The following is a 72089-nucleotide window of genomic DNA, read 5'->3' as shown; positions in this document are numbered from 1 at the left end:
CTTTTATCTTCAAGAATAATTCTGAATATTAATCACTCAGTTAAAGACATGGGTCCACAAGTAAGACCATCTTCTGAGCTGTAACATTTTGAATTCACAGCCTATATGGGGACCTGAGAAGGTAAAAGGAAATAGAAACAAGAGGTGTTTCTCGTGAGCAGCTGACCCCTGACTGTGCTGATGCCCAGCCCTCGAGAAGTGACAGGGCAGTGAATTTCTGCTTCACTGACTGTCCCAGGAATAAGCAGGGTCAGCTGATGCTGGTGTAGGATGTGAGGGATGGCTCTTTGTGGGACCATATTTAACTGCAGGGTGCCCTGACTGTCCTCCCTGAGGGCTGGAGCTCAATTCCTGAAGCTTTAGGAGAGCCAGGTGTATTTACCCAAGGATTCCTTGGACTGGGGCCAAGGTGACACAAGGGAAGGTGTTATGGACACAAAGCCTGCAAGGGCAGCCCTGCAGGTAAGGCAAGGCTGAGAGCATCCATCAGCTTTCAAACCTCTCATGCATTTCAGTGCTTTCAACTGCAAATTCCAGCCACCTCTGCTGCCATTCCAAATGATCCAACTAATGATTTGATGGAAGACTTCATTCTTCAAACCTGATCGCTTTATAACGGGAGGGCTTTGCAAACTGGTCCTCCTTAATCAACTGCATACTTAAAGCTTTAATTGTGTGAATACTACTCATTTCATTGCAAAATTGCTAGTGAATAATTATCATCATACTGTCACTTATATGCAAATCACTCACAACTCCCGATCAACTTTACAGCAGCTCAGTTTCCTGCTAAGGGACATTAATGTCATTCCCATGTACTCTGTGATCTCCCTGCTATTATTGTAGCCATAATGAATGCTTAAATTCATAATAATGAACCAAAGTTTTTTTTTTTTTTTTTTTCAATATATCCTGATGACATTTTTCAGAAAAAAATTCTTGGCCTAGTGATTCAAAAAACCCCACAGCCAATCAGTATTGAATTTTCTTAGAACAGAAGTTTAAAAACAAGACATTATTTTCAAGTCTTGAATCGGGGTTTTTCTTTCACAAAAAACAATGTAAGTGGGGCTGGCAGCTTTGTGCCTGTAAAAGTGTTGTATCATAATCCACACCAGTGGATCAATGAACTCTTGGACAGAACCACTCAAAATCACCTCCCTTCCCGTTATCCTGCTGTCTGGCCTTCCAAGCACAAATTACCCATCAACCTGGCTGACCCAGCTCCAGAACGCTGCTGTAAGGAGCACCTGTCAGAGTGATGCATGCACCAGCCCGCTGCAGTGACAAAGAGGAGGCAGGAGCGCTTTTCACAAGGAATAACAATTTAGCCACAAATCTGGCTCAGCTCTGCCTCGATTTCCCGCTGTACAATCTCAGAGCTGCTGCTGGACAGGACATTATCCTGCCAAGCCTTGGTGATTCACCATGGGACAAATTGCCAGTGAGGTGTGTGACTGCAGGGATATCCTCCAGCTTTTTAAAGACCTGACACCTGATTATTTTCTCCCTCAGGTAAAGCCTGGAAAAGACAGCACGGAGGAAATACGCCCCACTCTCCTATCAGATCAATTTTTAGAGTGGAATTCACAGCCTGACAACCCTGAGGGTGCTCACCACTGCAGTCCTGACTATGTTCTGCCTGTGAAAAATAGAGCTTAATTAAAAGCATATAGGCTTCCAAATTGCAATTAGTCATATGTGAAACCTCCAGAGACGCAATATTTGGCTTAGATTTTATCCTTATCTACTGTTTCTAAGCTAGAGGGACAAAACAGATTTTCCTACTTGACATTTAGTTTTGGCATTAGTAAAGCTAAGCAAGGAAAAAAGGACAGACAGGAAATTAATTGGCTGTGTCCATTACCACGGAGCCCTGAAGTTATCACTATAGAAACTGTGATGGGGAGTGTGCCACCGTGAGAACAGGCTCGGGTGCTGCTGTCACCTCAGAAATTGCCAGGGCACAGGCCAGGGGATGGGAGGTGGATGAGCCACTCAGGCGTAGTCGGGGATGGACTCTCACACACTCATTTGTGGTTATAGCTGCATGGAAATTAAAGTCTGTAATAAAGGCTTCCATTTCCATTAATGAATTACTGGCTTAAGTTCACGGGGGTCTTCTGAAGTGAAAGTGGTCTTGTCAGTGGTGGGGGTTTAACCCACTCTTGAACTCAGTGAGGGCTGTGAAGTGTTTCATGCTCCCAGGGAAAGGAACTCAAACTCAAGCCGAGTGCTGAAACTCTGAGTCTTCAGTACAAATGTCCCAGGCTGTGCTCAGAAACAGCACCCAGGACTAGTGCTGGGGCAGAGAACGTCCTTTGATCGTGCTGAAGCCACCAAAAGGGAGGCAGGAGGGAGATTCCTGACACAATTCCTGCCTCACTCTGGCTAACATTCAAAAGTGCCAAACTACTTTGCTGGTGGAGATTTTCCAGAAGGTTGATTACCTGCTTCTGCTTCTCCTGCTGGAAAGGAAGGTTTGTCCCTGGGAGAGGGAGGAAAAGGAAAGCCAGTAACAACCAGAGCTGAGGAAGAGTCTCTAGGCCCCCAGTCAAAAGGATGAAGTGACATCACACCACAGGCTCTTACATTTGTTTGGCGTGTATGTGAACTTCATGGCTTACACAAAATACACCCATATATCACCAGAATGACCCAATTCCCTCCCCAGCCATGCAGAACTTGGTGCTGTATCATCCAATTTCTCACATGCAGTGAGTGAAAATGCTTGCCAAGACCCCAAATTCACAGTAACGGATTGTAAACTCTGCAGAAATTTATCTAAAGACCTGACATTTTAAGATCTATGTTTTGGCATTTCTGTGTTTCGGCTTATTGAAAATGCAGAAGGTGAGGGTAAAATAGATTGTTAACACCAGAACCCTGTTCTTTAGATGTGGCACATGCAATACATTAAATCATGCCAAAGGATAAAAATCCTATGAATTATAAACGAAGCAAGTGCCATGGGAACCTTCAATGCACATGCAAAACGTTAATTAAAATTTAACATTTCCACCAAAGTTTCTAGCAACAGGTGACTCTCACCAGCTCCCACACTGCACACAGAAATATGAGCTGCTGAAGTTTTCAAAAGCATGTGTCTAATCAAGAAGCAATTTTTACCACTCTATCCAGTTTTCAGTTTTATGCCAATGCAAAATGGCATTTAAAAAAATCTATTCCTAAAGCTCAGGTCCAGAGCAGACATCTGTGTGAAAACCTTAGGGAATGCACTGGAGAGTCAGCTGAACACTTTGAGCTGGTCACCAGTAGATGGTGGCATAAGCTAAAATACTGAAATATTTTATAAAAAGATGGCAACTGTGATAAAATGACAGCTTTTGTTTTTCCTGAGACTTCAGATATATTATCTGATACCAGGATTCTCTCTGCTTTATTCTTCTTATTGCAGTTGCTGTCTTTGTTAAATTCATTTAAAGTTGGAGAGAAAGGTGTATTTTATTGTCTCCCATCAAATATTAATTTTCATGTTCTTTGGTCTAATATTTACACTGCAATTCTATTGAATCAAAACGCCTTCACTTTCAAGACTCCTGATTAATCAGTTTGTTATTTATTTATAGCATTTGATGCAGAAATAATAATTTTAAAAGGGCACTACCACTGTTAGTTTGGTTCAGCCAGAGTTAAGCATTAGCAGGATGGGGCAGCACCAGCTTTCCTTGTCACAGGCCAGAAGAACAACAACAGCAGCACCAAAAGGACTTTTCTGTAGGTATTTGCTCCACAGTGTTCCACCCTGCAGTTCATACATCATTCCTGTTTCAATACCAAGGAACAGGGAGAGAAACAAAAGCAATTTGCTGTTCTTCATTTCGGACTCGCAGCAGCTGGGAAGGAACTGATGGATTTGGTGGGACTGCAGCAAAAGCAATGCTCCGTCACCATCCGTCCCAGAATCAGCTAAAGAGCACACAGGCTTTCCCAATATCATGGAAAAATTGGCCCTTGAATTAAATAAGTGCTGCCTAGGTGGATCAAGGTGAGATGTAAGTGGAGACAAAATGAGCTTTCAGAGGTCCCCAGCATTGTCAGGGCATCTGTCAGAAAGCTGCAGAGGGATCCAGTAACTGCAGGGCGCCTCTGTGCTCTCCCCTGTGTCCTGGAGGCCGGTGGGAATGGGAACGGAGCCCATCCATTCTCTCTGTCACTCAGAGCAAAAACTGCTAATGCTTCGCTGTAAAGAACACTGCAGCAAAATCCTGCTCTGAACAGGCACTAAAATCCCTGGCGGGCTCAGCAAGGCAAGACACTGTGCAACCACACAAGCAGTGCTCTCTCTAACAGTATTTAGTTCAGGAGTTCTCAAAAAGCAATATCTCCAAAGCTCAAACAGCCCCAGATCTCACTTATACAGAATTACCTGCAAATATTCGTTGCAATTATGAAAGAAGTTTTACTGTCAGACCTACAGCTCATAATTCACTTCCACAGGAAGCGATGACTGCAGAACTGCTCAAATTTAAAGTCTTTGCTGAATTATGCCTCTATACACAAATTAAGGTATGATACACATGCTCACAATCACTAATAAAAATCCCTAAAGGCGAGACACCTTTACAGTGACACAAAATAACCTTGAAAGAGCATTATGATGTCTTTCAGGATATAAAATCTAAACCTGACCCATCATTGTTATTGTTCTCGGATGGTTCATGCAACAAAGCTGATGCACACACAAAAGTTTCAGGTTTGCCCTTGTGCTGCAGTTCCATTTCCATTGTCTGCAAACAGATTCCTGCACAGTTAGAGAAACAGGCTTTAAATGCCATGGTCTGAAGAAATTCAGTTTCACTAAGACTTTCCCCAAATTTCTTCTATTAACAGGGCTGAGCTCTAAGCATTGTTACTATGTAATAAAAAAATAAAAGGGAATTTGGTCCCTTCTAAAGGGACCAAATCAGTGACATTTCATTCATTCTTCAAATTTCTTCCAAGCACCCCCATTTTCTCATATATACATGAAAATGAATACAAATCTGCACTTGTATTTTGATTTACAGCCTTGAGAGAATATGGATGTATTTAAAAAATGAAGAATTATACAAATTAAAGAAAAACTCCAAACCCTGCTAGGAAGGACTGGAAAACTGGGAAGAACTGGAAAAAAAAATGCAGTGAGAGCAGGAAATATTGTTGTGAAGGAAAATACTGAACCCCTTCAAAATGCTCAGATGACAATGAATAAAGAGTGGAGTGCCGACGGTGAAAGTGCTTTAAAGTCTTTCCAAGCTGGGAAATATTTACTGCCTGTAGTTCATGTACTGAATGACATTAAACAAAAAGAGTATATTCAACTCCCTGTAGGGTGGAATTCTTCCTTAGCAATCCATGAGGGAAAATGATTCATTGAGTTATTTACAGTGAGATGTAACAAAACCCTGGCAGGTTTCTGATGAAATACTTGTGTGTTGACAGGCAACCAGACAAGGGTGTTATCAGTAATCATCTTTTTCCATCCCTAAAATTTCAGCCCATCCTTTTTTGCAGATATTCACTTTGTATAATTTTAGGGAATGACATTTCCTCTAAGGAGGTTATTGTATGATGGAAGAATTAAATGATTTAATATCTGTTTATTTTATAAATTACTTTAAAAGTAGAGGTGGAATAGGTTATAAAAGCTGTTCTTTTAAGAGTTCAATGCTATTTGAGTTTTGGGCCACTGTCAATGCCCAGAAGCCCACAAATCCAGGAGCAGAAGCTTGTGGGGCAGCAGGAAAAACCCAAATGTACCTTTATTTCTCTGATAAAGCCATACAAGAGAGGCAAATTTACAGCAAGCACATTCATAACAATCACATGAAGTTTTTCAAAATACAAATGCACAGTAAAGAAATAATTTGTCCAGTAGCAACAGCTACTGCAGAAGAGAAATGATAAGACATTATTTTTAATTATGATGTCAGTGTCTGTTTAAGCACGCACGCCTGCAAATGAACATCTATATTTTCATTTTGCTGCTGTAAAACCCAGCTTTTTAAAAATTTTTCTTAATCTAAGAGAGTTGGGCATTACTTAAACATGTCTCTCAAAGTGAAACAGTGAGAATATTTGGAAGCTGTAAGACCTTCCCAGGTAACCCCCAAAACACTGAAGTTATCAAACAGAATTCTAAAGTGAAAAGTTATTTGTCAGTCTCTTCAGTTTTAAAGCTCTGTAGTACTTGGATTTATTTCTTCTTGTCCTGAAATCAGAATATTTTGCCCACTTATCTATTGAGCAAGTGAGCCTTGCTACCTTCCTCTTAAAACAACCAGATTCCTATCTCCAGTGAATGACCAGTCTAAGACTTCTTTTTTGACATTTAATATTTCTTCAGGTTACAAAAAAGATCATCTTTGTCTTTTCTGATGCTGCAGCTGTTAAACTCTGCCATTCCCACAGAACTTTGCTGGGGATGTTTTTTCCCCCCAAGCACTGGGGTGATACCCTTTGTCCCAGGCCAACTTGTGCTCTGTGTCAGTGCCACCAAAATTTGGAATCTGTCAACTTAAATGCTGGTAGTTTATTATCCCCTCATGTTTTGACACAAGGGCTACAGTGAAGTAAAAGGTGGCTGCATCTCCCTAAATATTCCAGTGATTCCTCCTGAGTGAGTGCTGCAATTTTCTCTCTCTTTTTTTCCTTTTGTTAGCTGTGGGATAATAACAGCAATCGCTCTCCACCATTAATTCAAGTGGTACAAAACATTTCCTGGACAGAGAATGCCGAATTCATTTTAAATGGCAATATTTCCATTTGACTACTTTAGAGTGAAAAAACATTTCTAATCTTCCGAAGCCGCCTGCTGGAAAGGATTACAGAAATTGCTAATGTAGAGGAATGGAGAAACAAGAGGTGATAACTGTGGCAAATGAGGTAGCACAAAGGTGGTTCCCCTCAGTTATCCAGTGAACTCTTTCTGATACCCAATTGCATTTGTGCTATATATAAAGATAGCAAAGAATCCAGTGACTTTAGAGGGAGAGTGCTGTGCTAAAAGCAACATGCAAATTTGAAAGCTTCACTGATCCTTGTGTTTGTTGTGTCAGCAAGTAGAAAACATGTGACCTTGTGAAAACTGATGCAGCTGCAGGATGGGAACCTGTGCATGCAATGCTATCAAATTTTACAGGCTCACCTGCCACCTCCTCCTGGTAGGAATCTTGTGCATTCCAGTGTTGACAGTAAATGTCATGAACTCACTGAGAAATGTTAGAGATCTATCAAAATTAATGCAGATAGAGGCTGGATGAGAACTGTTTGTCAGATGTTGTCTGACTCCAAACCTCATCCAGCTCCTGTACTGCAAAGTGACCATGGATATAGAAAAGGAATGGAGCAATGATTCAAAGTTCTATATATTCACCGAGAGTAAATCACATAAGAAATGGAAAAATCCACAATCTAATCAAGAAAATCCACAAAAACAGGTACTTAGTGCATATAAATTAAGAATATTCAGAGAAACTAATCACTGTTTCTGACCTGCAGTATAATTTCATTTTCTTTATTTAACCCCCCTTAGACAGCTGTATACTCACAAGTATTTCTGGTATTTAGTTATTTTTCCTTAGGCTTTTTTATTGCCTTTATTATTTTTAAAATTGAACATTAACACAATTTAACTGCTACATTTTTCAGTACTTTATGTGGTACCAAAGTAAACAGATTTAAGATGGAAGCTCTTTTAACTTCTGTCAGTCATTAACATCAGTTAATTTAGTTTTATGGTACCTTTCTCATTAGACTCTTTTTGCAACTTCCATTCAAGCCACAAAATCCACCTAATAGTGCTCATCAAAAGGTGCTAGGCCTTACTTTGTATTACAGGTGTTTTTTAGAATAACTCCAATGTCATGTAAATCTAAATTCCAGTTGATTATAAGCCCTTCACAAAGATAAATTATTGCAAACCAATCTTCTGCAGATGAAAATGATTGCAAAGCTGATTTTATGCATGCTACACATTCTGCTACTTACTCCTAGAATCTGGAAGAAAATAACTTGCTCCTTACTATTAAAATATAATTGAAAACATACGGCATTCTTTCCCAGCTAATTTCCACGGAGCAGCTAATGAAAGTGCTGCAGTGAAACTGGGCTTCAGTGGGAAACAATATAACAAAAGTAATGCCAGAGCAGCATGGGTCTAATTACTCAATTTTTAAACTAATTTTGAGGGCCTTTTAGTAAATGCCTGATTTAATAGTTTCACCGTGCTTTGGTTAATATATGACCCAGATGAAAAAGAACAATTGTTTTAAGCGTTGTAACAAAGGCTCCCTCCAGAAATGTATCCACCCAATGACTCTGAGATGCTTTTTGGATCCAGCTCTCTCTTTTCTAAAGGATCTACAGGTTGGCTGTGACATAACCAGAGGAGTTTTGCAAAGAGGCTGGGAAAATATTGGGGTCTCCATTGGACTCTAAGAGTTCAGGCATTAGTGATTGATGAGATTTCCCTCAGGCCCTACATTTGATGGCTATGCAACCCCTACATTTCCACTTTTGGTGCCAGAAAATCACATAACCAGCCTGGATTTAATGCAGCAGATCTGCAATAGTCAGGTGCTAAATAAGGTTACTTGTTAATTATGCCAAAAGCGTGACTTGTTAAGAGTTGAGCCTTTTAAAATATATTTTAAAAGAATTACCTAAAGAAATGACATTTCACTTTATGAATCTGATTTTATGGAAGTGAGACTACTGTAAAGTAATGGATGTTGCAGTTCTGTGGAAGCACTCTTTGGGGATTACTGCTTGCCCTTACACCATGAAGAACTGTAATGTGCTTTAGCTTACACAGTGACTTCATGCTTTTAGTTGAAATCCCCTGGTTACACCATAACTCACTCTCACTTGGAGAGAACAGCCATATTAAAAGGGGACACTTTCCTGGACAGTATATCTCTTGCTCCCATGTGCAGATTTACATATGGTTTCAGTGACAATAAACACGGGAATACAGATTTATTTCAGCGTGGAAATTTTCTGATGTTGCATGATCATGTGTGCAACTCTTCAGGTCATCACATCCTCTTCTGACAACAAAGTTCTAAGTTCTCTGAAATTCCAGCAGTAGGAATATCTAGAAAATGTAATACTTGCAATAGTCTCTGGATGTATCATCTTGCTTTTCCCTCAACAAATTTAACTGATATCTGGTGTCTATATTTTCCATTGATACAGTGTTCTCTAATTATTTAAATGCATATTTTATTGACAAGTGATAAGCAGAGAACGACTTATTCCAGACAATTTCTGCTAGAGGGCTCTGTGGCAAGAATCTCAGAGAATTTTAAGAGCAGGAGATTAATACTATAATATAATTTTTTTATAACTGAATTATCTTAATCTCAAATGCCTATCCCCATTCCTGTGCCCCCATACCTAAGCAGACAATTTGCCTGCCAACACTCTTTTCCTGTTTTCCTTTATCATATTGAATCATCTTGCAATATTGTATAGTGGACTGGATTTCCTTGTTTGCTCTTTTAGCACCCTGAGATAAAAAAATCTTTAAAATAACTAAAATCTCGTTTTGCACAATTGATGCAAAGTCAGCGGTGTTGGGACCATGACAAGCAGCAGGAGCTCTGTGGGACCTACCAGATTCACCAGATTTTACCTCTGCTAAATCCAGATCAGCTCCACAGTGAACACAAGTTATTGAAGCTGCACTGCACAACAGATCAAGCCTTAAACACTACGTGCAGAACTTGCAGATGAAATACAGTTGGCATGTGAGAACCTTCCTGAAAAGCAGCTTTCCCTTTTTACTGAATGTGTAAAAATTTGATGCTAATTTTAGTCAAATTTCACAAATAACTAATTTGCCAAACGTGCAGTCAGTTGGTAAGAGCTGTAATCATGGTGATTTTGGTGACATGAAACGTTTAAGACCGGTTTATTTGATATTCAGTAGGCAATCCAGAAGATAATTTCTAATTTGTAAGTCTGAAATCCGTTATCCTTGGGAAGCACTATGGAGAAATCATTATTCTGCTTTCTGAGCTATTATGGTTTCTCTGTGAATACACAGTGATTCTCTGCATAGGCACTGAGAACTGTACACAATTAAAAATCATTGAACTTTTGAAGTGCCTCTGTTAATTGCATAGCAACTACAAAATCGAAATAATCCACAAATTCAAGTCCAAATAGAAAAAAACAATCCCCAGGAGTTCTGGATGTTATTCTTTGGTTCCAGCTCTACCTGTTCTTTCCCACCCTTCCAGCACTAATTGGAGCACACAACAGCAATCCCTTTTCAGATGATCCCTGCCTCATCCCTCTTTTCCCTTTATTGGGAGCAGTGATAAATGCTTAAATCACAGCACAGGGACCGTGCACCATAATCCTACAAACAACCCTTTCTGGGACATTCAGCAAAGAGAAACAGCTGCAGATTTTAATGCTGGGCTTTGAGGAAACAAAAAGCTCAGTTTTGGCAGGGAGTTTAAGGTGAAGGCTGTGCAAGCCCTGGCTGAAGAGAAGGGGGAAAGGCAGGAGTCTCAGACAGCAAAGCACCAGATCTTGGCTCATCCCCTGGTTGTGCTTCTGTAACTGCACAGAGTCAGTGACTCTCAAAAGCTTGGGGGAGGGAAAAACAAACAAAAAACAACCAATCTTTCTAAAGTAGACATAAAAATCCAAAATGAAGCAGAGTTTTGCTACAGGTAGTAGCAGCCATTTCTACTGGATGTGGAAGTTTTTTGTATTATCTTTTGTGCACTTTCAGACTATCTTTCTCACCAAATATTTTTACTATCAAAAATAGCAAGCAAAGACTGAACTTGAGCAGAATAATATGAAAATATGAATAAATAAGAGAGGATTTCTTAAAATTTACATTTTCAAAATTTGGATTGTTATGAACCATAGATTTCTTAAATTTAAAGGTTATAATAAATAGCTGATCTCCTCAGTAAATCCAAGTATTGTATCATCATAAAGCCTTCAGCACTAAGTGTTTTGATTGCACTGTGCTTAAGAAAGGCCTCGCTCCATGTGCACAATAAAGAATAAGATTAATTATTAGTGAGGAAAATCTCTTAAAATGCTACAAGAAATAAAGCACCAAAAATTCCATTTCTAATAATTTAAATGTATCTCTCTATTCTATGATCTTCCCAAGCAGGAGGAAATTGCAAGCCCTTGTGTGCACCAATTTACAAATGAAACTTCATGCCAAGGAGCAGCAGCCTGTCAGGGAGGATCTGGTGGTACAGGTGTCTGAGCAGGTACACACACTCAAGTGTCAGCTCAAATAAAAACACAGATCACCTTTTTCCCCCAATCAGTAAACAATAAAACACTTATAAAGGGCAGCAGTAACAGAGGGAGAAGAATATCTTCCCTTAATGGTGCTTTCAGAAAGAGGGAGAAGGCCCTGATTAAAATCTAAATGCCAGGAACCCAGACATTCCCAGGACATGCAACAATTTGTAGCAGCTAGAAGAAAAGAATATTGGAGGAGAAAATAAGTCAGACCTGTCAGATAAGGGCAGTGAGTTCATGATTCAGCAATGCTTCATTGTTAGCCCAAAGGTCAAGGATGCAAGGGAGGATATTGGAACACTGTATTGTAGCAAAATGCTAAACACACACTCACAAAGCAATTACAACTTCAAAGCCATAAGTTAAAGCAGGATAGCACTGCCTCCTTGCATTTCAGTGTCTGACTGCGCTGGGACCAAAGGCAGCAGGCTTCTTCCTTCTCTTTTTCTTTTTTTGTTTCCTCCTTTTTTTAGCTAAATTGACTCTGAAAAGCAGCCTGTAGCTTTTGCAGGCATCTGGTGCCCAAATGCCAATTCTCACTGCATCTTGACATTTGTACAAGGTGAGCATCTTTTGAAGCTTCTTCCTTCTTCCCACCACCAAGAATATGAAATTATTTCATCACATTCTCTCAGGATTTTGAAACTATTTCTGAATTATGAAAGGTTAAGTGTCGTACCCTCAAACTGCAATTTGCAGATGCAATTGCCTTGGTAAGAATATAACAGTGACAAGTTTGTGCTATCTCTCTTGTAATTAAAACAAAAAAGGTGAGCAAGATCTTGACATCCGACTCGGCAAATTTGTTGGAGCATTATATTTTATCATTCTGATGGAGACCCAATTTTCCTGTGAGTGAGTTGAAGGGTGACACTGAATTTCCAGCTGGTTGGTGAGGGCTTTATGCCTCCTACAAGCAGAAGATTGGCACTGGACCTGCACTGAGTATTTCCCTTACAGATATTATACAGTTTATAAATTAATTCAGAGGCACACAACAAACTGTACTGGCATCTGGTGGCTCTGAACACAAGGGAGTCTAAATTATAAACATAATTGGCCAAGAATCTACTTATTTATATGTAACAATTGATGACTAGAAAAGAATGAACCTCATTGTAACTACTCCTGATATAATCAGGTGATATCCAGATGAGGCATGATCAAAAGTGGAGTAAAATTATTTTAACTGGGAGACAGATTCACTTGTGCAGCCTCATAACAGCAAAAATAACACGTTTAGAAGGATATGAGTAATATTTGGTAGCAGAATTTAGCTGCAGGCTGAGATCTCAGAGATAATTATTCATAATGGAATCCTGGTAAAAATTTTGTCTAGTTTTTGCACTTTTTTCCCTATTTTGGAATGTAAGCCTTTTCTTGTGGATAAAATTGCTGTCCAGCTTAAGGGTAATGAAGACAAACAGCTCCTCAATTACTATTTGTAAAAAGCTTATCACAGACTTGCTTCTATTTGAGTAAAATGGAAAATGAGAATGTCCCATCATCTGCTGTAATAAAAGTTTAAACAAAACCTCAGTTATTGCTATAATTTTCAATGCATTTCCTTGCTCGAGTGAACTGAATTCTGTTCTTATTTTCTTCTGAATTCTGTTCTTATTTCCTGCAAAAGCCACAGGATAGGGCAGCTTCAAGGAGAAATTGCTGAAATCCCCAATTTTTCAAAGCAAGTAATGAAACCCATATTTTGCACATGTTTACTTAGTATCTAATAGAGAACAGGCTGTATTCCTAGATTTTCCATTAAAAGCAAACCAATCCCTGACCACTTCCACAGCTCAGCTCACACTGCTTTGTAACTGGATACACAAAACCTGACATTAATCTACATTGCATTTATTTTTCACTGATTTATTTAAAATGCAATAAGAACAATTTTACCATAAAACGAGCAGTGCTATGTCTGTGTTGGACAATTATGAGGTTTTTCCAAAACTGACTATGCCAAGGAAGTACAAAGTCTGCTTTACCATTTAATTCCAGCTGAATGGCAGAGCACAGCTAAAGCAGGGCCCTGTAAAGGATGAGAGCAAAAGTGTTCTAGAGGTGCAGATCCTTTCAGGGCTGAGAGACAAAACCTCTGGTTTATTTATTTATTTTTCCTTTTTCAGATCAACTGCTGGACTGTATTTTTTCCAGGCTCAGGCTCTGAATTTCTTAAAGGAAAAAGAATGGGTGTCTTGTAGCTGTCAAGGGATGGCACCAAGATGATCATTTTACTTCATTTTTGCCACAGATAAATCATCATTCACCACTTAAAATTGCTGTTCCAATGATGTGACATAATTTTAACCATATCATCATGAATAGCAACACTGCAATTACATCTAAGAATTCACTGCAGTAAACATCTCATTTCTGAAGTGTCAGACAACAGGCAGCATCCTGCAGACTACAGCTCCACATCTCACTAGTAATCAATGCAATCAACAACAGAGCTGATTGACAGGAAGCTTGATGCTATTAAAAGACAAACAACAAAAAACCTGATTTTCTCCAAGTGATAAAAAATGTATGGACCATCTACACTCCCCTTGTGTTGTCTTCCTGCAGGAAAAAATAACAACGCAGCTGAAAACCAAAGCAACCTTTTGGGCCTATCTCTAATTAAACTCCAAGTCTGAACTGCTGCACAAGAGTAAGAACTGCCCAATTTCTAGGCTACATTTTTTTGTGAGCTCCTGCTTCTGAGTCCTGGATAACCTGCAAAAGAACCTCCACATACAGATTTATGCAGTGGTTACTGCAAGTTAATGATTCTAGTTTGGTTTCTAGAGCTCAGAAGCTGCCATCATCACTTGGGGTGTGAAACTGTGAAAGCAGCAGCAGCAAACCTCTGCTCTCACCAATATAATGGTTTTTAAAAACACCTCAGTGGTTTGCTGTGCTCCTGGTACACAAAGGCAAACAGCAAACAGACAAACTGCTCTGCAAACATAGTTAAAGCACAAACTCCTTTTCCAGCTCAGTCCTGAGGTGTGTTTTTCCCTATTCACACTGAGAAATAAACCAAACAAAATCTGCCAGGGCAGCGTGAGGATCAGCCACAGAAAAACAATTGTAATAACCTGGAACTATTGTCTTCTCCCCTGACCTTTGAGGCTCACTGCCATTTCTCCATGCAGCAGGAAGAACCTGAGACATTCCATCTTTCTGACATGAGGAATGAGCTTCGATTAAAAGGAGCTAAAAGAAGAAAAGCTACTAATGTGTTTTATACAGTCACTGATCAGTCCCTGACATGAAATATTTCATTTGCTTTAGGACATTAAGAAGTGTTGTGTACCTAAAAACAACAGCTTGGATGATGGTATATCTATCATTACATACATCATAAAAACAAGCAGGACATAAATTTGTTTCTGCCTGTTAAAGTCTAATTACCTGTAAAATCATTACTTGGCACTTTAACAAATTGACACAATCAACTTAATGATCCTTAACATATTAAAATTTGCAATGTGTTTCTGCTTGCTGCCTGTCCAAACCACAGTAAATATTTGCTGGTTCAGGTGACACCACAGCAAGGGTCAGATCTTCATTTTTTCTGCTAAGTACGAGTAATTGCAATATTGTCACTTGCCATGGTGCCTGTATTATCTCATCAGTCCTACAGCTTGAGGTGACAGAAGAGAGAGCTTTGTAGCATTCTCTCTTTAAAATCACATTAAATATTTATGCCTTGTTTCACCTTCTTTCTTAATATTTGGGAAGATGTGCAGGAATCCTGTTCAGAACGTGGCCCTCAGATAATCCTATTTATGGCAGCACATCCATTGTTGTTTGCCATCACTTTCTTTTAATACCTGAGATATCCATGTCACAAAGCTCACATTTTAGCTGCCAGACTATTCCCCCTGACCACCCACCCTTAGCTCCATACACTGATTTATTTTCTATACAGCATCCTCTAGCAGTCCAAGAACATGACCAGACATGATTTATTCTTTCCCACTGATTTAAAAGTTTTCTCCCCTGTGAAAATTACAATATCCCGATCCTTGGGAGAAAATGAAACCCCCTCAGAACACATCCAAACTGAAATTCTTGTGAGCCAGAGTCTGCTATTTTATCTGGGAGATCATAGCTTTCTGCAGCAGTTGGTTTTAACTCTCTAAAGTCCTGTGTTCAAGGCTGGAATATTTTCAGACACAGACTACTTAAAATTAATGAAGTGACTTCAAGTCAAGTGTTCTGTATCAAAGTCATGAAGAAAGAAACTCATTAGATACTGAAGGAATGTGACTACAGGTGTTCTGATGCTATTAAGTGCATTACCATCCCTTCAGATTTCTAAAAACTGTGCAGAGCCTTTAAATAAGTTCTTGAAAATTTAATTTTGATTTTTAGTTACTTTAATGATCTTTTCCCTAATATTTAGAAAGTACAACAGAAAATATTTTCTTTTGCTTGTCTCTTTATATTATTTCCCTAATTTCTCCCCATAGAAGAATTTACTTCCCATTTCCATGACCACGTTATGAATCTTAACTATTTCTAACATATATTTATATCAAAAGACATAATTAACCCCAAAATCAAGGGAAGCCACTGAAGATCAAATAATGCTTAATGAAGGCACCAGAGAAACTGAGAAACCCCTTAACATTAGAAAATTAAATAAAAGCTGACAATACATTTTATAATCTTCCAGGTTTTCTGTGATCTCTGTTTAATCATACACAGATGTGAGAGAAATGGAACTACCTCCACTTGAATAACTCTTTTAAAAAGTTATTTTGAAGCTGTTGCACTACAAAAGTAATCCTCAAATTAGAAAAAAAAAGAAAAATTTTGAAAGACTGAGTTTAAGATGGCAATTCTGGTGTTTAATCAATCCTTACAGTGACATATTGCCAACGGTTCTTCTAATTAAAACATGACAGTATCTTGATCAACAGTCAGAGGCAGAAACATCAGTGGGAGAGGGTCATTATGATTGGATTTGTAACCTTCATAATTTCTCATTTCATTTTCATCTTCTTTATAATAAAAAATTAACTAATAAATTACACAATTTGATTAAAACAATAAAGCTTTTTTACCCTTTTCTTGTTAAATATATAATTCCTGCATCTGTAAGAGTGGAAACACCTCTGCGAAATCCTACAGGTAAGGAAAATGCCGATTGACCAAGTTCCTCCTTAAAAGAACTGCAGGATCCCTTTCTTAAATTCAGCTTCCTATAACTTCAGGAAGGTTTTTGCCCCTCTATTTCCACACAGACCATGCTGTCAGTCAGCCCAGCTGCAGTTTTTGATGGCCATCTTGCAGACACTTGTTCTCAACCCAGCATTTGTACTTCACAAAGCTCTTCCCTCAACTTCTCCTCATCATCTTCACTGCATCCTAATTGCTCTCAGAAGGAAGGAGTCTTTGTCAGAAGCTTTTTCCCAGTCTGCTCTCTCCTCCATATGTCTGGCAGTTTGTGTTGTGTTTTAGGTGATTTGTCACCGAATGGATTTTGAGACAGGGAGAGAGCTTGTTCCTACAGCTGTACACATTCAGCTGAGAATTAGGACAAAATCATTTGAATTCAGTGAGGAGGCTGACTTTTTCTTGGAGCATTCTGCTTTAATCCTATTTGCATTTTCATAAGAAGCCAGTTCCTGCTGAACAGCAAGATGAGGATGGTACAAGGTCTCCTAAGGGGCTCTTTTCTGAATCCATTCATGAAAAAACTTACTCATGGGAAAACCAAAACATTGTAAAGGCTTCAAAATGTTCAAAACAAGAAAGGAACAAATCTGCATGTAATACTTAATGAAACACTACTGTCCATGAAAATGTCAGCAAGGCAACGAACTTGTCCTTCTTCCCATCTCAGCTGTAAAAATCATATTGAAGGTGAATCCCAGGAGCAGTGCAACTTCTGACAGTATTTCTTAACATGCTGGAAAGAGAGACCTAAGCCTTGGAAGACTCAAACATGAGAGCAAGGAGATTTTCTGGCTAGAATTATCTTGCTGTTGAGACAAGCTGTATCTCCTTTTATGTATAGACAGATCTCAATACAAGTATAATAACCAAAGCATCCCTGTTTTACCCTGTTTCCAGCACAAACCCAAAACACAGCCCGACACCAGCTTCTGTCCCAAACCAGCACAAGTCATTACTGATTAACAGAGGAATTACCACAGAGTTTGCAAAAGAAAATGTCCTCCCCCATTTCTAAGAGGAAGTTCTGCTTGGTCTGCTAAAAGAAAGATCATGAAATTAATTAGAGGCCTTTCCTCCAGATAAGTGCATGTGGTTCACTAACACTAATGAGAAAAAGCCTTTTGTAGTGGTGGGAGAAAAATATACCTCATGTGCAATTAGACATACATGGCTCAGTTAAAAAAAAATCACCAAAACCCAAAATCATTGCTGCCTCAGTCCAGGTCAGTGATGGATACGAGGACCAGGAGTGATAATTTACTCCCCAGAAAATGGAGAGTGGTAAAACTGCTGTCCAAGCTCACAGGCATCCCTCTTCTATTCCATTTGTATTTTGCTGGAACCAAGAGTTTGGGCCTGCAGGCTTTAAAGCATGTCATAAAGACACTGAAATTTGGAAGTCCCATTGGCTTCTAGTGGAGAACCTGACACAGAAGAATAAAAACCAGAAAGATGAGCATGAAGCCACACTAAGAGTGAGTCTAAAGCTAGAGGCATACTGTATTTCCACTTCAATTTTGAGTCCCAAAGGGCCTGTTGCTCTCATTTCTGTGATGACTCATGTTTTCCCCTGGCAATTTAGAGCTAATCTGTTAGATTGATTGGGTATTTTTCCTTTTTTGTACCTTTGGTTCCCATTCTGTCCATTGTGTTTGATCTCTCTCCTTCCTTTGTCATTCACTGCCTTTCTTTTTTTCCCCTCCCGTGATCAAATTATTCCTTATGAGCATTCCACAGGATATTAAAGCAGTCAATGCTTAAACACACATCCACAAATATAAACAGGGGAGATCATGCATGCTGCACTGGAGAAATTGGTCACAGGTACTTGAATTAATAGAGGTAGAAGATTGTCAGTATCTGTGTGTTTGAGCTTGTTTTCAGCTAGCTAGGATTTAATACAAGATTCAAGAAGAACTTGTACAACAGGAATTGTGGCTGAAACCAGGAATGGTAGCTTCAGGCTGCTCCTGGAAAACATCAACGTGCTAGGAAAAGCATTTCTCTGAAATAACCAATTTTCCTAACACATCAAATGTTGTCACAGTACTGACTAGGATTATTACCAGGGATGAAAACCACAAAACAACAGCTCTGACCTTCAATAAATCTCAACCTATATTGCACTGTAACACTCTTTACATCTTTCAAAAGCAGAAATCATAAGTAAAAAGGAAAAGAGCTGTGCCATCATCACAACCACTTTTCATAGTTTGGAAAAATGTGGTAAAGATTGAGAACTATCCCTATGGGGGAGAAAATGGGGACCCAGAGGAAATCCGCCTCCAGAAATGATGGCAAGATTGCACATGGCACCAAGGAAGGAGCGTGGCGTGGCCCCTGTTTTAGAGAAGTTCTTCAGAGCATGCCAAATTCCCAATTTCTCTTTGATACGGCTGCAGTGATTATCATAGCCTGCATCCCATCCCAAGAGCTCCATATGTGACATTTCCTACTTTGCATAAATTCACAGGGAGGCTGCAGTTCATATGTTTCCTCAAAAATGTCTCAGCGTGGATCTCAGAGATGCAGACTTACAGAAGCTGGGTTACATGGAGTGACTTTCATATCCATGTTTCATTCACATCAAATACTTCATTTCTTTGACATATATCACAAATCAGGCTTTCGGTCTTGTCACTGAACTTTCATTAGATGCCTAAGGAAAAGCTTTATAAATGGTGTTGCATTTAATTTTACACTATCCTTGCTCACCACAAGTGCACAGTAAAATAAGTGTTTCATAGCTCTAGAATTGAAGAAAATGCTCTGATTTTAAACACGTGAGCAGGAAAAACAGTAATTAAATCTTTTTACTATGAATATATTCGATATATTAAAAATTTGATGCAAATTAATTGTTATTAATTTTTATTGGTAATATTTTCCTTATTTTATTCATATATTTTAGAGAAAAAAAACATTAATTGCAATCCGAGGTACCCATATTCACTAAAAGTAGCAACGCCGTGTATCTATATGAATATGTATGGATGTTGTAATGGTATCTTGACTACACACCTCCATCTGTGTGTGGAATGCTGTGTTCTGCCATGCTGGCTGCTCTGTGCTACGTCCCTGAGCTGACTGCCCCAGGCTGAGCGCAGGAATTCCAAACACTGCCAAGTCTGGAGTGGCAACAAGTCCAAAGGCACATTGGCAAAAGCCATATTGCTGCTTTTCTCACTGGCAAGGGATAAACTGACAGTGCTAAGTCATCCTCAGAACTAACTGGAAAATATGCTTGAATTTACATGTTTAGAACTCTATACTCAAAAAAAAAATCCCAAAATCTTGTCTCCATTTAAATTCCTGTCACCATTTTTTTAGTGATCTCATTTTCTCAGTGAGAAAGTTGCAAATCCTCTTATAGAAAGGCACAAGTGATATCTGCAGCTTTACCACAATTTGTTGGTCAAGAAAAGAATAAAAAATTCCCTGTCTCCAGCTTGTCAGATGCACTATACATTTCACATTCTCTAAAACAGATATAGATTTTAGAAAAGTCAGTGTGATGCTTTTTCCAAAAGAAATGTCACTTCAGAAAACACTCCTTTAAAATATAGTTATGCATACATTAAGAAAATTATATACTATCAGCTTCTTTTTTGATTAAGTGTTCTTTTAGAAGAAAGACTGTATGCAAACCAATTCATACAATCAGTTACAATATTTAACATCACTTCATCAAGAAAAGCAGTCCAGAAGTAATCTTCCTAAGATGATACCACACAAATTACACCAGACTTCCTTTAGAATTTGATTAGGTGAAGAGATAAATCATAATCAGTGCTTGTTATCTCTGCAGTCTATTTTTACTAACAATAACCTTCCCAACGTGAGAAACAAGAAATCTGCATTTAAAGTCAGTTATTGTTAATCTAATGAAAATTCTGCCTTTTAAAGCATCATGACTCAACTCAGCTTCCCTATTTCTGTTGGGTTTAGACTGACTCATTACTTCTCAGAGGACAGATCCTTGCAACAATGCTTCATTCTGCAAAGTGCTCAAGATGCTGATGATCATCTGTGCAAGATTTATTTTTGCTTTGCAACAAATAAAGCCCATTTGGAAATCCAGATGTTTAGTGTTACTCATCAACCACAAAGGCTTAAATCCCACTGAATTCCAGTTCAATGCCATTGGTTGCCTATTACATAATATAACAAACAGCAAAGATTTGTTTTAGACCAATTTTCTCATTACACACTAATAATGAGTGAATAATAATGAAAACCCAATAAAGACTCCAACTCATTCAGCTGTTAAAATGAGCCAGATTTGAAATACTGGAATCTGCTGAGAGTCTGTCCTTCCTACAAGTGCATAATTGACATCTACTTAAAAAAGAAAAATCATACTATTAAATGATAAAGAATTACCTAGCTAATGTACATTTAATTAAGCATACACTCCTAGCATAATATTTTAATATTCTACTCTGTTTATTCCAGTGCAGAGAGATTTTGTTTTAATAAATTGATAGAGATGTCACTTATCATGCGTCCTGCTAGCCCTTAATTGGAAATAATTTATTATATTTACCAAAAGTTGCAGTTAAAAAGAGGAGGACCACCAAATTTCTCAGAAATCATAGTATTTAAGTGAACCCTGGAGCACAGGGTGATGGGGTGGGATTTTTTTTGTTTTTTCCAGAACCCTTTGTACGTTAACATTTTTCTTTAAAATAAAAGCTTCTAGAATTGGTTTAAAATATGCAATTATGAAATATTGGGACAAAGATTCTACAGTATAATCAGCAGGTTTTTTCAGAGTGATGCATTAAAAAATAAACCCTATTGTCCAGTGTTTCTGCTCCAGGCTATTTTGCTGGTAATCAGGATTCTCATTTATTTGATAGCCTAACACACCAGTTTTGTTCCATATGGAAAATTCTACTGAGGAAATGCAATTATAGAATTCATCAGTACTATTTGGGTAGCTTGTGCTGTTTCTATATTTTAAATCAAGTTTTTGGCGTCTTGTTCAAATAAATGGAAGGGTTATTTCTATCTGCAAGGGAAGGAGTTTTAATAATGAGTGTCTGTCCTCAGTTTAGCCCTTGGATGTGATTCCTCATGGAGGAACAGCAGGTTCCCTTTCGATTCTTTACAGAGGGACCCAAAAGACCCCAAAGAGATTTACTACTCAATGCACAACTTTAAATATGCCCAATTCATAAACTTGTCTCATCACATAACTGTCTCTTAATTTCCAAAAATGGAAATGATCAGTTTGCCAAATACTGTGGAGTGTAAGCTCAGCCTTGACATGGAAAGACACCTGGAGCTGAACATCAAATACAAAACAATTCTTCATTGCTCACACTCAGTTCATGCCACAAAAGGTCACTGAGCAGAGTCATGAGATTGAAATTTGATCACTGAGCAAATTCATGGGATTTGAAATTTGATCCCTGAGCCAACCCATGAGATTTGAAATTGGATTTTTGAATAAAGTCATGTGATTGAAATTTGATCACTGAGCAAAGTCATGTAGTTGATATTTGATCACTGAGCAAAGTCAAAGTCATGTGATTGAAATTTGATCACTGAGCAAAGTCATGTGATTGAAATTTGATCACTGAGCAAAGTCATGTGATTGATATTTGATCACTGAGCAAAGTCATGTGATTGATATTTGATCACTCAGCAAATTCAGGGGATTTGAAGCTTGATCCCTGAGCAAACCCATGTGATTTGAAGCCCAACCCCACCCCAGCTGGTGAGAGCTATGCCCAACATAATCCTTTCATTGATTTTCCTTTCAATTAAATGAAATTCAGTAATTTTTCATTCAGCAGTTCTCCCTTTAATACATTTGCCACATATTTTTTTCTTATTTATGAATGTAAGTGCATGAATTCAATATCTTGGCAATGTTTTTAATGAAGCCTGCTAAAAAGCATTAATTGTTGAGATTTAGTAGAGAAAATGATGTATGTTAAGCTCTTTTGATAATTGCTGTGTCTGAATTAAAAGTTTAATTTTCTGTCTTGATTTTGAGAATTACTGGAGTAGTTTATATTGTATTATTACACCTTTTTCCCCCTGAATTTAGAAAAGCTCATAGCATCATACCTTTATTTCTTGTATATGCTTCATGAAAGTATGATTATAGTTAACTTTAATTTAAATTTGAGAATAAAATGTGTTTTTCTCTTAATAAGTTCCCTTCAAGATTACAGCCCCATGTTATGCATTTTAGGGTGAAATAATTGCACACATATATCAGATCCAGCACAGTGGGGTTAGATATAAGAAAAAAAAACCCTGAAAACCAAGGTGTAATTGAAGTATGTTAAGTAAATTAACACAAAGGTATTTAATGGACATAGAAGTGCAACTCAATCTTCCTCTCCTGTTCATTTATTTGCTTTTCATTATTACAATTCTGTCTCAAGGTGTAATAGTGAAAAAGCAAATTTTAGCCAAAAACCTCACTCTGTAGCTTTTACCATGAGTTTGTTACAAATATGGTATACGTAGTAAGCCTGCTGCTGTGAACACAAAACTAATAGAAATACAATATTTTAACTTGTAAAGGTCTCTCTTGGAGCATCTTCTATGAGAAACTGAAAACATCACAAACAGGTAAATGCCAACCAAGTGTCCCAGTTGCAGGTTGCTTAAATTTATCAGAGGAGGCAACAAGGAGCTAGCATCTTCTCCCAGACTTAAACAAAAAAGTTGGAAATTTGGTTTATTTGCATATAAGTATGAAAACCGTAAGAACTTAATCTTTGCTTTAAGGGAAAATATTCAAAAGACCATTACCTGTGGAGCTGCTGGGCCCTTTGTAGATTGGGTCAAACTAACCTTGAAATACTGATTAGATAAAATTAATAATGCATTTGCTCCTGCAATGCTGGTTACCCATACTTTAATGTAGGAAAGGCCATCCTCAGTGTTTTTATAGACTCACCAAGAACACGTATTAGCACAGCAGTCTGTCTGGTTGCAGCAGAAATACAATTATGTAAATGAGATGTGTGTTCCCTGAAGACTGCTAATAGAATGATTGACCTATATAGTGTTTAATTTGTTCTCATGCTTTCTCTTTATTGTCTTCCAGCTGCACCAGAAATTAAAACTTGTTAAACTGCATCACTCCCCAGTTCTGTATCAAAGGTGCTTGTGTCACGGTGTGTCAAAAGCAATTCATACTTTGCATGCTCCTTATCACCAGCAAGACATTGAGGGTTGGTTGGTTTTTATTTATTTTTTTTAACCAAATTAGTGCCTCTATAGATCCTGTGTGTTAGAAACATGGGAAAAGATCTCAATTTATAGTCAAGAGTAGTAATAATAATAATAACCATAATAAAATGGTGTTTAGGAATACATCAAGGAATGGGTAATAAGCTAAAAAGAAGAATCTTTTTTTAAAATAAAGTAGGGAAATTGCAAGGATTTCCCTGGTTTTATTTAAGAGCTATCTAAATATTCTCTGTCAATACATTGGGGTGCTTTATCTACTCAGCAAATCAAAGTTCAAGCAGGGCAAGAAAAAATTGTCAGTAGTTGTCAGTGGGCTGTTGGTGACACCATCATAATTTGCAGACAAGGCTTATTTTGCTTCACTGTAGCAATTTCTTATTCACAATTTTTTTACAGTTGATTCCCATAAATGTTTGCAGAGAGGTAAAATGTAAGTGCTAAATGAGATATTAAATAACACACATTTAACTGTAGTTGCTAGTCAGAAAATGGATTTGCTTAGCATTAAATAACAAATTTTAGATAAAAATGACCAGAACAACTTAACTGTGCCAAGCTGATAAGTGATAAGATGACAATCTAAGCAGAAAATAGTATTATTTCTTTGACTGCATCATTGCTCATGTATATCAGCAATATTTAGGACCACATCCCTCTCAAGGGATCTCAAAACATGTTCAGCCCTTTAGAATCCTAAAAAACTCTTGTGTGTGAATTACACCTGTCTTTTGAGGTTCAACAGGTCATGAAACTAAAGCAGTCAAGGGGGTGCAAAATTCTCTGTAGTTTGGGGAGCTACAACATGCACCCAAATTAATGTTCAAATGGTGTTTGCACTTTGACATTTTAAATCTGCTGCCAGTGGCATTGGAGCCTAAGATCAATTGTCAGGTTCTGGCCCACACTGCCTGGGATTAGCTGTATTTTTTAACCAGCTTTGTTTTTGTGTGCTTGTTTATAGCAAATTTGCTTTTCTTAAGCTGTAGCTATTTGATGGGAAACTAAGCAAGAAGGGAAAAGGACATGCAAACACTCACACTGAGCTGCAATGTTCAGCAGACGTCAGAGGGTGAAGGAGCAGGGCACAAGGTCCAACAGCAACACAAGGTGGTGCCTGGGCTGGGTTTGGGGGGCTCCAGGATTGGCTTTCTGTGAGAAGCTGCCGAAAACCATCCCTGTGTCTGATGGGATTCAGGTCAGCCAACTCCAAGACCCCACGGAGACTCATTCTGGAGCAATTTGCGAAGCACTGCAGCCCTTGGGAAGGACTCGTGGTGGAAATGTTTGGGGAGAAGGCTGAATCCCTGTCTAGAGCAAAACAATCAGCATGGGAGAGGATTGATACAGAGAGGGATTTCCACTTATCCTGAAACGAATGAACTGCAGCAGGTCCACAAAAAAGGACAAAAACAGGAAAAGGAGATTTAACTTCAGAGGTCAACGACGTACCCCCAGGACTACCTTAAACTATGAACTTCAGGGAGTTCAGAGAGAGCCCAGTGTCCCAGCCTTACAGCCTGGTCACCAGAGAGATGAACTGCTCTGCAGGGCACTTCCAGCAATTTATCCTCTGGAAGATTCTCAGCTGAAGGCTCCCACTGAGCTGTGACATTTAATACTCTCATATGTATTGAAAAACATTCTTGATACACATTCCCAGCTCAGACTAAGCATTCAGATTAGGAGAGAAGAATTTCAGATATTGAAATTGTAAATGGAGATAACAGTTGAAAATGTCAGCTGTATCTGAAAGAAAAATCATTTGACAAGATGGATTCATTAACTCTTCATTCTTTGATAAAATGATTTCCTGTTGTGTTTTTCAGATATTTACACCTCTCAAATACTGGGACTCATTAAGGTTGTTTGGTTTTTTATCTCCCTCCCCAAGAAGACACCACTGACAGCAAAGCAGCTGTAAACAGCAGCCTGAGACACCTGGCAAAAAGTGTGTTCACAGATTCTGAACAGGTCAGTGACACGTTAACATGCCAGGAGAAGGAAATACTGCAGGCATTGCTGTGAGTGGAATCTACATTGAGAAATCTGGCACAGAGGTACCAGCTCTGCTGAGAGTGCAGCACGAGTGGAAATTCCCCTGAGGAAAACAGAATTGGGAGTTACAGGAGCAGTTATGAGGGACCCACTCCCAGGACACCACTCAGAAATAACCCTGGAGGTGTTTCCATGCCATGGTGTCCATCCTGACACCACCTCAGCATGGGAGGTGCAAGAGGATGTCAAAAACAGGAAAGCAGGTGGCAGATGAACCACTCAATCCCTGTCTGAGCCAGGGAAAACCAGACACTGTAGCAGCCTGTTTTAGGCTTGCTGAGAGTTGAAGTAAGCGAGCTCCAGAGGGGAAGGGGCACCCATCCCCGCTGGATTCCAATGGGATGTGAATGAGCTGTCCAGCAAAGAGGGAATGGGATCTCAGAACTTGCCAGCTGCTGTCCCTTGTCCCCTGTGCTGGGAACAAATTATCCTTTCTAAACTCCTCCTCTGCATAAACCACCCTGGCACAGGGAGATGGTGGAGTGGGTAAAATCAACTCACCCAAAGATTTTGTATAATAAGATCAACTTCCTTTTCACAGCATCTTGCATTCAATTTATTACAGTCATTTCCCTGCAGAAAATTTCAAAATATGTTTTTTTTTCCTATATTTTCTTACTTCCTAAGCTCACCATAGGAGTTGAGAGTTATTAGTGGCCATGCTTGTAAAAAGTGAAATTTAGGACAAATAATTAAGTTTATTGACTGCAATGTCATATTGTGTCACTACCCAATTAAGTCAGTTGTCAAAGTGTAATTCAGGCCATACTGTCTGTTACAGTATAAGTCTTCTAAATCCCACATGATTTATGCAACTCATACTAAAAGTTTTGAATATTCATAACAATCCTCACAATCTGTGGGGATAATAATTCACAAATCATTTAAAATAATTAGTACGTTGGAGGATTTTCATTCTGTGATCAATAATTGAACAGTTAAAGGGGTAAAAATCTGTCAAGTGAATTATTCATGGTAAATCTCACCCACTGCAAGCAAAAACTTCAAAGAACAGGGCCCCGTTCTGCTCCCTCAGACAAGGAACCCTGGACTGCCAGGGTTGCAGATCCCCTGAGGAAGAGCTCAGGTTCAGTATTTTGTGGGAATCATATGAGAACTAAAAAATAGAGAACTTAGCACAGGCCACATAAGCCAGGGTCAAACAGACAAGAGCAGCTTTATCAATAAACTGGATTCCGTGGCTCAGTGCCAATATTCTGCATTTCCATGTACAGAACCAAATCAGAGCCAAATTTAATGATCCCATTGGCAGACACGGGGAGTGCCACCCAGCCACTCAACCCAAGCATTTTTTGAGTCTTTTGCTGAGAAATACAAAGTGTGAAGGCTCCGGACAACAGAACTAAGGCTATTTTCATTAACAAATAACCCCTCTCTCTTTTTTTCAATGTATCTTTGCGCTACAGAGATGTAACAGAAGTTTTGAATCATTGTTTTTAAGCCAATTACCTAGTTTGTGGTTATTTTGTTTTCCTCTTCCAAGTGCTGTTAATTGTCATTATCTACTGATTAGATAAAGAGTACAGAAGTCTGGAATCCTTTGCTGGAGGTTCCAGATGTATTTTTTTTAAATTCAAAAATAGTTGCAAATGTCATTCATTAACATAAAATTACATTTCAAAATTACATTATTAATAGAAAAATGAAGATTAATAGAATACCATTAGAAGACATGGATTTTCTAGCTTTATTAAATCAGTCTCCTAGGAACAAATTGTGTTAGGAGGAGATAATCTCACTGAATATTCCTATGCATGTGCTGAAGATTATTTTTTATTAGCTCAATATATTAAGGCTACAGTCATGTGCAAGAATTAGTATCCTGATTTCTTATCACAAGTGGTACAGAGCACCAAGGCAGTGCTCTGCAATGAGTGCTTTGCTAAGGAATATCTTATTCATGGTTTAGAGAAGAAGAAAGATGATTACAATTTGTAAATTGCTAAATTCATTTTAGAAGAGAAAAAACACAGACAGGAAGCAGAAATGAAAGATATGGAAGGCTTCTTGTTTGGTATAACACAGGGTATAAATAAATCACTGCATCTCTGAAAGTATAGAAGTTTCCCCTCACCTAACCTCCATCCAGTCACTCTGAGGAGGAGATAGAAGAAAATGATGGATCTTTCCTCATCCTTACTATTTTCTATTTCACAATCTGGAACGAACAGATGAAAATCTCATGTGATGAGATTTTAATGTCATGAAATATGGAAGACAGTTAAGACAGGAATCCTGATCTGGGTACCTGAAAACTCTAAAGCACTATTCTACAAAGCTCACTGTAAATAGAGGATTTTGAAATCCTTTTACATAATTTGTACCTCTGTTTCTGTTCTGGAGGAAATAGAGCTTGCTCTTAAGTTTAATAAATTCATTCACAGGCTAAAAGGAAACACCAGGAACAGAAAGTTTAAAGGAGCATTGGGAATAGCTGCTTACAACAATACAGCTAAAATAAAACCTCTGTGAGGGGCTGAAATGCAGACTCTTTGCTCAGGGCTTAACCAATACTTTAGAGTTGGCATCTGTGACAAATTGGTTCTGGATTATTAGTCAGACTTCAGGCTATTGTTGAGGCATCAATCTCTCATTCCATGGCATCTGCTCATTCACTAACCTGTGCAGCTCTGTGTCAGAAAGTCAATTTTTGTCCAAGGATTTGATAGATGTTAATGTGATTGTTTCAGCCTCCATCCTTTTGTTCTAGTGATGATGGCTCAAGCTTTACTCTGCAGAATCTTTTACGACTGAAGCTCGATTGGATAATAAGGCACAAGTTTTGAATCCATCTCCCCCTCTCTTTTGCCAAAGAACAGATTTCTCTGCTTAAGATGCAATTCAGCAACCAAAACCCAAAGAAACTGAGCAGAATTTCTCCCTGTGCCAGGCTGGAACGTTGTGTTGTTGACAGCTGGTGCTTTTTGGTGGAGTGTGGGCTGATGGATCCCACCTCGATGTCTCTGGGACCCAGGACATTTCCTGTGACACTGCTTCTGGATTGAGATTTATTTTATTTGATTCAATATTGCATTTTATTTACTTACACTTTTATAGTAAGAGGGATAATGCAAGTTTTGGAAATGTTTGACTTAAAATGGGATGAATTTTACAAGCTTTTACTTGGGTTACCCTAACTGTAAGAATATGGTTTAGAAAGAAAAATGATGATATGTTTCCCATTCTTTTCCATTATCACTCAGTGAATTAATATCTGGTTTTAGCTGTAAATACCAGTTGAGAGATATCTGATTAAATGACTAACCAAGCATTAATAAATTTTCATTACTGTGTGAGATAAATTATATATTAACATAAGATCCTTTATGATAGCTCGTCACCTTTTAAAAACACAGTGTCTATCCCAATTATTTTTTAAATCAGCACTGTAAATGCTGATGTAACTCATGTAAATGTTACTAATTTTAATGCTCATATTCAGCACTGTGGAATCAAAATCAAAAACATATAGTGGAAAAATCAACCTCACTTGACAATTATTTGTAATTTGACAAATTATCTGATGGAATTCTTTTCTAAAAGTGAAGACTTCATCTTTAGATCTTTAAGGAGAGAAGAGCTATTTCATATAAAGTGAAGCTCGCTGTAAAACTGTAACACACAGAATTATTTTAGTTTTCAAAATGTCTCAAACAGGGAGAAGTGGTTCGTGTGCAATGTGTGGCACAGACTGCAGTTCCAGGATAAAATTGATATCTGTCGGGTGCTGTGGTCCCCCTAATTAGTATTACTGCTCTTACATATCTGTCAAACACAGGATGGACCAAAAAAAACCTAATTAGCTGTTTAAACTCATTTCTGTGCCATGTTTAATCTTGAGCTTGTCACATTTAAATTTCTTTAAACCTTAATAATATTCAAGATCATGCACTCGTGTTAAAGGCAACATGTGTTTGAGCAATAATGAATGGCTGATGGGGAAGTATTCATTATGACTCAGACAACTTTTTTTCTTTATTTATCCAGGTCAGTCATTTATCTTTTCTATAAGATTTATGAGGGTGTTTTATCCAAACTATTGGAAGACTAAAATCTAATAACTTGTTTTGCATTTCATATGTTGCTAATTCAGCCACACTCTTGATCACTAATATAATAATTTTAATATCCACCTGAAAAGAAGTGCTTAATACAAATATTTAATTTGTATTTCACATTAAGCATACAGACTAGCTTAATTGCATTCAAAGACCAAAATATCTGGTAAAAATTCACTGGGACTTCTTTGTAAATATTTTTCAAGGAAACTCTAGATGTGAAGCTACTTCAGTTGTTGATATCAAGAGGTAAAAACTCTCTGCAATAAAGTGATATTAAGAACTGCCATAATTTAGTATTTGCATATTTGGTTTCACATTCTAAAAAGCAGCTGCAGATGTTTGCTACTCTGAGATGTGCTCCCCGTCCCTTTTAAGCATTGGTAATTTAATAAATGTTTTTAAAAAACCATGTTATTAAGAAGCAATGGAAAGTCATACCAGAAACAGAGCAGTGGTTACTGTACAACACTTGCATTAAAGTTTTATACATAAAGTGGATGTAGGAATTCTTCTTGGAGGGAAATTGGGCGGTTAATTTTCAAGGCTCCTTAATGCTTTTGTCAAACAAAGCTGGATGCAGAACACGGGCAAGAAAGGCCTTCAAGAGCTTTTCATAGAAAACTGATGAAAACTAAACGAAAAGTAATAAAAACCAAACTACAGCAGAGCTGTACCTCAGTGTGCAACACAAGAATCAGACTTGGGCATCTCCAGAGGCTTAGACCAGATGCTGAGAAGGATTTTTTCAGGTAACATCACTGATGTTTCCAAATAGTTTTGAGCTGCTGAGCCTTAGAGCTGCAGTCATGAAAAGGCACATGGACAAATGTCACATGCCACATGAAATGAACAGCCACATTCCTAAGGCTTGTCCTGGTAAAGAGCAGTGCTAATATAACATAAAAAGGCTATTTTCTGTTTCTCTAGACAGCTCCTAAATAAATACATGCCTGCAAAATTTTCAAACTCCTAAAACATGAATGCCACTAATGCCTCGTGGGGACTGTGCCAACAGAAATAAATTTAAGACAAACGCTTTGTATATTCACCAACCCTGCACACCTCCTGTCATCTGTCACGTAAAGCCATTAAACGACACGAGGGGTTATCAAGAAGACCTTTTTCTCCTTTTCTGATGAGGTAATAATATTGTAGATCATTTTGGATGCGGATATCTACAGGATGGATGGATGCCCTGCATAGGGCATGTATAAAATAAATTGAAAAAGGATGGTAAAAAAATAGTAGTGGTGCACTAATTGAAATCAATCATTAGATATTTTTGCCTTAATGAAATTAGTTCATGTATTCTGCTTCAGGATCTTAAAGGAAAGAAGAATAATGTGATATTCAAAGTTAGGCAAGGAGTGTCTACTCAGAGGAGAAATGCCTGCAATAAAATCTCCCCCAAAAAGTTCAGAATTCATATTCAAAATGAAAAATCAGTGAACACAGCTATATTGGCATGCTATAATAAATGACTCATTGGTATTGATAGCAAGGTCAGGTTTTTTCATGTTTCATAAATCTTTTTAAATAAATAAGATAAGGAAACAGTTAAAATACTTTTTTCTTCTTTAATTCTCTGTGATCTGAATGGAAATTAGCCAAAAAAGTGTCACCATGAATCCTCTCAATCTTAGCCTAAATTTTCCTGATACATCTAATATTGTTAATTTGAACAAGAAGAATTTGCACTCAATGTTATTGACATACATGTTATGACAGAAGCCTAATTTTTGATTTAGACACCACAAAACTAAACAGGAAGACACCTCCATGTCATGTTGAGTACTTAATTTTTTCCCTCTATTTTTCATTATCTGCCCTGACTAAAGAGGTCGATTCCTATTCTAAAAATGATGTACAGAGAATAAATTAATAATTTGCTGTGTCAATGCATTCTTTTTAAGTGACAAGCTGCAAGTCCTTTTACACTGCTTTGCTGTCCAGATGATAGCACCCAATTTATTCAGGTTATCACATTTTCTAAGCTGTTACCCCTCTGGCAGCTATCACTCTCCATCAGATTCATAGGCCTAAACCAATACTTGATTATTTCTAGATATTTAGGCAGCTGTCCTGTTGATGTCATTTCAAATGAGATTTATTCCTTCTAACAATAAACCCAGTGTTGATTCACTCAGCTTTATGGTCCTGTAATCAGCAGGAAGCAGCTATCAGGTAGTCTCCATTTTATTTAAAATGCATTGATTAGCTCAGCTCATGTTTTTCTTCACTAAATACAATGACAATATGGAGTGAATAGTTTTCCTAGACAATTGCCCCATTTTAATGCTTAGAGGTTGGTAAGAAGATGACGTAAAGTAAAATTCTGATTACAGTCTGTACCAAGACACTTCTCCAGTTTGGCTTTAAGGTTTGACTATGGACTGTTTTAAAATGTGGCTAAAATAGAAAATAAAGTCATTGAAACATTTATTGTGTCCAATGGTGTCAAGTCCCCTCCTTTTAGTAAGGAATAGGATATGTAACAATCACAGCATTTTTAGTTTATTTTTTGCATGTAAATCCATTCCCACATCTGTCTTGTGCCACTTACCACAGAGCCATGGAATGCTTTGGGTTGGAAAGGATCTTAAACACCCTCTAGTTCCAAGCCCCAATTACAATATCTAACCTGAAACCTTAATGCACAAAGCCATTATCTGCTATATTTAGGGCACAAAAAAGCCATAAAATCCTTTGTTTCCCTCTTGTGCAGTGAGCTCATACCCACTGAGGCTGAGCTGGATGTTCAGCTGGTTTCATCAATAAAAATGTAACAAAGAAAGCCCTGCAATGGTGTCACAAGATTTGTGTTTATGGTTCATGTAGCTGCTCCAAGGAGAAGGAGGAAGTCACAAATGAGAGAAAGAAGCAAACCAGGGAATTGTAATGTTGTATGATTTATCTGGGCCCAGAGTAACCTTCACCCTGTACAAGTTCTCTGTCTTAAATCCAGGTTTTAGTGCGCTCCCCCTCTAAACCAGCCGGGTAAATTAGACATTCTTTCTCAAGCATTACTTATAAACCAGGCAGATCAAACCCAACTGGAAGAGGTGTGATGATCACTTGATCTCATTTCCTCATCCGTCCCTACCTGAGCAGAGCACTGGAGACCCTAAACCCCCACCCAAACCATCCCACTGCTCTTTCAAAGTTGTGGCAATTTTGCATCTTGCATTGCTCTTACCTGCCCAGGCCAGGGGCCCAAAGAACAAAGAGCCAGCCCAGGAAATCTGCACTGCAACATTCCAGGCCCACATTCAGGCTTCTAAAGTTGCCACAAAAATAAAATAGCTTGTGCGTTAGAATACGCCATGCTTCTTGGACAATTTCGTCATAATTTGTCATTCATTCTGAGATATTCATTTGTCTAAAAGCAATTTAAGCTTAATTGCTGCATAACCTGAATAATTTAGAAATGCAAATTAGGATAGCATGCAAGCAAGTATGTGTTCATTAATTTCTTTGTTATCACCATCTGTTTAATTAAAAAAATGAGTTTTACTGAATGACAGCTTGCTAACTATATAAACGTTTTCCTTAATTGAAAATGTCTTTTGCAATTGAGGTCAGCATCTGACAAAAATTGTTTGAGCTTTTTCAAAAAACATTTTCTCTAAACAAATTGTTGTATTTTTAAATTCATATTAAAAGCATTGCCAACATATGCAGTGAAATTCAAGAAATGACATCTTCACTTCTTAATGCAAAGCCATAATTTCAGAAAAAAAATCGGTGCTTTGGAAAAGAGATGGTTATTGCATGAAAGATATGTGCGATTTATCATCTTTATTATAGATTTTTTGGAAAACTTTTATAAAATCTAGACTCAAAATATGAATACCTCTGGCAAAAAGAAAGAAAATTGTCTGAAGAAGGAAAGAATGTTTCAGAAGATGGATCATACAATGCAGACTTTTTGTTTGGGAAATAAGCCTCAGGTTAAAGATGTGTTTGTTTCCACTCTTTTCCTTTTTATAGTAAATTACTGGGGTAACTGGGAGATGTATATATTGCCTTTAAATATTTTCTTACTAGACTTAAAAAAAAAAATCATGCAAGGTCATGGTTGTTCCCCCAAACAGTTAGAAAAGGTGACCTCCCAGTGTGGCTGGGTGCCAGACATGAACACAAAGTCAGGGTGACACTGCAAGGCTCAGCCTTGTGACTTGGTAATTCCCTTGCACAAAGTGTCTCTGCCCTCAATGAAATGGTCTTTAGATTTTAATAAGTGTGGTATAAACATCTTCTGACATTTGCAGGCTCTTCCTGAATGTGGAAACAAAAATTGTGATTATCGCTGAAGGCTTTGGGTAACACACAAAGACTGAGCAACTTTCCATGACAGAAGAATCCAAGAGGAACTCATGAGGAATCCCAAACCTGGATCTGCTCTGGCAGGCAAACTTTGTGTGGCTCAGGTGTTCACGGTTATTGTGGGCAGATCCATAGTTTTGTGAAACAGGAAAATTCCCTGTGAACCAAAGAAAGCCTGGTAAATTGCTGCAAGACATTTTTGTTTTCTTGTGATTTGGAGCTACTCGAAAGTGAGTGTGGATATTAATGTGTTTTCAAGGAATTACAGTGAAAATATGTGGGAAATTTAGCAGGTAACCCAGCACAAACACTTATGTGGAAGTACAGAAGGGTGAAAAATTGTGGAGAAAAGCAGCAAAGAATCCCACTGAATGTGAAAATATAAAACCCCAAACAAACAAAAAAATCAAACTACAATTATCAGCATGGGTTTGTCAAAGCTGAACAACCCCAGTGTTCTGAGGTGTTAATTTCTAAGTACCATATCAACATTTTTATGCATCAAAAGATCATTTTGGCTGGATATTTTTTCTCCTTTCACTAGGTGGCAATATTGCATTATATTCCAGTATATAAGCAATGTTTAAATAAACAAGGCACAAAGATAGCCAAGTAAACCATATCAGTGCATTAAAGAAATTAAGGGATAATTAAATAAAAAATTTACTTCAATAGCTTGTATTTCCACAACCTCTCTCAGTAAGAGCTTCACTTAGGTTTTGTCTTTGATAAACCACGTGCCACTTCTTTGGTGGTATAGTGAGATTCAGCACTTTTCCCCCCAAATGATATCAACCCTCCCCCTGCAGCTCCCATTGAGAGCCATTGCAAATCCCTGTTTCTTTGCACACCATAACTAGAGGGAAACCAAAGGCTAAGTGCAAACACACCTAATCTTATTACTCAAAGTCATTAGTAGAGTTTCTTCATTACTCCTGTATATATGTGGTAGCATTGTTTGGGATCCTTACTATGTGACCTTTCTAGTCCTCATAGCTCACTGAATTTTTCTTTACCTCAACAAGAAGTCACATAGAATTAATTGTCTTGAGTTTCAGAGTAAAGATGTGTTTTGTTCCCACTCTTTTCCTGTACCTTTACAGCAGGAGCCAAGTGAAGCAGGAAACATTAGATGAAGCAGAAGACTGATTTATTGGTTAAAGGGAAGGAAAATGTATTACAGAAGAAGAAGGAGAAAGTTGCAGTGACAGAACCTGCATCTGAGGTGTGTTCTAAACATTAATTGGACCAGGAAACAGAACCTCAGTCAAGCCTGCATGCTCAGGTCATTAAGCAAAAGATTTATTTGTAGTTTTTTTTCAGATTCACTAGCTGTGTAACCTTGACAGGAATGATTGAGAGAGTTTGATTTCAGGTGACTGAACACCCATTTGCTTCAGGCATGTTTCTGGTTGGTAGGAAATAAGGTATTTAAGATTCAGCTTTTGAGAGCTGGCAAGAACTAGTGCTAGTGCACACACCCTGCAGAGTCTGGAGAAATTGTTTTAATGATGAAAGGTGATTAGGAACCAGTCCTGATGGCAGCAGCCTCATTTTTCTTCCACAAAGCTACTCTTTTCCCCTAGTAAACTTTTATATGGTGGCAAATCAAAGCAGTCTGAGAAACAGTTCCCTGCCTCCTGGTCCACTTACTATCAAAAGGGCCTGAAAACTCTCTTTGACTTTGAAAAATTCATCTGGTGTGATCAGGACAGGTTTGACTCTGGTACTGCAGCTGCAGCATTTACTGCAGTAAGGGACCCAGTTCTAGACAAGAAGGGGAGCACTTGAGAAAAGCACCACCAGACACATCTCCTTTGGGCACCCTGAACAGAATTCCAGACAAAGAATTCCAGGAGACATCTGAGAATTTTCAGTCCAGCCCTGACTTACTAATGACTACATGTGTAACAGCTGTAAAGCAAGGCAATAAACCCTATGTCAGAGCTTATTATGAGATATTCGTTTCCTGACTCAATTCAGAGATCATTATAACATCTAAAAGAAATGGAAATTTCAGATGTGGATCTCTAAGTGGCTCATTCTAGATACACATCACTGAAAACATTCTGTTGATATAACAGGCAACCATACAACGGAATCCATTTCAGATCTTTTATTGACCTTTCCTACTATTTAAGTCTTTACTTAGATGGCTGTTGCTTTCAAGATATTCAGTATAATTAATTTTAAAATTGTGTTTTACAAGCCAAAACTTTTTTTCCCTTTTGAATTTATGTCTGCATTTGGTTTCAGCATTTCTTTCCCCCTCTATCCCTGTTACATCAAGTGTAATCAAAGACATTAGCTCTGCTTACAAACCTTGTCCTACACAGGACTCTTTATATCAGCAAAATACCTTTCCCTGGAAAGTGATGCAGTGAAAATTCATGAAAACAGAATATACCTAATCTAGTTTCTTACTGTTATTGCCTCATGCAATAACATCATCCATTTGGCCACAGACTAGCACAAAGGTAATTGGATTTTGGCTCTCACTAATTCCAGTGGAAAGCTGTAGAACCTTACTACTAATCAATTAGAAACATCTTTTGGCTTCTAGTGAGATTTCATACATGGACAATCCACTTATTTTTCTCATTTCATCAGTAACTTTTATTCTGAGCTTCTGCAGTACTCAGGACAAACAGTCATATCTTACATGGCTAAAGAAATTCTTAGGCTGTTTACATAAAATTGCTCCATTCCATTTTATGGATGTTCCAGTTTGCATCCATCTGTATTGAGCATGGGACACCGGTTATAAACTGTGTTCAGGGGTCTCTCTGCACTTACTGTGCAATGAAATAAATTCTTGGAAGGAATAATTCAAATAATATGGCTTCATATCCCCATAATGTGCTGTAGAAAAAACGTAGAAATAAAGATTTTAGGAACTACTTGTTTGCCACAGTGACCTTGGCATATTATTCACTTCGGGTTTGTGCCTTTGTGACAAGCACCAGAAAAAAAAGGGATAGCAAATAGTTGTTCTATTCAAGAAATAGTTCAATGCCTGTGTTACAGTTCAGGGTTCTAAGGCATCATCACATCAGCTTCAGACATAGAGGGTTATTTCATTCTAACACCTTATTTTTTTCCTCACTACTTCCTATTTTCTTATGGGAGGGAGAAAGAAGAGAAAGGAAAAGCTCATGAATTCAAAGGCTAAAGGTATGTTTTGCTCTTTCAGAAAGGTTAGAAGAAGGTGAGGTTAAGGAGTAAACTTAATGGATCATTTTTAGTATTCTATTTGAATAAAATTTAAATTAGAGAAGATGTATACCACAGTATTTTTGAACTGCAAGATGCAGGACACTATTGAACTCCTCCCTTGCTTATTAAATTGGTAATAGAATAACAAAAGGGACAAATGCATCCTCATTTAAACCCATATTTAGTATGCAAATCACTAATAAGGAGGGTTTGCAAAATCTCTGATGCAAATTGTGTATAAACTTGCAGGGTGAAGTAATAAGTGAAAAAATGATTTGGGTTTTAAGCACTTTAGAGCCTTTTACACCAAACTTCCACACACGATTTATTACAGTGGTTTAAGATCATCTTTACCCTTACAAGTGCTTTTAGTGAATACTGGAAATGCTTTCTGCATATCAAACATTCCCACATCAAACAGAAATGGTGGATGGGCATTCTGGCTGGGATATCCATCAAGACAGTGCTGCAGAACTACACCAGCAGCCCCATTATTGCACACTCCTGACCTGTGCCTCGGGAGGCCAAAGGAGAGCGTGAGAATGCACCTGACAACTTTGAGTGTTATCTCTGATACTTGGGCTTAGGAAGCTGCAGAAATTCAGAGCAGGCTCCAAGCAGAGCTCTCAGAGGTGTCCTGTTAGCAGTAAATAAGTGGAAGGTAGCAGAGCAAAGAGCACGGCTGGTGCTGGTGTAGAGCAGCCCGCTCATGTTCCCTGGGGAGGCTGGAGCGACCCGAGGGCTGAGCCACCACCCCAGAGCAGCCTCAGGGAGGGACAGCTGCCCCTCTGGACAGCACCACCAGTGACTCTGCGGGGTACAGCTTTATGCAAACTCCTACAGGCCAAAAGGGATGGCTGAAAACTTCATTTTTCAAAGAACTACCACCTCAAGAGGTAAATTTAACAATTACCCGTCAGAAAATAATTAAGGAGAACTACCTTTGTTATTATATGTTGGATCTATGATGAATTTTTGGGAATTCTCTGTAATCCATGACAAGGGGCCGGGGGGGGAAGTAAATCACATTGCAGTCAGCTGATCCCATGACATTTCTTTCACTTAAGGTCAAAACCTCATTATTTCAATATAATGAAATCTGGAAGTAGACATTGGTTTCGATTTGCTTCTAACCTAAAATTCCACTCGGAACATTAAATGAAGTCACAACTTAATAGTGGTTCCTGATACAAATGCCAGAAAACATGGATCACCAGGGCAGCAAATGCCATGCTTGATTTTTAAGATATTTAGATAATATTTATTAGATTCTGAAGTGAGTTTGATGTATTCTACAGAGTTCAACACTGCTTCCTTATCAAAAATCAGTTCCTTTACTACAGTGATAACTGCTATTCACAGTCCGTATCTGTTGATATTTTGAAGTCTTTATTGACAAAGAATATTTAAATGGAGGTTCAAGCAGCAGCCTTTTTTTTTATTCTGACTTCTCCAACCTATGTATTAAATTAATTTACCAGTTCTAAGGGATGATTCAAGAAACCATCAGCTACCCTAAACAGCCCCCCAGAGCTCAGATTCCTCAGCCTTTGGCTTTATCCTCCTGAAAAGGCTTCAGACAATCACTGTGCCCTTGAGTTCCTTGGGAAGGAATGGGACAGGAGAGCAAATGGAGTCAATGACACAGAGTTCACAAATTAAATTACCAGGTACTATAGGGCAGCAATGTAATTATAGATTAGGAACTTCAAAGCTCAATACTCATATAATCTTCCCCATTCTCCTATAAAATATATTTAACTTTAAAAAAAGCCAGGGAGGTCTCATACTGAGGTCTGCTAGACTTTAAATACCTATTGATGAGGATGACTGAGGCATTTCAGTGTCTGTGCACAAGGGGATCATATCTGCTCCCTGGCCAAACCCACACAGCTCCCTCTTGCTCTGTTACTGCTTCATGTCTGGTCCAACTTGGGCAGCTTTCTCCATTTTTGAGGGAAAATTCTGCACTCTCAAAGCTGCACTTCCTCTCTGCCCCTTCCATTCATCACACTTCTGCTACCTCTCCCAACCTCAACTCCTTCTCCATTAGAAGGTAACAGAAATACAAACCCCAGTGTTTTAACTATTGAGTTGTGAGGAGTTTGGGATGCAGGTTTTTATTTTTAGTATATCTAGCGGTAGCTGGGTTTTCCAGATGGAAAAATGACGCTACAAAGCACAGCACATATTTGTCTTCATGAATTTCTGTTGTTATGTCTCTGGTTGAATATTCATGATGAATTGATCAGCATATTTTATTGGTATGTCTCACACAGATTGTTTCTGGCTCTTGCTGCCTATCAACATGTTGATTCACCAACTGGTAGGCCATTTAATTTATCAGCTGTTTTCAGGGCTAATATTTAGAGGGAAAAGAGCACAAAAATAACTTAAAAAAACCTCCCAACAGAATAATAAAAGAAAGCTCTTATCAACTATTGTGTTCAGTAGTGGCAAAGAAGTGCATCAGTGTCCAAGCTCAGCCTAATCAGCAGCCTGCAGTGTTGGTATTGCCACGTTACAGCACAGCTTCAGCTGACCCAGGCAAACAGGACTGAAGCAGCAGCTCCTATCTTCCTCCCCAGACAGGCAGAGCAGGAACAATGCTGATTTATTTGTAACAAGTCTCTTGACTTCACATCCAAAGTGTCCTGCATGACACTCAGAGCTGCTGCCGTATGCCAGAACAGATGCCGGGCCAGTGGGATGACCTCAGATCGCTGAGGTTTCAGCTTTACTGATGGCACTTTCAAATAGAACTGTTTAGAAAAGTGTGCCTCAAAGTCTGCTTTTCAACCATTTAAAAAACTGCCTTATTATTTTTACGCTGTTTTCTGCAAAGACAGAGTATTACTAACCCATGTATCACTGAGTGTTACACCACTTTTCAATCAGTCCATGGTCTGTGGCCCTTAAATATTTTCAGTGTCAAATTACAGTCAGATTATATATACACATCATAGACAGACACATCAGGTAACATATGATATATACACATCATAGATCATTTGATGTTTTGATCCATATGTCTCCAATTCATGCTAATTAACACTTCCAAACTGATTCTTCACTCAGTCAAACCTTTTGCCATCAGTGGCTCCCCAAATGAACCTTGGAAGGAAACCTGTTATTTCCACGGACTTGGAATTAACCTGCCCAGAACCAGAGAGCAGATGCTCAAGGGGGAGTGTGGCAGAGCAGTTGCTCGAGTGAAGTCTGGTCAGAGCTACAAAGTTCCTTACAAGTCTTCACATTAATCTTTCCCAGATGAAAAAAGATGTTCAAGAAAAAAACTGGAATTAGTTTAGCCCTGGGTCTGATTGTTAGAATCTCACATTTTGTCCTCAACTCTCAAGAAATGATCTGGGGAGGTTTGGTCAAAGGTTGGATTCAATGATCTTGGAGCTCTTTTCCAGCCTCAATGGTTCCATGATAAAGAAGGGCCATCCAGAATCACTATTCACACACATCGAGCCCAGATCATTTTTGTTTGCACAGAACAGAGTGAAAAACCACACAGCTGAGAGCTGCTCTGACAGCAGCAGCTAAATGCTGTCAGCTAAAGTCTATTTTACCTAGGGATCAATTAGTGAGGTATTTAACTCACACAGAGGAGCCTTTTCCAATTTGAAAGAAGAAGGTACAGGCCTTGCATAAATCAAAATGTGATGTGACTTGTCACTGAAAAACCTAAATTTTAAGGACCGTCTTTTTAGTGTGTCACACTGAAATTTATGATTTCTTCCAATATGGATACCCTTCCAGGAAAAGCTCACAGAGCTGCTAGGGAGAAGATAAAGGCTAAGGTCAAAAAATGCCAGTCACCCACTGATGAAGTTTGTGCAGTAGAATGTATTAATAAAATCAAAAAGTTATGCAGAACATGTCAATACACCTTCCTAACAATGCAGGGAAGTTTGAATGATAAATTAGTACAACTGGAAAGCCACTTCCTGCCGAAAATGAGCAGCTCCTTATTTAAGCTTTACTAGACCCCTGTTCTCATGCACCACAGCCCATCAAGCACATCCTTTAATGTGGATAATTTGCAATACTGAAATTTGCGTCACTGTTCCAAACCCACCCCAAACCCTTGGGTTAGATTTTCAGACAAGCTACCTTAATCACTCTTTAAATACCATATGTTTTCACTCTTGGTGGCAATAATTAGAAATTATTATTAAAATATTTAATTTGTTTCAGCTTAGGTTCATGTTTCATGGGAGAACTCAGCAGCTTTGTGAAACGTTTGTATAAAATCATCTTTATAGAACAAAAATTGAAGATTTTTTAAAATAAATGTTATGATTTGACATTTTATGAGTGAGCAGCACTTAAAAGTGTGAGCAGTAGAAGGCTGTGCCCAACATCCCAAAATTGCTTCCATGTCCTGCATATAATTCAGATTTAAGAATTGATTGCCATAGCAAACCATGAAAATCCAATATTCAATTTACTCACAAAGAATAAGTCACAAAAGCTGGTACATTCTGCAAGGACATGTGTCTGTCGTTACAGTCACAGACAAATCAACATTTTTGTATGGAAATAAGAAAAAGATTTCTCCATCACGATACTCAGTGACATCCTCATATATCCGATGGTTTGGATCTTAAACATTTCACTGCTCCAAGCTCTTTTCATATAGAGCTGTGTTCACATTAAATTGACAAGGGCAGTGGCAAGGGGATGGACTCTGATCCTTTCATCAACAGTGCTCAGTCGTATAAAATATACAGAGAAACCTGAACATTAAAAGGAAATTCAGTGATTTTCCTCAAGTGGTTCTTGCAAATACTTTTCAGCTGTACTTCTCTGCATTAAAATTTACATAACAATATTAAATAATAATAATAGATAGTGTCTCTGCAGCTAAAATAGAAGTACACATGACATTTTGTACACAGTTTGCTCTGGAGTAGAAAATACAGAATCACTATCAAGAACCCTGAATATTTACTTCATAAATTCTAAAAGTGCTCACCAGAGAGCAGGAGATATGAATACCTGGAGTTAACTCAATTAGACATATGACAAACATTCAGCGGTGTTGTGGAAAACAAGTTTTGACTGCTTTATTAATATTTTTCACTGGCAGAAACATTCAAAATGCCAGCTGCAAAAGTTACATTTTACTAATATTTCCATTATGCATCTGAAAATAAAATAAATTGTGCACGGCAACTTCTCAAAACTGAATTAACCAAATCACATCATTCTGGGAACATAATTTCTGGAGAGCTGAGATGCTTCTCAGATAAGCAGACATAAAAATTTAATACCTTCCAGCACTTGATTCTGCACAGAAGAAATTTGAGGATCTGCTGTAACTAAACATGGGCTACATTTGTAATAATACAACCACTACACCATCACTTTAAATGTCAGTATTGTTATTCAGCATGATTTCCTCTGTATGATGGCTCAAGTCAATTATAATGACAGATAGCATCCTACTGGCTTATCTGATTACCTCTGACCTTTTAACAGCTGCAGAAAGCCAAAACAGCCTGAAAGAAGAACTCATGCATATATGACACAAAACTGGAATTTCATATCTGAGCCATAGTCAAGAACTCACTGAATGTCAGCAGATTTCTGACAAAGCCTATAGCAAATAATTTCTTGGATGGTCTGGCACCACGAGAGCCTGTCATTTATTATGGCTGAGTACTGACAGGGGACATAAACTTGATTAATTTTCTATAAATACATTATATGAAAGTCGTTACAACATACAGTTCATTTAAAAAATTTGGAATCCACTACCCAAAGCAATCATTCATTCTGAGCATTATTTCTTTTATCATAAGCTTGGATAGATGATTTAAGGCTGGGCTTCACAGGGAAACAAAAAAAAAAACAGTATCAAGTGCAATTGTGAATATTTAAAAATGTATTTATTTTTGAACAACAGATTACCAACCATTACCAACTACCAACCAACAGATTATCAACTCAGAGAAGTCTCTCACCACTCCCATGTCCTTTCTCATTCCTCAGACCTGATTAGTCAAATGTGACTGATAACTAATCAAAAGCTTATCTTTGTGTTGCTAAAAAGCCCAGAAACACCCCAGCCATTCCTCATGCTATTCCGAAAAAGCCATGCAAAATGAAGCTTGTTGTATTAAGCTGACATTAATTTAAATTGTCTTCAAAAATCTTCAATTAATTTTCATGGAATTTTTCAAACTGATAATATTGGTTAAAAATAGTTTTAAATTCTATGTACGAAAAAACCACCAGGACAGAAGAACAGAATAGAAATTTGACAGTTCCACAACTGAGATGAAATCCCAGCTGTCCTTGGGAAAACACCACAACCACCATTATCTGTACCTGGAGCTCAGTTTCCTAAGAAATCAGTGGTACCATGAGTTACCTCTTTTGGGAGTCAGCTGAGAGAATGGACAGTACAAAGCAGCTCAAGGTTACATTTATTGACAAATGAACTTTAAAGATGAAAGCTGAAAATACCACAATCTGTTGATTTCTAAAACTTATGAACAACTATATTTGTAGTATCTGGCTAACTGAGAACAAAAAAAGAGAAAAATAAAATACCCACAGAGGTTTTTGTCCTGCCTATTGTCTTCTAAAAACTATTTTTGCCAGTTCATGCTTCAAAAGGAAAGCTGTTATTTCTTGGTTGCTTGCTTTAATTTGCAAATCTTTCTTTGGGAGCTCATTTTAAAAAAAGGGTCTGCCCAGGTGCTCCTCAAGGTCCCATCAAAGCCACATCCTCCTTTCTCACCCTCCTTTGCACCAGTTGCACATTTCTTGGGGCTTTGGCAACCTCAGTGCTTGATCAATCCCTGACCCTGAGGACTCTGCCCTGGTCTGCAAAGTGCTCTCAGTAAAAATAAGGACACCTGACTCGATGGAATGGGGACCTTCACTCCAATGAGTTTCAGAAAAATAAATATTGAAGAGATGAATGAATGCAATTAGGATAGTAATACATCTCAAACAATGTTAATAACCTTTAGAAGCAGAGAGAATACCCAGTTTATTCAGCTATCATAAAACAAATATTAAACATACTCTGGGAAAAAGGAAAAGATATGTAATTTCTGCTCAGAAAAGTAATTAAAAAGTGAACAGAATGGCTTGGCAGCTGCACAGAAATCCCCTCCAATATCTCAAACAGCCCATACTGGTGCAAGATGCTCCACCCAGCATCACTAGATAAGAATATTGCTGCAATCAGGGCAATGCATCCAATTTACTTAAGGTCTTTCAACTACAGAGCAGAACTAATACAAGTTTCAAGGGAAAATTTGAAATATTCACATATTATATCTAAAAAGAGTAACTGGGGGGATTGTGCCAGAATGCATTATTGTGTTCCTTCAAGAAGGAAAACAAGAATTTACTGATTGTGATGCCCAATGCAGTCAATACATGTCTGCAAGAGCCCAGCAGTCTCCCCTCTGAAATATGCTACAGGAAGGGACTGCTGTGTGTAAAGCTCTGTATAGATGCCATAACATCTATTACAAGAGAAAAGTCAATTAATGTGCAATCCAAACCTTGCTTTGGAGTTTATCTGCACACAGAACAAAGTCAGTAGCAGTAAGAGTATGCTATTTCCTCCAACAGTGGAGAAAATGAGGATGGTTTAATCAATATTATGACAATTTAAGTTTTGCTACCCTACTAGTCAACTCAGTAAGCATTTATTGTGCAGGAAGGGAATGTATTTGAAACAGGATAGTCAAGGAGAAAAGACCAGTTAGTTGCTTCCTAGGAAGCCAATCCTATTGCATATTCCAAGAGATGCTTTACAAAAGAAATGCTCCTTGAAAGCCAGCTGGCAGATATCCTAAATAGCAGAGATTTCAGGTTTATGTTTACCTTAGAGGTTTTATTTAAACCCCTCAAGTTTTCAGAGTGAAAGGGCCTGTCCACCTTCACTGTGTATGTGCCAAATATCTCCCCAGACAAGTGCATCAGCCCTGGGAGTTTTATAGAGGTGGAAGATGGAGACAGGAGAGGTCACAGTGGCACCAGGGTGCAGCTCATTGCTTCTCTGCTTTGTGCAGGTGAAGCCAATGAGGTGCTCCCACTGATGACTTTTGGGGCTACCTAAACACAGAGGCCAGACAGAATTAAGGGAATAAAAGCAGTTACATTTATTAAAGGGCCTTCAGGTACTTTTGGGGCAGAGGAAGATCCCCAGGGGCTACACCAAAAACGGACCACAGGTCACAGGTTTTCATATTTTTATAAGTTTGGTCCATTTGCATATTGGAGGTTAATTTTCTAATTACAGCTTCAGGTAATGAAGTAATTTACCACAAGTTAGCTCCCCCCACAATTCACTTTTGTTTCCATTTCTGGGGCCTGAGGCAGTGAGGTGTCCTTTATTGCCAGGCCTGGAGAGGAATTGTTGTGTCTGACCAAAACAGGGAAGCAGGAGCTCACACTGTGTGTGGGGTTTAGAGTTATTCCCTAAAGAACTGCAGGATTACAAATACATGAAAAATAGAAAAGCTCAAATCCTAAGGCATCATCACAACAAACACCAGAGGGGAATGTTTATTTTTGCTATGGTCGTGCACTTTGTACCAGCCCACCCCCATGTGCTCCCACTTCACAATTCAGAAGCCAAGTTTGTGTCTTAGAGAATGTCTATGAAAAATTTGAGGACCCGTTATTTTTTGAGGACAGCTGAAACAAGGAGTGAAGCGTGTAAGGTTTGAACTGCAATGCTGAGGCCTGCCAGCTTCATTTCCACTCCTCATCCTGAGGTGTGCAAAACGGGGGAAAAGCTTAAAACTAAATCTACAGTGGAGAACAGAAAATGGGTCCCAAAGTGCCTAAACTAACCTCATCTTTCTTTCAATACTCTCCCTGAGCTTCCAAGGAAAATACCTTCCTTTGTTTTTAAACCAGAAACTACAAGCCAATTAATGCTTTGTGAAAAAAATTGTTGTTAAGGTTGTTTTTCAAACTCAAACGGCAATACTTTACAGTAAATGGACTTTATTTAATGCTCAATTAAATTTTAATTGCTTGGTGACACTATTCATAATCATCAAACTAGCTAATGTTTATTAATAGCCATTTCTTATCGAGTATAGCACCTCAGATTTCCATGTGAATTTGGGAAGACAAAACTAAATTTGATACAGTTGCCAACTGAACAATCACATTAAACACACCTCTTGCTTTAATGCTCAGGGGGCTTTAAGATATTTGAAACTTTAAAACAAATAAAGAACAGGTAAATAATAAACTGTAGCTATAATGGCAAAAAACACCTCTCAGACCTTGAAATCACTGAGACAGCACCAGAAAATACATTGGAAGTCACTTCCCTAGAAACACTATAAATCATCAAGGAATTGCTACCTCTTAACAACTTCTTAATACCAGACATTTTAAACACCCCCATCCTAATTTAACAAAGTTATTCTCCGACAGCCACACAGTTTAGCACTCACCTCACTATCAGCAGGCTTTCCTCCTATATTTCTCCCATGGCAAACTCAAATCCTCCTGAGGAACTTCTTCCCTTTCTGCCCTTTGGGCTTTAGGCTTTCACAGAAGCTGCTTCTAATTGGTAGTGTGATGTTAAGTGGGGGAAGTAATTAAGCCCTTCTTCATTCCCCACCGACCTGCTGCCTTGTAGGTCATGCATTTTCCACTATGATGATCAGGCATTAGTAGAAAAGCAGAATACAGTGAATAACCATTTGAAACATGGCTTTAATGTGTGGATATAATCAATGTAGGAAATACAAGTTACTGCCACATCAACCAGGTTTTTAACTGCAGACAGCGTGTGAGGGCTGATTTTTTAATTCAGTTTTTCATTTTGTTTGGGGGAAATGAGGTGATGATCATCCTGGCTTCTACTGTGAGAACTGCACAAAAAGCTAATTGTGGCTTTGAGCAATTCAGCTCTTCTAGGAGTGTACACATTTATCATGGATAGGTGTGAGAGCAGGTCATGAATTGCTCTGGAGAGAAGGGAAAGTCTTTTTCTGTCATCAGTTTTCCAGGTTTACACAAACTTCAGCTGCTCTCTTCATTCCAATGCATGATTTTTATACACTGGAACCATTTAACCATAAAAATAATTAAAACAAAAAAATTTAAAAAGGGATTTTTTCACTCCTGTTTTACCACCCAGAGAGTCCCTGTAAAGATCGCTGTGTGTCTTTAGTGACCAATGATCTCACTCTGATTTTTGGGTGTCCCAAAAGGTGAGCTCTGCTGAAATCACCTGCAGTCACTTCCCACAGGGGTTTCCAGGTACACAGCAGCAGGCTTAGGACAACAGAGAAGAAGGTAGGAGTGAAGTGATTTAAAGGCATTTAGTTGGCAGTTGAAGGGGAAAAGTTCCCTCCTCTTCCCACAGCACGAAGGTGCTTTAATGCATAAACCATTTCCTAAAGGTATTTTCATCGCTGTGGTGGACCTTTATCAGCCAATAGCAACATAATGGGAATGGTTCATTTCCTGTTGGAATGCTTTGGTGTGTCCTCTTCTGAGCCATGTTTCCTCTGGCCCTTCCAATAATTCAAATAATCTACCAAGAGCAGCATTTCTTGATGCTAATTACTGGCTCACTGCCAAAAGGCAAAATTAAATTCGATGCAATTTTTTATGTAATAAATCCATTATTCGATGCAATTCACATCTAACCCAGAAAATAATTTTCACACTTCTCCAGAATTCATTTGGCCAAGTTTACTTTAGAAATCTTATTTTCCTCTCTAATACACGTATTATGAACACTTAATTTTGCACACTTGAGCCATCTCACCTTTGCCAAGTATACTCTTCAGGCCTTATTTATATTGTCAGGTAAATGACTCTCAACATGAAATGATCATCTAAATTCTCATTCAAAAATGTGATACCTTTATTTTTTAACATGTGTTCATTCTCTTAAAATTTATTATTTAATAATTAAAAGTGTTTAAAACCACCTTTATTATTTGCAATCCTTTACATAGCATTTAAAGATATCAAAAATTTTTCCTTAGGCTCAGCATGCTGGTCAGAAGAGTGGACTCTGTGTTGGGACAGGAATTAGAGAGGCACCATGCTCTCAGATGAGCTCTGAAAGGTGCCCTGGACAGAGGTGCTGGGGAAGGCACAGGGCTGAGTAACCTCCTGTGCTGTCTGGATTGATCTTAAGGAGTTGTTGCATTAACTTGATTAAAACACACAAGTTGCAGAGGGAATGGAAACGCCTGAGTCCTCATTTCAATGAGTTCACTGGGAGTTGCCTCCCTGCCCCTGGAGTGCATTAATACCTCGGATATTTTGATAGCTGAGATAGTGCCACATGAAGCCAGCACGTAGCACAGTCCCCAGCTATATTTAATTAGGATAGCAAGTGTATATATATATTTTTTTTTCATTCTGTTAACACATTATGATTGAATACTTGTCAACCCACAGCACATTTCCAAAAGTGGCTGAAGGTTATTGTTGTAACAGAACAGCAAGTTATATGATAGTCTTCCACAGGGCTTGTTAACATTATCAGAATTACTGGTGAACAGGAAAAGTTATCCCTTGGGTACAGGATAAAGGAGTGTAAAATGCTATTACCTTCCTTTTAGTAGCTCTTTCAATAAAGGTCTTTTTAAATAAAGTCAAGAAAATGACATAGATCTTTTCAGTTTTCCTGTGGAGTAATTACAGCTGTAGATCCTTGACTTTTTGTGTAATTTCAAATGAAAATTAACCAGTGTTAAATATCGATTGCTTTTCTCTATCATTAGGCTTAATGAACTAAGCATTAATGCTGTCAAAACGGCATCTGCTTACTTTAAAAGATGCTATAAGGATGTGTCAGCAGTTATTCCAAGGGCTATTTTATATACAGCTTATGAAAAATATAAACTCTGGATTATTTTTAAACCCAGCAGTTTTCTGTAATGCCTCGGAATGGAGTAGCAGCTTCCTCTTTTCAAAACGAGCAGCTGAGTCTGGAGGTGGCACTGTTTCCCTTCAGGAGAAAAGTCAATCCCACGAGGAGATCGGGTCCAACACACCCTGGTGCAACTGGTGAATTTATGCAAGGGACACAGCTCTTAAGGAACGTAATTAAACTAAACAGATGCCTGATATACACTCTAAATCCTCTGATATAGTCCTCCATGTAGTAAAGGATATGCAATCCCATTTCTATTTGGACTGCAAGTAATTTAAGAATTTGAAGATCAAGACTCTTCAGCAGATTTACTTAGATTAAAATTTAATGAATTAATGAATTTAATAACCTTAATTGGCAAAAATTAGTTTAAAAGACACAAGAGAGTGTAGGATTCTGCAAACAGGACTTGCTAAACACCTCCAAAGGGCTCCTGCAGGTAGCTTCATTTAGGGTATGCCTTATAATTATAATTCCTTATTATTTTTATGGCCTTGGCACATCATTCCAGCCTGCATCCCTCTTTACCTCAGGAATAGTGACACAATCACATTTTGAAAATAGATAAGGCAATTTCTCCACCATCAGGCAATAGACAATTTAAATCCTAGGAAATTCCATTTTCAATCCTACTGTCTGGCAAGACCCTCAAAACATAAGCAACCATTTCTCTGTATAAACAGAAATATTTTTATTTTGAGTTTTCCTCTTGAATATCCTCAGTTCCTTTGTCCAAGTGTTTATAGGTAGTTTGCATGAAAGAAAACAGGTTTCTGTCCATCAAAATAGGGGTTGGCTATGGATTTGTGTAATTTACACGGTTCAAATTCCAGGTGGAAACTTAAAAAATCTGTTGTCAAAGTATCCAGAAAGGAAACCATGTTCTTGATGTCACAAGAGCATCACTCAGCAAATGCAAAATTAGATAAGTAGAGCCAGCAATGGCAGAAGAGAAGGAGTGTCAGCCTCAGGGGAAATTAAAGGAGCTGTGCCCTTCTCTGGCTGCACAGACCCTCATTAAAGGCACTGAGAAATGTGTTTAAGGACATGTCTCAGTCTGCTGCTGCTTCAGTGTCTGTCTCTTACCTGCTGTTGTTTTTCTAGAGGCTCCAGTGAAAAGAATCCTCCCGTTCACAATGCTTTGGGGCCTCTCCCTCCTTGGTTCCATTCCTGGGTGAGGGATTCTGCTGCAAGAGCTGCTGTGAAGAAGGTCCCATGTCCCTGGTGTGTGAGCACACAGGGCAGGAGGGCACACTGACAAAGGTGGGACATCAGGAACCTTCACTCTTGTTGTTGAAGGACTCAGAGAGTGCCTGAAAGGGCAGGGAAGGAGACAGAGACAACTCTGAGCTGCTGCAGCGAGGACCTGCTGTTAGATTATTTACATTTTGTTACAGCTCCACATATGATATCTTCTGCAATTAGAAAACCTGCCAAAGACCTTTCCCCAAGTCTGGCATGCCAGGCTGAGAGATGATTGTGTGGTCCTTGGGGGCTTGGGCAGCCTGCTAAACCCACACCTGCAAGGTAATGTAAAAATAAAGATTATTTTCTCTACACACACATGACAGGTGAATATTTTGTGTAGCTAGAATTAAAAGTCCATGCAAATAAATCAGTTTCAAATTAAAAAAGAAAAAAAGGAAAGTAAAAGCATTTCAGTGCTTGCTTCCATCAAGTAGAAAAGGACTCCAACTTTCTTAACAGGTGTTTTAGTTGTGTTTCTTGATGCAGTTTATTGAGCGAATGCATTCGGAGAGCTTTAAATTGAGATTTATTTGTCCTTTTGCTAATCATGAATCAACCTTCTTTTAGATCAATTAACTAAATCACTCTGGAGGCAGCTCAATGCATTCTTTATGGATGAAAACCTTTGTTCTCTATTGCCCATAATATCTCTCCACCCCAATAAATACAATTAATAACCTACTTGCTCACTAGTGTTTGGAACTTCCAATGGTTCACAGCAATTCATTTCTTATGACTTGCTAACAAAAATAGATTTGAGTAAAACATCAATATTAATACGTGCTTACGTTCTCCCTTCTGTTCTTTCAAAAGTACTTAGTTTTCACAGAGAAGTTTATAATGGTATTACTCATGTCACTATAAAACCTCAATGATTTTTTTTTAAAAACTTACAAGTAAAAATATGTGACTACTGCAATGCATGCGAGTGCTCTTTTTTTTTCCACATAGCATACCTAAACCCAAAATAAATTGAAAGTTTCCACTCTGAATTTCCCAACTAGAAAACTCTATTTAATTACAGTATTTATTAGCACAGGAAAGTACCTGGTCCTAATTTCTTCTGCAGTTTCAGCAAGTCAGGGCCCTTGATGTATTACGTTTCCTGTAACAGTACTTATATTCTTCCTTTTGTTAAAAATCTTCCTGAGATGATAATTATTCTAGCCGAGGGCCAGGGATTCAATAACAGCTGAGACAAATCATGGCCTGCCAAGAATGGGGCTGCTTTGCTCAGAGAGCTTTTGAGTTAATTTACATTTAATGAAAGAGGCCAAAGGCTCTCTGGTCACCCTGGAACAGGATCCAGCAGCCCCAAAGTTGGCCTGGAGTTGTGTCAGGAGAGGTCTGGGATAGATTTTAGCAAAAGGTTCTTCCTCCAGAGGGTGGAGGCACTGCCCAGGCTCTCCAGGGAATGGGCACGGCCCCAAGGCTGCAGAGCTCCAGGAGTGTTAGGAGAGCACTGCCAGGGATGCCCAGGGTGGGGTTGTTGGGGTTGCAAGGACAGAAGAAGGACTGGATCATCCTCATGGGTCCCATCCAATTCAGCAGATTGTGTGATTCTGTGACTTTGTGATTGTGTGATTGTGTGATTCTGCGATTGTGTGATTCTGCGATTGTGTGATTCTGCGATTGTGTGATTCTGTGATTGTGTGATTGCGTGATTGTGTGATTCTGCGATTGTGTGATTCTGTGATTGTGTGATTCTGCGACTTTGTGATTGCGTGATTGTGTGACCTGTGTGATTGTGTGATTGTATAACTGTGTGACTGTGTGACTCTGTGATTCTGTGATTGTGTGATTCTGCGATTGTGTGATTCTGCGATTGTGTGATTCTGTGATTGTGTGATTCTGCGACTTTGTGATTGCATGATTGTGTGACCTGTGTGATTCTGTGATTGTGTGATTCTGTGACTGTGTGACTGTGTGATTGTATAACTGTGTGACTGTGATTCTGTGACTGTGTGACTGTGTGATTCTGTGACTCTTTGCCCTGTTATTTAGGTTTGGTTTGTGGCCCATCAGCTGTGAAGTTGCCAATGGCTGAAGGTCCAGGGCAGTTCCTCATGGACAACCCCCCCAGCAGCCCAGCCCCCCTGACCCTCTGCACCTCCAGCAGAAATTGGGCAGCCCGTGCCAGCTCTGCCAGGAGCACAGACAAGGGCTGGTGCCAATGGAAGATGGTTTTGGGTCTGGGGGTTTGGCAGAATGGGGTCTGCGGGCTCCCCTGAGGAGAAGCCGGGGTGCTCAGTGTTGGACACAGTTCCAGATGGTTCCATCCTGCCCTTCAATGGCCCCTCCACTCTCAGGACACAGCTGCAGCAGGAAAACTCTGGGAAAATGACTCTGAGGGAGGATGAAACAGTGCCTGACAGAGAAGTGTGAGAGGAAGAGTGTGTGCAACAGCCCTGGGGACAGCAGAGCCAGGGGAGGAGGGGAGAAGAAGGTGCTCCATGTCTGGAGCAGAGAGATCTCCCTGCAGCCCATGGAGGGAGTGTGAAGGAGCAGACACTTCCCTGCACCCATGACAGGGACTTTGTGGTGGTTACTGCTAAGTGGTCTCTTTGTGTTCTTCTTGACTACAAAGCTACTTTGTGGTATTTCCTTCTGTGCTGTGGAGGAGAGGGAGCGTGGGAGCAGCTGGGTGGACGTCTGTCACTGGCCAAGGGCAGCCCACCAGAAAGGAGAATGCACAGATTCACTCCTTCCATCGTGGAGCATCAGGAGGGTAAGAGGATCCATGGACTGCATGGCACAAAAGCCTCTCTGCTGTGAGGTGACCCAGGCCTGCTGGCTGCTGTGGCATCCCCCAAAAGGGGACGGTGGAGCCCCTCTGCCCGTTCACCTGCCTTGTTCACCTCCCCAGAATCCCTCACTCACCTGGTCACCAAGAGACAGCAGCCACGCGCAGGAGCCCTGTGTGTGCCAAGGACAGTTGTCCAGTTTGGATTTGTCCTGTGAATCTCATTGCAGGGGAATGTGCTGACTGCAGCAGGCTCGGTGACAGCCAGCAAATCCAATTTGTGTCATTCCTGCTAAAATGCTGTGCCGGTGTGGCTTGGCCTGTCAGCTGCTGCAGGTAAGGGATGAGAAAATGAATGTACATCCAGTGCAGGATGGAACACAGAACTCCCCTCAAATATTGCCGATATTATTTTGCCAGGCTAAGTGTTTGTATTCATTACTCCACATCCTCATCACTGCCCAAATTCTTTCCTCATCTGAAGTCAAAGGCTGGAATTATGATCCTTACTAAGATTGCACTGAAAATGGAGGTGAATGTGGATGGCTTTTTTATTGCCTTTTTTTTTTTAGAAATAAAATTAATGTTTCCATTTGAAATAACCACATTGAGGGCTCAACAATATTTTTTTTTTTAAATCTTTCAGGTCAGAAAAAGTTATGGTTCTAATTCTCCATTCCACTGTGAAATGAGGATAGAAGGTAATATATTTGTTTCACCAAGTTTTTCTAGGGTTCCTTCAGCATTCAAAACCAAATTTATTCATAAAAGTAGATATACAACACATTGTATTTCTTATGACAAAACAAAGTGCTAAAAATCTCAGCACACATTAAGCTGCTATACTCAGAAATTAGTAATGTTCATTGCAAAACTGACGTATATTTCTGGGAAGAGGAGAATACAAAACTGAGATCAAACTGCATGTTAAAATCTGAACTGACAAGTAGGTGAGAGGTTTCTATAATAATAATAATAATTATTATTATAATAATTAATAATAGTAATAATAATAATCGCAGTGTTGGAAAACCAGCCCAACCACAGACCTCTCCATGGCTGCATGAGACATCTGCATGAATAAGGAATTTTACTGGTTTTGAGATACTCTTTGTCATCTTCCTTTCCAAAAGCTATAGGGCTCTGGAGATTATTAACTTTTCCAGTTAATTAACCTAATTCATCATGCAATTTTAATGTCAAATGTTACACTATTCTTAACTCCCATTTCAAAGACTCATCCAGGAATATATTAATTTTCTCATTTAACTTGTGTATTTTATGGTTTTACTATTTCTAGGTATTCTTAGCATTATTTTTTCTTATGTCTATAATATGAACTCTAAGAAATATCGAATGCTGGAGATCAATTTACTGATTCCCATAGGAACAAAGACGTTTGTATATAGTTATGCACTGGTCAATGCCTCAGGTTGCAATTTAATGTTGGTCTTTATTGTCTTGTATACAAAATTTTGCCCAACCTCAACAAAATATTTTATTTGACTCTTTTTTTTGAATCAATAATGACAAAATCAGTCCCATTGAGGTGAGTATCCTAATTTTACGTAAATTCTTAATCAAGCACTAAAGTCAACATAAATAGGATTAAATTTGCCATTTGAATTTGGCTATTTACGTTGATGGCTTTGTTGAAAACACATCATGCCTATTCATTTAAGTAGTCTCAAAACTTGATTTGAAACTATTCGAGACCAATTTTTTTGGTGGTTTTGTTGTCATTAAGGGTATAATCTCAACCTGACTGCACTGTGCACTGCTTAGCTGAATAATAACTAAAGAACTACTGGAAAACAAAACATGCATCTGCTGCTTCATCGCTCTGCACCAACACTACAGACAGAAATATCAAAGGTAACACGAGCTGCTTTCAAACAGATCATGGCAGCAGAAAGTTCACTTGTGCTCTGTAAACTTTCAGCGTGGCTCTGGGGCACCACTGCAGCACCCAGATAAAAGCAGAGATGATTACCTGCTCCTCTCAAAGAGCACTCCACCTGCGAGGTGTCAGGAGGGTTTGGACCACGAGCAGTGTTCTGCAGATTAGCTGTCTATCTATAGATTTTTGTGTCAATGAAGCTTGCTTCTTTTGTTTCTCATGTGGAATTTCATTTTAACTCTCTTGGTATTGACACCCTTGAAACAATTTGTAATGTATTTGCATTCAGTTAACTTGTTTTTTTCTGAAAAACTCCAGGAACTACTTATTTATTCACTTATCAAAAGTGCTCATGTTCCAAATATTAATTTCTTTTTCTTACATCTGTATTTTCGCTTCTTATAAAATATCAGTAAACTACAAAACACGGATCTCTGGGCAGATACTTCACAGAATAGATTGGACAGTAGTCAAAAACATGAATCTTTTGTGATTAAGATCAGCATCCAGGTTCCTATGGTGATGTAGTGGTATCAAACACTGTGCCTGCCCGTGTCCAGTCCTAGGAGAGCTTTCCAGGCTATGAACTTCAGCATGATAAAAGAGTTCTCAGACTCAAGGAGGAATTTTCTTCCTCTCTGAAGATTTACCTCCTGGTTAGGCAGGTTTGTGATACTTGCCTGCTGGAAAATTTTCCCTTTTATCTACTTCTAATTGGCTGCTTCCCATGGAACAGGAGCAGCAGGGAGCTCCCACAGGGAGCCATGGTGGGCAGTGCTGGCTGACTGGCTGCTGGTGGATCCAACAGAGAGCCTACACCACCTTTCCCAGAATTTTTAATGCTGAGAGGAGGTGGTTCCTTTTGCAGGAAAATAATTCTGGAGAGAGAGAAGCAGAGTTTAATCATCCTTTCATCTGTGAAACTCGTAATTGTTTACAGGAAGTTTTCTCCTGTCCGTGACAAACCCCTTGAGTTTGGCACTGTCACTTAAATTGTACTGAAAGCTGCACATAAAGCTGTTTACAGGGATTTTTTAAATTCAAATCATTATGACCTAATGATCAAGCCATTACTGCAAAGTGCTAAAAGCAGAGACATACCAGCAGTAAATATAGCTTGCCTCTATGCCAGATTTGGTTATCTCCTGCACTCTGTGTTATTGCTACAGTGAGCAATAATGTGAATCATCTGATTAGAGTCACTAACAAAATTCTCAACATCAAAACTGATGAAGTCAGTGAATGCTCTGCCAGGATTTTACCTACTGTATTCAGCACATCATATTTGCATTTTTATGCAATGCAGGATGCAATAGCTGCTTTTTAACCATATGCTTTTAAAAATCAAGCAAGCCCATTTTTAGCAAAATGCATTTGGATTTACAGATGTTCCAGACTGAGTCTCTGCTCTACTCAGGAAATGCTCTTCCTGTTATTATTGCATAAAGCCATATAAAAGTTTGAACAACAGTTTGTATACCTTGAGCTACAGTGACTAGATTCAGTGTTTATAGGTTAAAGCTCCATTAGGGAACCAAGCACAGAAAAATTAGAAGGAGCTTTTTATTTTTATTTGTACTTACATTTTTATTTCTGTATTTTACAATTAAATTCCCTGTTCAACCACATCCACAATATTACAAAACATCAGGTATCTGTGGTTTTATTGTCAGTCACCCACTGTTTTCCTGCTTGTGGAAGTCTCTTGGCTCTGACACTGGTAAATACCACAGAATAAACTGTTTCTATATTTAAATCTATAAGCACTACATGGTTAGCAATAACTGTTACATGTATTGATTTTATCTTTCTCAGTTCAGGACAGTAATTCCATTTTCTGATTGCAACTTTGCTCAAACATTAAATTAGAAGATGTAGAAAAGCAACCCATTGTTGAAAAGTAATTTGGTGTGGTTTGGGCTTTTATTTTTTTTTATTTGAAAACTTGCTTAGTGCTTGTAAATCAGCAACCACATTGAAAAGCAGCACACACCTGTGATGGGAACAAAACCAAGTGATTAAGAATAAACTACTCTAATGTCAGCCCACTAAATGAATTGAAATTGGAAAATATGTAGCAAAAGGTAAAAGCAAATATACAAAAAAAATCTAGTTTCAATTTTTTGCACAGCCCATGTGACAGCATTAGTGAATCCCAGGCTGCAGTTTTCAGGAATACCTGTGTTTGCACACCCTCTTTCCTCAGTGGCCCATCTGTCTTAGCCTCAATCCCAGCAAATGCTTCACAGTTGGATGTTAAAGATAAAGGAAAATTTCTCTGTGCCCTGGGTGACCCAAGTGTCATCATGACCTCATACTTGAGCTGCAATAAGGAGATCCAACCCCACATTTATCAGTGATCCTATTCTTGGAGGAAACAGGAGCCTTTCAAGCCAAGCTCTGCTCTGAGATGTCACTGAATTTTACTTTCAGCTGCTTTTACAGCCTTTGTAAATAACTTACAATGCATTTCTTAGCCTTGAAATCCTAAACTGGAGCCATTGAATTGAGCTGGAGTGTTTTCTAGTAAAGAGTGGTAAATTCATGTATTCACAGCCATGCTATTTGGTTTTAAGCATCGGTACAAACACACCCTGAGTCTATTTTGTTGATAAAATTAAAGGAATAGATTATTCATTTGTTTAAGAACAGTGGAAACAATAAAATTTTTGATTTATTTTTTGCATATTCATCCTCTGTATGTACAATTTGGTCAGTCCAAGAGTACTGACAAAACTTCAAACTGATTTTTATGTGGTGCAATGATCAGTTCTTCCATCAGACACCTCCCATAACTGGATGAAACAGTGCAATTACACAAAGCTCCTTCAGGAGCAAAATTGGTGTCTAAATAAGTCTGTAGCAGAATTAGCACCTCTTGAAAATGAAGGACTAGAAAACAAAATTCCCATTTTTGTCACGAACACAGCCTGTGACTATAAGCTTCTAAAAATTATTTACCATAATTATATGTCAGAAGGAAATTAAATAAAAGATGTTCCAAAAGTGCAGCTCTTGGCACCAACAGACAGAAGAGCTGTGCAATAGATACCTAACAAGAAAACCCCAAATATCTCCCACTAATGGTGAAGTATTATAGATTTGGAAATATTTATAGCAATCAGAGAGCATTTTTCTAATCCAAACATGAATATAATATTTCTAGTTTAAGTACCATAGACCACAATTATGTGTGCCCTTAAATGACAATAAGCAATCTAAAGGCTTATTACCCTACAGCAGTGGTACCTTAATTTTAATAAAAATAGAACTGTGACATGCCTGACCTTATAAATAACATTGATGTAATAATTTTAAATATTATTTGAATGTCATAATGGTAATAGCAGCCTAACTGGAGCCATAATTAATACAAACTATGAAATTCTGCTATTCTACTGAGTGTCTGGAAGAACACCAGCAGAAAGAGTAAGTGAAATGTCCTCTTTGACCCCATCTCTACACCGGAGTATGACAAATTAAAGACATAAAATGTTTAAGTGACATATAGGGTACACACAGTCTTTCTCCAAAAATAACAGGAGAAAAATTAACTTTTCTGCATTGTGGATCCAGAACTATTCACTGTGGTGTGTTAAGGAATTGACATGTGCTCCCATTGACTTTAGGAGTACAGGATCTGTATTTCAGCCAAGTAATTTATAACTCTTTTTATTAATAATGACAACAGACAGTATATCAGCTCCATTGCAATAAGAATCACTGGTTGCTCACAGAAACTCAGTGCTTATAAAACCTCTGACAGAAATCCACTTATTCTGCTCACTACTGCCTTGTGCCTGCTCCTTTCTCTCATTAACCATTCTCCTTTCTCTGCTTCATACATGATTTCTTCTTTCAGGGTCTTATTTGAATACAAAAATTATATATATATAGAAAACCCCTAAAATATCCACTCCATCAAAATCTCTAAAGGCAAATCTCATATGCTGAGGGGTTTAGTAAGGTGAAAAAAAGAGGTTTTCTCAATTTGATTTCACTGATCATTACTGAGGTCCTAGAACATCCCCATTTGTAATAACCACACATTCTGCCAACAAAAAAAGCCACAAGCTGTCTGGAAGTGTTCAGGAACTCCACGCTGGCTTTTATATTCACTGTAAAATCCAGATTACAACAGAATGAAAATAGAAGCAAATATAACATTTATGAGAAATAAAAAGGTAAAGGGACTCTGCATTACCAAACATAAAGGAACTAAAGAGCTGCAGCCTGCTGGATATGTGGTGCTCTAAAGGCAGTGGGAGAGTAGCAGCAGTGAAAGGTAACAAATTGGCAAAGCTGTATTCCATTAGTGTTAGATACACACTTGTTTGACAATGGAGCAGGCTGTGAGGCTGGATGGGAAAGGCTCCAACGAATTCAGGGGTCTGCAGTCAGGAATCCTGAAAAGATTTTGTGTCTCACACTCTTTGTCTCATCCTTAAGGACAGAATCTGCTGTGCTGCCCTCACAGGTCTGGTTTGCAGCACAGGTCTGCAGCCTCTTTCTTTTTCTTGCCATGGATAGAATTATCTAATAATAAAAGCAGGGGAAGATGTATTGACTCTAACAGTGCAAAGGAGACATTCAGGTGTCTCCAAATATCCTCAGCCTTCCTGATCCAGGATCCTGCTCTACGTGGCATCAGGTAAGGTTGACTTGGGTTTATAAATTCAAGCTCTGAGCTTCAAAAGGCCAGTTGTGTTATTTCTATACCCCGAGGCATTTTGGCTGTGTTTTATGGCTTAACCCAGAATTGTTCCTCTGTACCTTCAATAATTCAGAGTTCTAAAGAGCCACTGTAGGTAGGGCCCAGCAGAGGGTGAGTGAGGACACCATGGCTTTGTCTTTGATGCTAATGAGAGACAAACATGTTTTTCCCCCAGTGATTTAACTAATACCTAACAGCATGTCACTGTCAAATCCTGGGGAGGACATCAGGATTTTTCCTTCTGTACGGAGTCAAAGTCAGCACTGCCCTTGTTTAACTTACCTCATGTTTAAGCTACTGTTTCTCCTTAATGTTTACTTGTGTACTTTATATTTAAAGAACAGTGTTCTACAAACAGTCACAGCAAAGCTCATCAGAAAGAACAAAGATCAATTCAGTAGAGATAGCAACTTATTTTTCTCTAATAATTTTAAATATAAAAGTGTTTTCAACACTGTTGGTTTTCTCAAGCAATTTTTTGGAGAATTACATACAAAAGTGCCAAAGGTTCTTTAAGGACTCAGGCTTAAAATTTGACTTTTCAATTAGCATGACAATGGTGTCAGTGTTAATAACCACTAGCCAGAATTAAAGAGGACATCCTGAGGCTTTGGGAAAACAAAATGTCTTGATGCATAAGGGTTTCAATCATACTACATACACATCTAGAAAGATTTTAAAACATAAACAAAAAAGGGGGAAAATGCCTGAAATATACAGGCTTTGCTAAACACTTTTGTGTTATTGATTATTTACTTTTATTTTTCTTCTTTCTAAACCATTACTGAACTTCCTTTCATTACCTGTCATGCCTCTTTCTCCACTGGCTTGGTGGCCCAGCTCCCTTTTTCATTCCCTCGCCATCTCTTTGTGTTTTGTTTCCCCTTTGAGATTTTCCAAACACAAGACTTCACCCTTCTCTAAATATTTAATGAGATATTAATTAGTAACTGACTTAATTACTGTCCTCTGCATGGACTGCTTTCATGTCTCCAAAATTTTCCAAAATATTATATAAACCTTTCTTCTTTTCTTTCATCAACAAAAGCTCTGGTCTCAGCTTTTTTACTGCTTTTGTTTATCTTGGGTTTTACACTCAATATGTTAATGCAGTTGCTCTTTGGAGTGCCAGTATGCTTAAAATACAATAGACTGGGGAAAAAATAAGTGCTTTTTGCTGTATTTGTTTAATATTTTTATCTTATCTCTCTAAGAAAACCAGATAAGTGGTTTTATCAGATCTATCCTTGAAATAATTCTGAAATTATTCACCAATATCAACCACATTAAAAGCTGGAAAAGAAGACATCTCAAAGACAAAAGGTCCTGGAAGCTTTATAGAAATCAGTGACTACAAGAAGTAGGAGATACGAATTAATTTTTGCAGTGAAAGAAGACAAGTGGATCTTAAATCCACATATGTGTACTGGCCAGCCATGACATCCACCTCCACCCTGAGCATTTTCCAGTGAGAACAATGGGAAGACAGGAGAAAAACAGGTATTTGATGGGCAGAAAGGGCAAGATGATACTTTTTTGCACAGGTCAGCTGTCTAGTTGTGTGCAGAGGGTTTGTTTATACATGTGCACAGATAAATCTGGCTGTCCATCTGTCGAACAGGTAAAAAAATTGAAGAGTAAAATATTATCTGAGCAAAACAAATGAAATGAATTTTAAGAAGGAAGCACACAAAAGACTGTGTGCAAAACTTATAAAGTAACCCTAACTTAAGCCAAACAATTCCCAGGTGATAGCTTCATTGATTTTAGGAGATGAAAGGCTTTTAATAAGGTGTAAAGAAAGAAAAAGCCTATTTCACACAAAAGCTATAGGGAGAGAGTGATAAATAGGCATTTTTCCCACAGCCATGACTGAATTAACTTGAACTGGGTCCAGGTACCTGAACTCATTGAGTGATAAGCAAATTACTGAGAATTTCTCCAATTAATTCCCTTGTTGCTTTAGGGGCAAAGCTTGTTTTTGCTGTTCTGGAACTATCATGAAATTAGGAATTTTTTAATTGATTCCATATAATTACAGTGCTAATGTTCCTCTTTGGGTTAAAATTCTTGTATGGATTTGCATACAGAACTCTGCAAAACATCATCTGTACAAAGATGCTTCTCTCTGGGGGCTACGTGTCCTATTTTGACAAAAAACCTTTGTGCAAACACTGAAGCTGGATTATAAGCACCTACTAGCAATTAATAAGGATTGGAGAGAATCTAGGCACTTCTACCTCTAAAAGTGAAATCCCATTTCTTTAGCCCAAAATTCAAAATGGAGCTCTGAGGACCTTTGGCTGCCCTGTTCCCACTGATCATCACAGACAGAGACCAGTGCACGTCCCAGCCCCTTTGCAACAACTCTGCCTTTCAAATTTCTTATGAAAGGACTTGAAATGCAACAGCACATCATGGAAAGGGAGATGTTGGAAGAAATTGCTATTCTGGATTTTCTCTAGAGTCAGCACTGTGCCCTGTGAAGCACTCTGGAAGGCCATGGTCCTCTCTGCATCTGGAAGAACTGTTTCCTACCAAAATACCTGCTCTTTTTTCTCCAAAATTTCCACCAAAACATTCCCTTGCCTAGATAATTCTGTATACAATTATTCAGCTACTATAAGCAGGGGATATAATCCCTTGTAGCTATACATGACCTGAAATTATTGATATTTATCCACTACAAAGTACATTAGCTCTGGGTTTACCCTGAGAGCCAGGATTGAGAAATACATCAGTTTTGTTACAAATGTGGTTTTATAAGCACCATGTCTGCTAGGTACCAGATCACTGAAACATTTCAGTCCCTTTTGGAACCCAGAAGTGCTGGAAGGAAAAGAAATTGCCAGACTGGTGGGATCTGTGTTTAAATCCAGCTGTCAAATCCGTCCTGGTGACACTGCGTAGCTGAAATGCTTGGCCTGAAAGCTGATATTTTCTTTGTGCCAGCCTGGCAGGACAACCCTCACCCTCACCCTCACCCCACCCCACCCCACAATTTGCTAGTTTTGGCCGTTGGTTTTGGTAGTGAATTAAAGTTTCCTGAGTTTGTTCTCTGTGTGAAGTTGTTTTCCTGCTCCTCTGTGACACCAGGTGGGAAGAAATGGAGATTCTGGCTGGAAGGAGGTGCTGAGAGGTCGCACCTCAGTATGAGAGGCCTGTGTGGAAATTCCTGCTGTGGGAGAGATGGTGAAAAACTGAAAGCCAGCAAAGAAAGCTAAACTAGCCTTAAGGAAGGAATGTGAGACCTGATGAGCACAAGACAAATCAAATCCAGGCTTTGGAGCTGCTTGCTGGGAGTGCACCTGGGATCTGAACCCCTGAGATCCCACTCGTTCACAGCTGAACCTTTTCTTTATTTACCGTTTCCCAAGCTGGCTACCAAGGAATTTTGACAGGGATATTTAGAGTTTTGTGTAACACAGACATGTGAGAGAAGAGCCAGTCCCCCTAAGACCCGGGGAGCACACCTGCGCAGCAATTTCTTTTCATTTTCAGGCTTGTCACTTGACTTCCTTCCAATGCACTCAATATGTGTCATGTTGAGCATTTGAGTGTCTTGAAATTTCGTGTGGAGCAAAGCCAACACACACCATACAGAATGTTTGCATTACAGCATTAAAGCTGTTGTCATTATCAATGGAAACTTTATCTAAAATCTCCAAAAGCTCTGAGGGCAGGGGGCAGTTTAAGTCTCATGATTTAGGACTTGTAAATATTCAAATATTAAAAAGAATATGACATTTCAGAAGCAGAAAGAAAAAAAAAAAGTTAACTTTTCCTATGCCTAGTATGCCTATTATTGCTACAACAGGTATTCAAATTAAATTATGTGGAATCCGAACAAAAAAAAAAAGAATTGTATAAATAAAAAACCATTTAACTTTTGTTCAGTATTCTTTTCTTTCCATGATATGGACACATCAGGTATGATCATGAGATATGGAGTCCTGGAAGTACAAGACAGATTTATTTTATGATTTTGGATCTTCTATCTTTCTGTTTGATAAATGAAGTTAGCAGTCATTAAAGAAGCTAAGCAAAAGACAACTTCAGATAAATTTAAAAAATATTAGTTAAATCTTACTGTTAGTGTTAGGTGACTTATTCAAAACAACCATATTTGTAATCTGCTTATTGGAATTAAATTGTACTTAATATTGAAATCCATTCTATCTTAAAATATTTGGACATGATATAAACTTTAATTCCATGATCAATAGCTTCAGTTTAGTCAGAAATGTCACCATGTCTTAAGGGAGTAGGAGTTTATTTAAGCAAACATGAAGGTAAACACTGAAAGAGGAAATCTACTTTATCTCTCATAAATATTTTACTTTGTTTCATCAGCTGTGCTGAAGAGATTAATTGTTAGCACTGCTAATTCTTCTCACTCCTTACAGCACAGGAATTACTCTGTGATTAGCTCTGGTCAGGCAAAAGCAGCTTATACCAGAATGTTCCATCCAACCTCAGAATTGTTTAGAGAGCTCCAATCAGGATGGAAAACCTTATGAAGATTATTGTGTATGTTTTCTTTTTCATCTCCAAGAATCCCAGGGAGACACCAGTAACAACAAGAAAACTCTCAATAGTCCCTGTGAGCTGCCCTGGCACCCAGCTGTCAGTTTTTGGCTTTTAGAGTGTGATCAAGAGTGAGTGATTGCTTGAACATATGGTTTTAATATTATTCTTTATCTGAAATATTCCATAGAATATAGCTGGGATTAGGTCCCAGAATTTGCATCAGGATGTTAAATCCCCCTCATTTTCTGGGGCAAAGAGAATTTTATTGTTTGAGATTTAGGGTTCAGTGGCAAAGGACTGATTTTAACCTGCTGTTCCCCCATAGGAAAAAAGTTGAAAAATATGTAAAAATCTATGTTTAAACACTTATACTACTGGGCTGGAAAACTTGCTGGTTCATATACCCAAATTTTCCACATTTTTAACGTACAAAATAAATTACGATCAAAATTAACTGAAAAATATATATTTAGTTCTCGAAGCACGAATTAAAATGCAATGCCAGTGGTTCGACAACCTTATCTCCTATGATTACTGTCAAATATGAATTCTGCTTTAACCAGATCAAACGGAAGAAAAAGAAATCTGAGAGATGTTTGTAGGATTGCCACTGTTCATTTGAAATACATATATATTGTTACTCTGTAAATTCACTTTTTTTTTTTTAATTAATGGGGACTCACCACTGACTTGCTAAAAGAGAAGCACTTAATACCATTAAAATGCCACTTTCCTCCTAGCAGGACCTCAAATCTCAGAGTGTTGTGTGCTTTTGTCTCAAGAGAAAGGCAAAAAGCCAGAGGAGGTTTCAGGAAACCTTATTTCCAAATAAACACTGCTGTTCTGAGGCCTTCCCACTTCCAGCACGTTAAAACATGGCACTGAACAGCCTCCTTTCAAATGCTTGTGAAAGGAGGAAGGTTTGTGATGCTCTAAGGTAAGGAAAAAATGTGTTTTAGGCAAAAACCATGAAGGTTTTTATCAGGATCTGTAATGAAAAGCACATTTAAACAGCCAAGAAAGGTTGAGGCAGCCTGCACAGCCCTGTAGCACACGGAAATATCACCCTTAATTTGCCCATCTGTCCAACAGCTGTAATGTGCCATCTCTCCCCCTCTCTCTCCCTAACCTGCAGATAACACATGACAGAATAAAGAGGAACCTGATCAAATGGGCTTTCCATACTTTCTGGAGGTGTCTGGAGCTGACACTCAGCATCATTTCTCTCGTGACCTTCTCCAAGGCTGCAGAGCAGCATCCCCACACTGCCTGCAGTTGCATCTGGGTCCCCTTTGGAGCCTTTGCTGGGATGTCAAATTCATTCCAGGCAGTTCAGAATGGTATTTTTTTGCTAATAGTGCTGTCAAGGAGACAATAAGCAAGAAACCTCAAACCTAAGCTAGGGAGATTTCAACAGAATGGAATTTTATCAGAAAATGTTTTTTCTTCTGAAGGCAGAGTTTTTAGAAAACAATTTCTGCTGAATTCCTGATCCTATACCTTATATACCTGATAATTCAACATTCACATCCAAGCACTCAGATTTTTTTCTGGGACAGGGAGAGCATTCATATATTAAACATAATCTTTACATCTCGATCATGACCTGACAGTTTAGAAAGAGCATAAAAAAGCAGTGGAGGCCATTTTTGTACACAACATTTTATCCACACTCATTCTTCTGTTCTCAGAGTATCACAGAAGTTAATGAGCTATGAAGCACTGTCACTCTTGGGTTATATTTTCAAGGCAAGCATGAATAATTATCCCCACGAACCATTGTATCAGGAAGAGGCTGAGATTTGTATCTGCCATCATCCAGTGTTTCCTGTTAGCTGTACCGTACAGCTCCCAAAATAAACTCTTGTGAGTACTTTTAGACCTATTAGCTACAGGCAATTTGTATTTTCCAGACACTTCAAGAACTTTATTTTAGTAGATTCATAATTCTGCTTCTATCTATAACTCAGCTACAAGTAAGACAATGCATTATTGCCTCGTACTATTTTTATTCTCAGGAAGGAAGCTGAATTGAATAGCTCACCATAATAAGCACAAAATTACTTAACTGCTGTTAAACACAATTAAAAAGAATATGCAGGGCAATAGGGGAGCTAGGAAAACACACGGAAATAGTTTTTATGGGTCTTCATTACTGCAAGTCTTGCTTTGCTACACGGAGTCATCACTAAGATGGAGATGAGCACTCCCAGCCCTAATGCAGATAATTTTGTCAAGGTCATTAGGTGTTCAATAGTGTTTAGTAAAACTGGGAAAGGATTGCACCTGCCTGGCTCTGGGATGGTTTGTGTACCAGGAAATGGGAAGTGTCGTGCAGATTGGTTACAGATTATTCTGGGGGATTAGTTCCACTGCTTGCAGATGCATTTGCTAGGGGTAAAACTATGCAGACAACAGGTTCACAATCAGCTGCTATAAATTCTAATTTTGTACCAGGCACAGGCCTATCAATTTGTGTCTAATTATATTCTTCCATGTGAGATATAAAATACCTCAGGGTTTCTATAATAAAGGCTCATTAATGTGGACGAGAAATAATTCTGAAACTCTTTCTACCAGGGCTAATGTTAATACAGATTTTAATTGCTCTTACAGGATATTAAAACACTGATTTTTTTTTTTTATATCAGTTTTAACCTAATCATTAAATGGACCCATTTCTGTAACCCTATATTTTCAAGTGTTGCATTTTACACTGGTAATTGCGTCATTACCAGTCATGTTGAACCAGAGAATAAAAGATGAATGCAGAAAGGATAAAAGGTAACATTATCAAAGATATGTGAGAGTCGATGCCCTTCAATTCATTGTGGTTCCCTTTTCTATCTTTAAAATATCCTTTTCTGGCTTAGATCAGTGAATATCCTAAAATATACTTGTAAAAATAAAGCAATAACATTGTGACTAAAAGAGAATTAGTATTACATTATTTGAAGGAATTTAAGTTTTTCTCTAAGGTAAAAGCCAAAAGCAAAATCTCCCCAAAGAAGACTTATAATTTTAGAATGAAAGTTGTTAACCTTTGATCTCAAGGATATAATTCTTCTGAAGCTACTCAGGGCTTCAGAGGGTGCAAAACAAGCAGAATAACATCCCAGACCGACATTATTTGACTTCAAGATCAGGTAACCAACACCCCTGTTCCTCAGTGTCCCATGTTTTACGGAAGCTGAAGAGAAAAATCTTATTTTGCCCACAATAAAAAGCAAATTCTCCGTTGTCAAATTCCTCAAATACCACTGTATTTCAAAACCCTTTTGGAAATAACATTCAAGCATATATTTTGTACTGAAAAAGAATAATATTCATGGACTCGGTGGTGATGGAAGGGACACTTTTATGCACACCTTGTCAAACTGCAGATCACCACCAGCCCCAGGACTGCTGTCATTTGAATAGATGACAGGGGCATTTGTCACAGGATGCAGCCTGGACTGCACAGCCACCTGGATAAATAAAATGTACCATAGGCAAAAGGGCCTTCATGGCTTCACTTTTGTCAGGAGAAGGGGAAAAGACAAAAAAAGCCTGAAAGGTTCACACTTGGCTTTCTAAAACACTCGCAGATTGAAAAATAAAGCTGATCTGAAGAAGCAGTTTGCGTGATAGAACTGTCAGTTCCTTTGTAAAAGGGAGCTGAGCTAAAAATAAACTGATAAATAAATTCATAAAACCAGGGTGTGTGTTCAGGAAAGTGAGAGAGGGACTTACAAATGTACTGAAGTTTTGGTACCAATGATGAGAAGCAGGAGCAGAGAAATGCAATTTTTTTCTGAGATACTGTTCATGAGGAATATATTAAGGTATCTTAAAGAATTCAGTTTAAAATCTTATCAAATAGCTTACTTGGAATTCTTCTGCCTTTGACAATTGCATGAGAATATCCTGAGGTAGATATTTCTAAAAACATTTCTAGTGAAAAACTCCACTGGGAGTCTTAGGGGAATTTGCTGTATGTTCTTGCAGGCTGTAATAGAGCACAAATCCAGCAACAGATCTGAGTAATGTCCATCCAGCACTGAATGGAACAGGCAGAACAGACAAGAAGTAAAAGTTGTGAGAGGAAGAAATCAGCCAGCTATTTCACCAGCCTCGATTAATGATCAACAGCCCTTCTGCCCAGGGAATTTCTGCTTTCAGGTTTAACAGCTGAGTTTTGGTAGAAGAGCCTTTCAGTGATACCATAAACTGATTCCACTGAAGAGCTGCAAAACATATATTTGTCCTAGAAAGGCAACTTGACAGAAAGACTGGGGAGTTTTTTCCCCTTTAGGTTTCAGAGCCCTTCTAAAAACCCAGTTGCACTCAACAAATGTCAGTGCCTTAATTACCAGGTGAATTCCTTTCACCATTAACATGCCATTTAGAGGTATGCACCATTACCTTCGCAGGCTTCAGCTCAGAAATCAAACGCGAATGAAAATTAGATGACCTAAATATCCTCCACAGAAGGAGAAATGGATGGTGCTGGGAGGTGACAGCCCAAAAGTAAGAACTGCAGTCCTGGTTCTGCCAGTGAAGTGCTCTCAGCAATGTCTCAGGGCAGACTCATCACTGCAGGAGTGTGGCAGCAGCCTGAGGGACAGATTTATGTCCCCAGCCTCCAAAGGCCTTCCCTAAGCACCTCCATACATCGTATTTATAACTTTTAGCCTCAGATTTACTTTCAATAATCTTTGCAGACCAAGAGAGAGGGAGAGAGAAAGTAGGATTTATGACAACATTCACATGAAAGCATTGCATTTTAAAAAATTATTTGGATAATTTACAAGCTTGATTTTTAGTATTAATAATACTCAGGCATCCAGTCTTTCCTTCTGCCTTCTTTTTAAATGTTATTACTAAAACCAGCCAAACAAAAATAGTAAATAATATGTGGTTTTGGGTAATAACCATTTCTATTTCCTTAAATATCTTGTGTTGATATTATTGTTTGGTATTTGTATTTTAAAATGATTTATCATCTTCTTTCTGTATGTAATTCTAAATACTTACAAGATTCTCAGAAGCAAATTAAGAATGATTTTTCTAACAAACTAACAACACAAATGTATTAGAAGTCATTCTATAAGCTGTTGTCAGTTCCAAATGCACCTATTTCTGTGCAATGTGAACAGATATATGTATCAAATCAATAGCAAACATCCTTTAGGAGCAATAAAATATTAAACAAGGAATAATTTCTAGTAAATACCTCAGTCCTGGAAAGAGGTGTGGCACTGATATTGATATTTGACTCAAGGCTCACAGGCTGAGTAGGTGTAATACCTGCATCCAGTGATGACTTCATGGAGTAGGTTTGACACGGGAGGAGTGAAAAGTTGAAAATATACAAAAATACTGGATTAATTTTCCCTCTCAACCTGGACTTTTCACTCTCTTCTTCTGCCCAAGAGCTCTGCTCTTCCCATCACATCCTGGCCAGAGCAAGGTGGTTTTTCAGCCAGGAGCAGAACACTCAGAGCCTGAAAAACAAGCAAACAAAAAGCAGGTGTGATGTAACCAGGAGACCTAAAAATTCCTGGGCTTGAAATGTCCTGCCTGAGCCTGAGCTCAGGCTGCCAGTTTTCAATAAGTGTTTCTTCAAATTGTGTTTTTCAGGATATTTTGACTGCTTAATCCCCTCCCTGCTTTGGACAGTTCCTGGTAGAGATTTGCTTGGTGTACTACAACTGATGACACCCTTCAGTTAATTGCCAAAAAAACCTCAATTTCAGAGTAAAAAACGTTTTCCTCTGACATTTATAATCATTCCTACCTGTGAGGAGAATACAGGCACATTTCATTCCCACCCACAAGTACAGCACACACAGGCAAATCATTTGGAATAGCTCCCATTTCTGCTTTGGGTTGGTTTTGTGGGTTTGATTTTCTGTGAGAATGCTTATATTTGTGTTACAGGTTGTTTTTTACAATCTCTTTAATCTTTGCAAATAATAAATAAATAAATAGAAAATCAACTCGTGCTGTAGTCAGTTATTTAAAAAGCACAGTAAATGCTGAAACCCATTTTTCCAAGATGAATTTATACAGGATTGAGGAATGGTTCACTATTAATCAATTCATTTTAACTGGAACAAAAAAGTGCCAGTGAATGTGGCATTTTTACCATTCACCACATGCCCATATTAATTACAAAAAGGCTGAAACAAGTAGTAGGGGTTTTTTTTCCTGTCTTAAAACTTGACAATGCATGAAGAACCAGACACCAGCCACGAGTCAGAGAGATTTGTAAACCTTCAGGGTAAAATATTTAATAGGATAGATATGGTAATACAAAGTTTTATACTTGATGAAATTAAACTGAATTATAGGAACTAGAACAGATTTTGTGCAACATGAAAGGTAAATAATGAGGCAAAGAGTCATTGCTTATGGCCTATACTGATGTATTTATGTAATTGTCAGCTGGTTTATCACCCACATGGGAAAGATTTGAATTTTTAATCGATTTTAAGTTCTTGAACAGCTGTCCTACAATCTAGTGGTATTTAAAAGAGTTTTTTCCCTAGCTGCTTTGTAAGAAGATGTGGAACACTGAGCACCACTCTGAAATACATTCTGTACAAAATGAAAGGTACTTTTCGTTTGAACATAAAATCTGCCTAAAGTTTTTTAGTTTTCATTTAAGAAACAAATAGTCAGAGAGAAGTGGTTTGGATTTATGCACATGCCTAATTCTGTGATTTTTAGCTTCTGCTTGCTATTTTTTTAGTGTCTCCTCAGTGCATAAAGATAAGAGAATTGCTCAGACCCTGAGTTCTTTTAAAATTAAATAACTACAGTGAGCATTAAGATAATTTTTCAGTCTCTCTTGATCAGAAAAGATGTTGAATTACACCTAGATTTTTACTAGACTTCAGCAAATGGAGAAAATCAGTGGACCATGTTTAAAAAACCAACAATTGAAAGTATACCTAATCAAAAGTACTTCTAATCATGCAGATCCTAAGGGTAAGTATTTAAATTTACAAATAACCAAAAGTAACATTTCAAAGCCAAGATTACATTTGGTCATACTTCATTCTGAAACTATTTAGATTTTTTATTTCTGCTTTGGAAGACTTTTACCAAAGAAATTGTCCATATGGTAGGTATGTGTAATTTCTACTTCTCTGAATATATAAAATCATAAGGACATGACTGTAAATAATAGAATTTTTTTTTTGGAAACATGAAGGACATAAGTGAATAATATATAGTTTCTTAATTATCTGTGATGTATTCAGGTCATGTTTTCTGTTATACCAAATCTGATTGCCAAATTGTCATCTTTAATGCAAATCTCAGTTTTAATCTCCCCTGCAGCCCAATTACAAAATTACTTTTTGATCAAGTTTCTAGATTTTAGAATTATCTTTTCATGATAAAAAAAAAAAAAAAAACAACCCTGATGTTAAAACTTGCTTTATTTATATGAAAATAATAAAAACTACTTTGTGGAGCACTAATAAAAATGGCAAGAAATTCTTAGAAACAAAGAAAGACATTCTCATTCCCAAAAAAGTTAAAAAGTTACACAGGGCATTAAGGAGAGGAAGAAATAAAAACTTAACTGTTAAATGATCTGACAGAAGCAAGGAATTTATGACTGATAAAGAGTAGTGGTACAACTTTGTGGATGCTGTGTGGAGCTAAGCTGTCAGTGTGACAGG

General features: G+C 38.3%; 2 long non-coding RNA genes across 3 annotated transcripts; one reads left to right on the top strand and one right to left on the bottom strand.

The window, feature by feature from the left end:
* Positions 1-26035: 26035 nt before the first annotated feature.
* LOC137482317 (uncharacterized) lies at positions 26036-28703 on the bottom strand. Of its 2 annotated transcripts, none has more exons than XR_011004007.1 (3): positions 28391-28703; positions 27845-27928; positions 26036-26322 (listed from the first exon to the last, which is right to left on the bottom strand). It is a non-coding gene; the product is annotated as an uncharacterized lncRNA (long non-coding RNA). The 2 variants fall into 2 exon arrangements; XR_011004006.1 differs by having other exon boundaries at positions 27850-27928.
* Positions 28704-52575: 23872 nt separating this feature from the next.
* On the top strand, positions 52576-69645 carry LOC137482315 (uncharacterized). Its single transcript, XR_011004005.1, has 3 exons — positions 52576-52693; positions 53921-53970; positions 68401-69645. It is a non-coding gene; the product is annotated as an uncharacterized lncRNA (long non-coding RNA).
* Positions 69646-72089: the final 2444 nt, after the last annotated feature.

Source organism: Anomalospiza imberbis, chromosome 14, assembly GCF_031753505.1.
Source record: "Anomalospiza imberbis isolate Cuckoo-Finch-1a 21T00152 chromosome 14, ASM3175350v1, whole genome shotgun sequence".
NCBI lineage: Eukaryota > Metazoa > Chordata > Aves > Passeriformes > Viduidae > Anomalospiza > Anomalospiza imberbis.
Note: the sequence above shows the minus strand (reverse complement) of the source record. Positions and strands in the feature narration are given on the sequence as shown.